This window comes from Triticum aestivum, chromosome 5B (assembly GCF_018294505.1).
Source record: "Triticum aestivum cultivar Chinese Spring chromosome 5B, IWGSC CS RefSeq v2.1, whole genome shotgun sequence".
Lineage (NCBI taxonomy): Eukaryota > Viridiplantae > Streptophyta > Magnoliopsida > Poales > Poaceae > Triticum > Triticum aestivum.
Window position 1 is genome coordinate 521,597,014 of NC_057807.1, and position 71,867 is coordinate 521,668,880.

Below are 71,867 nucleotides of genomic sequence, written 5' to 3' on the forward strand. Positions count from 1 at the left end.
TAGTTTATGTGTTGCTTCGTAAGGGGCTGATTTGGATCGTATGTTTCATGCTATGGTTAGGTTTACCTTAATTCTTCTTTCGTAGCTGCAGATGCTTGCGAGAGGGGTTAATCATAAGTGGGATGCTTGTACAAGGAAGGGAAGTACCCAAGCATCGGTCCACCCACATATCAAATTATCGAAGTAACTAACGTGAATCATATGAGCATGATGAAAACTAGCTTGACGATAATTCCCATGTGTCCTCAGGAGCGCTTTGCTTTACATAAGAGTTTTTCCAAGCTTGTCCTTTGCTACAAAAAGGATTGGGCCACTTTGCTGCACCTTAGTTACTTTTTTTACTTGTTACCCATTACAAATTACCTTATCACAAAACTATGTGTTACCGATAATTTCAGTGCTTGCAGAGAATACCTTACTGAAAACCGCTTGTCATTTCCTTCTGCTCCTTGTTGGGTTCGACACTCTTACTTATCGAAAGGACTACGATAGATCCCCTATACTTGTGGGTCATCACCTTGCAAAAGTTAACATTATAATAATACAAAGAATGCTTTTACATTGTGGGAATGATGGAGTAATTAGCGTCTGCAAGCCAAATGATTGGAAAGTTGTGCATATAACCAACAACAACAATAACAACAACAACAACAACAACAACAAAGCCTTTAGTCCCAAACAAGTTGGGGTAGGCTAGAGGTGAAACCCATAAGATCTCGCAACCAACTATGGCTCTAGCACATGGATAGCAAGCTTCCACGCACCCCTGTCCATAGCTAGCTCTTTGTCGATACTCCAATCCTTCAGGTCTCTCTTAACGGACTCCTCCCATGTAAAATTCGGTCGACCCCGCCCTCTCTTGACATTCTCCGCACGCTTTAGCCATCCGCTATGCACTGGAGCTTCTGGAGGCCTGCGCTGAATATGCCCAAACCATCTCAAACGATGTTGGACAAGCTTCTTTCTCAATTGGTGCTACCCCAACTCTATCTCGTATATCATCATTCCAGACTCGATCCTTCCTCGTGTGGCCACACATCCATCTAATCATACGCATCTCCGCCACACCTAACTGTTGAACATGTCGCCTTTTAGTCGGCCAACACTCCGCACCATACAACATTGCGGGTCGAACCGCCGTCCTGTAGAACTTGCCTTTTAGCTTTTCTGGCACTCTCTTGTCACAGAGAATGCCAGAAGCTTGGCGCCACTTCATCCATCCGGCTTTGATTCGATGGTTCACATCTTCATCAATACCCCCATCCTCCTGCAACATTGACCCCAAATACTGAAAGGTGTCCTTCCGAGGTACCACCTGGCCATCAAGGCTAATCTCCTCCTCCTCACACCTAGTAGTACTGAAACCGCACATCATGTACTCGGTTTTAGTTCTACTAAGCCTAAACCCTTTCGATTCCAATGTTTGTCTCCATAACTCTAACTTCCTATTTACCCCCGTCCGACTATCGTCAACTAGCACCACATCATCCACAAAGAGCATACACCATGGGATATCTCCTTGTATACCCCTTGTGACCTCATCCATCACCAATGCAAAAAGATAAGGGCTCAAAGCTGACCCCTGATGCAGTCCTATCTTAATCGGGAAGTCATCGGTGTCGACATCACTTGTTCGAACACTTGTCACAACATTATTGTACATGTCCTTGATGAGGGTAATGTACTTTGTTGGGACTTTGTGTTTCTCCAAGGCCCACGACATGACATTCCATGGTATCTTATCATAGGCCTTCTCCAAGTCAATGAACACCATATGCAAGTCCTTCTTTTGCTCCCTATATCTCTCCATAAGTTGTCGTACCAAGAAAATGGCTTCCATGGTCGACCTCCCAGGCATGAAACCAAACTGATTTTTGGTCACGCTTGTCATTCTTCTTAAGCGGTGCTCAATGACTCTCTCCCATAGCTTCATTGTATGGCTCATCAGCTTAATTCCACGGTAATTAGTACAACTCTGAACATCCCCCTTGTTCTTGCAGATTGGTACTAATATACTCCGTCTCCATTCTTCTGGCATCTTGTTTGCCCGAAAAATGAGGTTGAAAACCTTGGTTAGCCATACTATCATGCATATAACCAACACTAAATAAAAATGTCTTACATTATGAGACAAAGTAAATAATACTTCCTCCGTTCCATAATATAAGAAACGCTTTTTACACTAGTGTAGTGTTAAAAACATTTTTATATTATGGAATAGAGGTAGTACTCCTCAGTCTTAGGGGGTGTTTGGTTGCGAGGGACTAGAATTTTCTAGTCCCAAAGACTTAAGAAAAAAGACCCTTCGATAGAGTCTTTTTTCTAGTCCCTTAAGAAAAAGTCCCTCCTATTTGGTTACACTAGTACAAATGCTCGTGCGTTGCACCGGGCGAAAATAGGGGCACCACCTACTTCATATATCATTGTGCAAGATTTTTATATCCAATTTTAATAAATGTCGATGATAAGATTGAATGTGAAAATTTTTAATTTTTAATAAAAGTTAACACTTACATAAAAATTGGAACACTTTCTCAAAAAGAGTTAATGTTTTTATGAAATTGGAACATTTCTCTGAAAAAGAACATTTTTTAACAGATGTTTTTCTTAAAAGAACGTTTTTTAGGGGTAGGAATGTTTTCTTTTTTCTTTTTGAGGGGTAAGACCATTTCTCTGAAAAATATATTTTTTTGAATGTTTTTTTTGAAAAAAAACAATTTATTTGCAGTTTTTCTTTGCATTATTTGGGCTTGGCCCAAACATAAGGACTGTGCCTACACAAACAAGAAGACATTGTTGTTGGGAGATGAACTACACACACTATCTCTATTCACACTCCCCATCTCACTATCTCTAGCAAAAGGGCCTGTGCGTTGAAACGGTAAAAATAAATCCCCAAAAATTAGTCTCTTTTCTTAGTGAAAGTAATTCATGGTCAATGCTAATATGTGTTTCAAGGAGGATCCATTGTGTTCAGGTCATAATATGTTTAATGAAGTAAAAGGCTGGCCCTATTCTTTCTATTCAACCGATTAAACACAAGGAACATGCTCAAACACAGGCACTAGCACTACAATATCGGTGATGACCATGATTCCATCCTTTTTGGTTTACAAATTCAAGAGACTGTGGAACATCTATTTTTTGAATGCCAATTCCATTTCCTTTGCTGGGCCAGCATTTGTTTATCATGGCCTTCTACTTGATCTCAACTTCAAAACATAACCTCAGCCAAGGACGTTTGGGATCAGCCACAATTCATGGAGGTATTCTTGTTGGTTGCTTGAAGCATTTTGAAGGAGCACAACAACAAATACTTCAGAGGGAGTGCACCATCAAAACAATCTTGGCTGGCTAGATTGGAAGTAGACTTTCCCTCCTGAAATCAAGAACTTTGCCGTCAGCCTATTCTTTGCCGTCAGCTAGCTGATGGCAAAGAGGGTCTTTGCCATCAGCTTGAAGAAAAAGAACGACAAAGAAGCAGCTGACGGCAAAGAATTTGTTTGCCGTCCGCCTTATCTTTGCCGTCAACTAGCTGACAGCAAAGAGGCAGAGTGGGCCGCTGGAGAGAGCCACCTAACGGCCACTTTCTTTGTCATCCGCTAGCTGACGGCAAAGAATATTTGTCGTCTGCTAGCAGACGGCAAAGAAAGTGGCCAAACTAACGTCCGTTAGCTAGGCTCTTTGTCATCTGCTAGCGGACGGCAAAGATCTGTGTCCTATCTAACAAAACATCGTCGCCCTCGCCCTCTCTCCACCTCTCTCTCCCTACCCATCCCAATTACCCCGCATCGCCGCCCCGCCCCGGTCACGCCATCCCGGGCCACCTCACCGCCCCAGATACCCCACCCTGCCATGTTGGGCTGCTCCGCCCCGCGGCGCCGCCCCGGCCCACCTCGCTGTTGGAAATATGCCCTAGAGGCAATAATAAAATGGTTATTATTATATTTCTTTGTTCATGGTAATTGTCTGTTATTCATGCTATGACGGTGTTATCCGGAAATCGTAATACACGTGTGAATACATAGACCACAACATGTCCCTAGTAAGCCTCTAGTTGACTAGCTCGTTGATCAACAGATAGTCATGGTTTCCTAACTATGGGCATTGGATGTCATTGATAACGGGATCACATCATTAGGAGAATGATGTGATGGACAAGACCCAATCCTAAGCATAGCTCAAAGATCGTGTAGTTCGTTTAGCTAGAGCTTTTACAAATGTCAAGTATCATTTCCTTAGACCATGAGATTGTGCAACTCCCGGATACCGTAGGAGTGCTTTGGGTGTGCCAAACGTCACAACATAACTGGGTGACTATAAAGGTGCACTACGGGTATCTCCGAAAGTGTCTGTTGGGTTGGCACGAATCGAGACTGGGATTTGTCACTCCGTATGACGGAGAGGTATCTCTGGGCCCACTCGGTAATGCATCATCATAATGAGCTCAATGTGACCAAGTGTCTGGTCATGGGATCATGCATTACAGTACGAGTAAAGTGACTTGCCGGTAACGAGATTAAACGAGGTATTGGGATGCCGACGATCGAGTCTCGGGCAAGTAACGTACCGATTGACAAAGGGAATTTATACGGGATTTATTGAATCCTTGACATCGTGGTTCATCCAATGAGATCATCGAGGAGCATGTGGGAGCCAACATGGGTATCCAGATCCCGCTGTTGGTTATTGACCGGAGAGGCGTCTCAGTCATGTCTACATGTCTCCCGAACCCGTAGGGTCTACACACTTAAGGTTCGGTGACGCTAGGGTTGTAGAGATATGAGTATGCAGTAACCCGAAAGTTGTTCGGAGTCCCAGATGAGATCCCGGATATCACGAGGAGTTCCTGAATGGTCCGGAGGTGAAGAATTATATATAGGAAGTGCAGTTTCGGCCATCGGGAAAGTTTCAGGGGTCACCGGTATTGTACCGGGACCACCGGAAGGGTCCCGGGGGTCCACCGGGTGGGGCCACCTATCCCGGAGGTCCCCATGGGCTGAAGTGGGAGGGGAAACAGCCCCTGGTGGGCTAGTGCGCCCCCCCCTTTGCCCCCCCTGCGCCTAGGGTTGGAAACCCTAGGGGTGGGGGGCGCTTCCAGTTGCCTTGGGGGGCAAGCCACCCCCTTGGCCGCCGCCCCCCTTGGAGATCCCATCTCCTAGGGCCGGTGCCCCCCAGGGGCCTATATAAAGAGGGGGGAGGGAGGGCAGCCGCACCCATGCTCTTGGCGCCTCCCTGTCCCATTGCTACACCTCTCCCTCTCGTAGAAGCTTGGCGAAACCCTGCCAAGATCGCTGCTGCATCCACCACCACGCCGTTGTGCTGCTGGATCTCCATCAACCTCTCCTTCCCCTTGCTGGATCAAGAAGGAGGAGACGTCTTCCTCAACCATACGTGTGTTGAACGCGGAGGTGCTGTCCATTCAGCACTAGGATCATCGGTGGTTTGGATCACGACGAGTACGACTCCTTCAACCCCGTGCTCTTGAACGCTTCTGCTCGCGATCTACAAGGGTATGTAGATGCACTCCTTTCTCTCTTTGCTAGATGAACTCATAGATTGATCTTGGTGAAAGCATAGAAAAAAATTATTTTCTGCAACGTTCCCCAACAGTGGTATCAGAGCTAGGTCTATGCGTAGTTCTCTTTGCACGAGTAGAACACAATTTGTTGTGGGCGTAGATGTTGTCAACTTTCTTGCCACTACTAGTCTTATTTTGCTTCGGCGGCATCATGGGATGAAGCAGCCCGGACCGACCTTACACGTACGCTTATGTGAGACAGGTTCCACCGACTGACATGCACTAGTTGCATAAGGTGGCTAGCGGGTGTCTGTCTCTCCCACTTTAGTTGGAGCGGATTCGATGAAAAGGGTCCTTATGAAGGGTAAATAGAAGTTGGTATATCACGTTGTGGCTTTCATGTAGGTAAGAAAACGTTCTTGCTAGAACCCTTTTGCAGCCACGTAAAAACATGCAACAACAATTAGAGGACGTCTAACTTGTTTTTGCAGCATGTGTTTTGTGATATGATATGGCCAAAAGTTGTGATGAATGATATATATGTGATGTATAAGATCATGTTCTTGTAATAGGAATCACGACTTGCATGTCAATGAGTATGACAACCGGCAGGAGCCATAGGAGTTGTCTTTATTTTTTGTATGACCTGTGTGTCATTAAATAACGCCATGTAAATTACTATACTTTATTGCTAAACACGTTAGCCATAGTAGTAGAAGTAATAGTTGGCGAGCAACTTCATGGAGACACGATGATGGACATCATGATGATGTAGATCATGGTGTCATGCCGGTGACGAAGATGATCATGGAGCCCCGAAGATGGAGATCAAAGGAGCTATATGATATTGGCCATATCATGTCACTATTTGATTGCATGTGATGTTTATCATGTTTTACATCTTATTTTCTTAGAACAACGGTAGCTTAAATAAGATGATCCCTCGCAATAATTTCAAGAAAGTGTTCCCCCTAACTGTGCATCGTTGCAAAGGTTCGTTGTTTCGAAGCACCACGTGATGATCGTGTGTGATAGATCCTAACATTCGAATACAACAGGTGTAAGCCAGATTTACACACGCAATACACTTAGGTTGACTTGACAAGCCTAGCATGTACAGACATGGCCTCGGAACATGGAGGACCGAAAGGTCGAGCATGAGTCGTACAGAAGATACGATCAACATGGTGATGTTCACCGATGTCGACTAGTCCGTCTCACGTGATGATTGGACACGGCCTAGTTGACTCGTATCATGTTTCACTTAGATGACTAGAGGGATGTCTAATCTGAATGGGAGTTCATTGAATAATTTGATTAGATGAACCTAATTATCATGAACTTAGTCTAAAATCTTTACAATATGTCTTGTAGATCAAATGGCCCACGTTACCCTCAACTTCAACGCGTTCCTAGAGAAAACCAAGCTGAAAGATGATGGCAGCAACTATACAGACTGGGTCCGGAACCTGAGGATCATCCTCATGGCTGCCAAGAAAGATTATGTCCTAGAAGCACCGCTAGGTGAAGCACCCATCCCAGAGAACCAAGACATTATGAACGCTTGGCAGTCTCGTGCTGATGATTACTCCCTCGTTCAGTGCGGCATGCTTTACAGCTTAGAAGGGGGGCTCCAAAAGCGTTTTGAGCAACACGGAGCATATGAGATATTCGAAGAGCTGAAAATGGTTTTCCAAGCTCATGCCCGGGTCGATAGATATGAAGTCTCCGACAAGTTCTTCAGTTGTAAGATGGAGGAAAATAGTTCTGTCAGTAAGCACATACTCAAAATGTCTGGGTAGCACAACCGCTTGACTCAGCTGGGAGTTAATCTCCCGGATGACGCGGTTATTGACAGAATCCTTCAGTCGCTTCCACCGAGCTACAAGAGCTTTGTGATGAACTTCAATATGCAGGGGATGGAAAAGACCATTCCAGAGGTATATTCAATGCTGCAATCAGCGGAGGTAGAGATCAAAAAGGAACATCAAGTGGTGATGGTGAGTAAAACCACTAAGTTCAAGAATGGCAAGGGTAAGAAGAACTTCAAGAAGGACGGCAAGGGAGTTGCCGCGCCCGGTAAGCCAGTTGCCGGGAAGAAGCCAAGGAATGGACCCAAGCCTGAGACTGAGTGCTTTTATTGCAAGGGAAGTGGTCACTGGAAGCGGAACTGCCCCAAGTACTTACCGGACAAGAAGGCCGGCAACACTAAAGGTATATGTGATATACATGTAATTGATGTGTACCTTACCAGTACTCGTAGTACCTCCTGGGTATTTGATACCGGTGCAGTTGCTCACATTTGTAACTCAAAGCAGGAGCTGCGGAATAAGCGAAGACTGGCGAAGGACGAGGTGACGATGCGCGTCGGGAATGGTTCCAAGGTCGATGTGATCGCCGTCGGCACGCTACCTCTACATTTACCTACGGGATTAGTTTTAAACCTCAATAATTGTTATTTAGTGCCAGCTTGGAGCATGAACATAGTATCTGGATCTTGTTTAATACGAGATGGCTACTCATTTAAATCCGAGAATAATGGTTGTTCTATTTATATGAGAGATATGTTTTATGGTCATGCCCCGATGGTCAATGGTTTATTCTTAATGAATCTCGAACGTGATGTTACACATATTCATAGTGTGAATACCAAAAGATGTAAAGTTGATAATGATAGTCCCACATACTTGTGGCACTGTCGCCTTGGTCACATTGGTGTCAAGTGCATGAAGAAGCTCCATGCTGATGGAATTTGAGAGTCTCTCGATTATGAATCATTTGACACATGCGAACCATGCCTCATGGGCAAAATGACCAAGACTCCGTTCTCCGGAACAATGGAGCGAGCGACCAACCTATTGAAAATCATACATACTGATGTGTGCGGTCCAATGAGCGTTGAGGCTCGTGGAGGATATCGTGATGTTCTCACTCTCACTGACGACTTGAGTAGATATGGGTATGTCTACTTGATGAAACACAAGTCTGAGACCTTTGAAAAGTTCAAGGAATTTCAGAATGAGGTAGAGAATCAACGTGACCGAAAGATAAAGTTCTTACGATTAGATCGTGGAGGAGAATATTTAAGTCACGAATTTGGTACGCACTTAAGGAAATGTGGAATCGTTTCACAACTCACACCGCCTGGAACACCTCAGCGTAATGGTGTGTCTGAACGTCGTAATCACACTTTATTGGATATGGTGCGATCTATGATGTCTCTTACCGATTTACCGCTATCATTTTGGGGATACGCTCTAGAGACAGCTACATTCACTTTAAATAGGGCACCGTCTAAATCCGTTGAGACGACACTGTATGAATTATGGTTTGGGAAGAAACCTAAGCTGTCGTTTCTAAAAGTTTGGGGATGCGATGCTTATGTCAAGAAACTTCAACCTAAAAAGCTCGAACCCAAGTCAGAAAAATGCGTCTTCATAGGATACCCTAAGGAAACCATTGGGTATACCTTCTACCTCAGATCCGAAGGCAAGATCTTTGTTGCCAAGAACGGGTCCTTTCTGGAGAAAGAGTTTCTCTCGAGAGATGTAAGTGGGAGGAAGGTGGAACTTGATGAAGTACTACCTCTTGAACCGGTGAGTAGCGCAGCTCAGGAAGATGTTCCTGTGGTGCCAGCACCAACTGAAGAGGAAGTTAATGATGACGATCAAGGTACTTTGGATCAAGTTACTACTGAACATCGTAGGTCCACGAGGACACGTTCCACACCAGAGTGGTATGGCAACCCTGTCCTGGAAATCATGTTGTTAGACAACGGTGAACCTTCGAACTATGAAGAAGCGATGGCGGGCCCAGATTCCAACAAATGGCTTGAAGCCATGCAATCTGAGATAGGATCCATGTATGAAAATGAAGTATGGACTTTGACAGACTTGCCCGGTGATCGGCGAGCGATAGAAAACAAATGGATCTTTAAGAAGAAGACGGACGCGGATGGTAATGTTACCATCTATAAAGCTTGACTCGTCGCTAAGGGCTATCGACAAGTTCAAGGGGTTGACTACGATGAGACTTTCTCTCCCGTAGCAAAGCTGAAATCTGTACAAATCATGTTAGCAATTGTCACATACTATGATTATGAGATATGGCAAATGGACGTCAAAACAACATTCCTTAACAGCCATCTTAAAGAAGAACTGTATATGATGCAGCCGGAAGGTTTTGTCGACCCTGAGAATGCTAACAAGGTATGCAAACTCCAGTGATCCATTTATGGGCTGGTGCAAGCATCTCGGAGTTGGAACATTCGCTTTGATGAGATGATCAAGGCGTTTGGGTTTATGCAGACTTATGGAGAAGCCTGCGTTTACAAGAAAGTGAGTGGGAGCTCTGTAGCATTTCTCATATTATATGTAGATGACATACTTTTGATGGGAAATGATATAGAACTTTTGGACAGCATTAAGGCCTACTTGAATAAGTGTTTTTCAATGAAGGACCTTGGAGAAGCTGCTTACATACTAGGCATCAAGATCTATAGGGATAGATCGAGACGCCTCATAGGTCTTTCACAAAGCACATACCTTGATAAGATATTGAAGAAGTTCAATATGGATCAGTCCAAGAAGGGGTTCTTGCCTATTTTGCAAGGTGTGAAATTGAGCTCGGCTCAATGTCCGACCACGGTAGAAGATAGAGAAAAGATGAGTGTCATCCCCTATGCCTCGGCCATAGGGTCTATCATGTATGCTATGTTGTGTACCAGACCTGATGTAAACCTTGCTGTAAGTTTGGTAGGAAGGTACCAAAGTAATCCCAGCATGGAACACTGGACAGCGGTCAAGAACATCCTAAAGTACCTGAAAAGGACTAAGGATATGTTTCTCGTTTATGGAGGTGATGAAGAGCTCGTCGTAAAGGGTTACGTCGATGCTAGTTTCAACACAGATCTGGATGACTCTAAGTCACAAACCGGATACGTGTATATTTTGAATGGTGGGGCAGTAAGCTGGTGCAGTTGCAAGCAAAGCGTCGTGGCGGGATCTACATGTGAAGCAGAGTACATGGCAGCCTCGGAGGCGGCGCATGAAGCAATCTGGGTGAAGGAGTTCATCACTGACCTAGGAGTCATACCCAATGCGTCAGGGCCGATCACACTCTTCGGTGACAACACTGGAGCTATTGCACTTGCCAAGGAGCCCAGGTTTCAAAAGAAGACCAGGCACATCAAGCGTCGCTTCAACTCCATACGTGAAAATGTTCAAGATGGAGACATAGATATTTGTAAAGTGCATACAGACCTGAATATAGCAGATCCATTGACTAAACCTCTCCCTAGAGCAAAACATGATCAACACCAGAACGCTATGGGTGTTCGATTCATCACAATGTAACTAGAATATTGACTCAAGTGCAAGTGGGAGACTGTTGGAAATATGCCCTAGAGGCAATAATAAAATGGTTATTATTATATTTCTTTGTTCATGATAATTGTTTGTTATTCATGCTATGACTGTGTTATCCGGAAATCGTAATACACTTGTGAATACATAGACCACAACATGTCCCTAGTAAGCCTCTAGTTGACTAGCTCGTTGATCAACAGATAGTCATGGTTTCCTAACTATGGGCATTGGATGTCATTGATAACGGGATCACATCATTAGGAGAATGATGTGATGGACAAGACCCAATCCTAAGCATAGCTCAAAGATCGTGTAGTTCGTTTAGCTAGAGCTTTTACAAATGTCAAGTATCATTTCCTTAGACCATGAGATTGTGCAACTCCCGGATACCGTAGGAGTGCTTTGGGTGTGCCAAACGTCACAACGTAACTGGGTGACTATAAAGGTGCACTACTGGTATCTCCGAAAGTGTCTGTTGGGTTGGCACGAATCGAGACTGGGATTTATCACTCCGTATGACGGAGAGGTATCTCTGGGCCCACTCGGTAATGCATCATCATAATGAGCTCAATGTGACCAAGTGTCTGGTCACGGGATCATGCATTACGGTACGAGTAAAGTGACTTGCCGGTAACGAGATTAAACGAGGTATTGGGATACCGACGATCAAGTCTCGGGCAAGTAACGTACCGATTGACAAAGCAAATTGTATACGGGATTGATTGAATCCTCGACATCGTGGTTCATCCGATGAGATCATTGAGGAGCATGTGGGAGCCAACATGGGTATCTAGATCCCGCTGTTGGTTATTGACCGGAGAGGCGTCTCGGTCATGTCTGCATGTCTCCCGAACCCGTAGGGTCTACACACTTAAGGTTCGGTGACGCTAGGGTTGTAGAGATATGAGTATGCAGTAACCCGAAAGTTGTTCGGAGTCCCGTATGAGATCCCGGACGTCACGAGGAGTTCCGGAATGGTCCGGAGGTGAAGAATTATATATAGGAAGTGTAGTTTCGGCCATCGGGAAAGTTTCGGGGGTCACCGATATTGTACCGGGACCCCCGGAAGGGTCCCGGGGGTCCACCGGGTGGGGCCACCTATCCCGGAGGGCCCCATGGGCTGAAGTGGGAGGGGAACCAGCCCCTGGTGGGCTGGTGCGCCCCCCTTGGGCCCCCCTACGCCTAGGGTTGGAAGGGGTGGGGGGCGCCTCCACTTGCCTTGGGGGGCAAGCCACCCCCTTGGCCGCCGCCCCCCCTTGGAGATCCCATCTCCTAGGGCTGGCGCCCCCCCAGGGGGCCTATATAAAGAAGGGGGAGGGAGGGCAGCTGCACCCATGCTCTTGGCGCCTCCCTCTCCCATTGCTACACCTCTCCCTCTCATAGAAGCTTGGCGAAGCCCTGCCGAGATCGCTGCTGCATCCACCACCACGCCGTCGTGCTGCTGGATCTCCTTCAACCTCTCCTTCCCCTTGCTGGATCAAGAAGGAGGAGACGTCTTCCTCAACCATATGTGTGTTGAACGCGGAGGTGCTGTCCGTTCAGCACCAGGATCATCGGTGATTTGGATCACAACGAGTACGACTCCCTCAACCCCGTTCTCTTGAACGCTTCCGCTCGCGATCTACAAGGGTATGTAGATGCACTCCTTTCTCTCGTTGCTAGATGAACTCATAGATTGATCTTGGTGAAAGCATAGAATTTTTTTTATTTTCTGCAACATTCCCCAACACTCGCCACCCTGCGGCGCCGCCCCAGCTGCCCTGCTCCGTCCGCGTCGTCCCTAGCCGCCCCGCCTCTCCTCACCAGCCCGCCTTGCCCCGTTCAAGTTTTGTTTAGTTTAGTTAGTTTAGTTTAGTTTAGGTTTAGTTTAGGTTAAGTTTTTGGTTTAGTTTAGGTTTAGTTTAGTTAGTTTAGTTTATGTTTCGTATAGTTACTTTAGTTTAGGTTTAGATTAGTTTAGTTTAGGTTAAGTTTCGGGTTTATTTTGAACATGTGAATTTTGTTGTTATTTTTTTAGTTAAAGCATTTATTCCCACATCAACGTCGACGATGCCTATCCCGCATCCTCGTCGTCGACTCGGTGAAGGAGGCCTGCTCAATCAGAGGGGCCATGTCCGAGACTAGGCTCCGCCGGGATGGTACTGGGAGGTTCTACCTTCCAGGGGGCGCAGTTTGGTGAGGAGCCAGCCCGCAATTGACCCGAACCTTGTTTGGTGGCGGTTGCGTGGGCCAGTGACGGTGCCGAGGCTTTCGGACACCGCAGAGGTGGTATCACCATGTCAGCGAGGAGGACGAGCACGTCCGTCACTACATGGTTGCATTGGAGGGCAGGTTCGACAATACCTGGCAGGTTCTTCAGGGACCTCACTAGAGCTATGATCCTGTGATGGTTCCTTCTCTTTGGGTGTCCACCGCCCATGTCGATACCCATCGTTCGCTATGGTTCTAGTTGTATTAGCGATGCTATATGTATGATACTATTCGAGATGTATTAGTGATAATATTCGACGATGTACGGACGCAAGAGATGATGTAGTTTTGCTTATTGAATGCATGCTAATTTAGTTTACCCGGGGACGAGCGGGTTAGGGGGTTCCCTGGTGTCAATGGTACCCTAAATAGCAAGTATCGTCAGTGCGAGATACATGTGGCCATCGGTGTCAAATACTATATCCACGTCCCACAAGTGACACAGGGGTCCTGCATCTGCAGCAACAGCGATCGACATCGATGGCGATCGAACACCATCGCGAATTTGTCTGGCAGCCTCTGAGATGATGATTGAAAGCTAAGTGTTGAAACTTGAAACACCCAAACTGACTCAACTCGGTTTGGTTGTTTCAACTTTCAAAACTTGGCTTTAATCCTCATTGCAAAGGCTACCAGACAAATTTGCTAAGGTGTTTGACCGTCATCGGCCACCAAAACTATTGTTGCGGGACGCCGGGCGCCGAGGTCACTTGTGGGACGTGGATCTAGTGTTCAACACCGAGCGCCTCATGTATCTTGCACCGATGATACTTGCTATTTAGGGTTCTATCGACACCGAGGAACCCCTAACCCGCTCGTCCTATTGTAAATATTTAGTTAGGTTGACGGAAAAAAACAATATTGCTATGAAACTCATCTTTCGATTTAAATGTGCAGTTTTTTCGTCTCTGCGAGGGTCTAGTGTTCGACGAGCTCCGCCCCTGCGTTCGTGGGTTAGCAAAAATGACATCTCCTCCCCCTTGATTTGCTCTGCTCCGGTCTTTGTGCCAATGAAATTTGCTAGCTATAGGTGTCTTCAATCATCGGTATGCGTGACCACTATGCGTCTCCCGTTCGAAAGGGTTACATTTATAAATATGCATGCATTTGCATATTTATAACCGTGATTCTTTCAAATTGTCCAACGTTACCCATGGACAGGCCGAGTATGTGTAGATTGGGTTCGTTTTCCCATATGCTCTACTTCAGATCTGATGCAGAATTTCGTCAGTGCCTCCCTGTTGTTCTTCGGGTACACATCCTCTCTGCTTATTACCGAGACGTGTATCAGGAGAACAGCGGGGAGGTGCTGCCGAAATTTTGCATCGGATCCGGAGCAGAGCATGGGAAAACGAAAACAATCTACTCATACTCGGGTGGGATTAGGACCTATCTTTACCTATTAGTGTCTAGGTTGCATGGACGTAATAAAAGTGACAAACTCCATTAACTGATGAATATATACATGCTGATTAATTTATATATATATTTTTTTTATGTGTCTAGTAGCTAGGCAAGATGAGTGATCGTCTGTGGATGTACACCAGCCACACTAGTCAGAAAAACATGACAACTGAATGGTTAACAAAAACCAAGGGGTTTCTGAGAACTGCATTTGCAAATGGCGAGATGATAACCTGGGGCCCCTATGCAGGGTGCAACAATTGGCACAAGATGACAGAGGATGAAATGGGCAAACACTTGCAGAAGAGGGGTTTTACGCTAGATTATATGGTGTGGACATTTCATGGCGAGTTCGGCCAACGCGCCAGAGCTGAGGTGCTTCGTCGTCGGACCGATGAGCATGATACCGGGATGCAAGACATGGTGCAAGACTTTGATGACGCTCGAGACTTGGACGATGAGATGGAGGAATCTGCAAAGACCTTCAATGAAATGTTGGAGTCTTCAAAACGTCCTCTCCACGAGCACACTGAGCTTTATCAGTTGGATGCCATCTCATAAATAATGGCTCTGAAGGCTCAATTCAACTTGGGCAGAGAATGCTACGACATGATGATGACAGTATTTGGACGTTTTTTACCCAAAGGCCATGTACTACCTGCAAACCAGTACCAGTCAGAAAAAATCCTCCGTGCTCTTAAGGTGCCCTATGAGAAGATACATGCCTGTGATAGTGGATGTGCCTTATTTAGACTTCAATATGTGGACTTGTACTATTGTCCTATCTGCAAGTCATCCAGGTATGTTGTGGTAGATAACGGTATGGGTGAGAAGAGCAGACCAAAATTCCCGTCAATGTTCTTCGGTATATGCCAATCGTACCAAGACTTCAACATCTTTTCATGTTCAAAGAGACGGCAAGACAGATGACATGGTACAAAATGGGCAAAAGAACCCAACTAGATGCAGATGGGAAGTTGATGATGGTGCACACATCAGACGATGAAGCGTGGAAGCGCTTCGATGCATTACATGACGACAAAGCGGCAGATCTGAGGCATCCTCGAGTCGCCATCAGCATGGATTGGTTCAGTGTGTTTGGTATGACGGCAACCCAATACAGTTATTGGCCCGTATTTGTCATTCCACTCAATCTCCCCCCCGGACAGATTATGCAGAGAAAGAACATTTTCCTAACGTTGATAATTCCTGGGTCAAACTATCCGGGGAAGAATATGAATGTGTACATGCAGCCACTGAAGGACGAATTGCAAGAAACCTGGGATAATGGGTTCAAGACATATGACGCATTTAGCAAAAAGAACTTCATAATGCGTGTGTGGTATGTGTACTCGATGCATAACTTGCCAGCGTATGCGCTATTCGTTGGCTGGTGTGTGCATGGAAGGTTCCCGTGCCCCATATACAAGGGAGATCTTCAGTTTTGTTGGCTTGAAGCTGGTCGCAAGTTTTCTTGCTTCGACATGCATAGACCGTTCCTGCATCCTCGCCATAAGTTCAGGAAAGACAAGCAGAACTTCATAAAAGGTAGAGTTGTGAAAGAATCTACACCACCTTCGTTGACAGGCCAAGAGATCCTAGATTAGTTAAATGCTCTCGAGCCAGATCTAGAGCGTCCAGGATATTCCAAGGGGTATAATTTGCAATACGCCTGGACTCACAAGACATGCTTGTGGGATCTGCCTTACTTCAAAGACCTCCTTTGCCCACACAACGTCGATGTGATGCACATTGAGAAGAATATCGCCGAGCCACTTTTTGGTACATTGTTTGGCATAGATGGGAAGTCAAAGGATAATCCTAAGGCAAGAGTTGACCAGGAGGCGCTATGTCATAGACCGTTACAAAACATGCAACCACCAAAAGGAAAGAAGAACTGGACAAAGCCAAAGGCATGGTTCAATCTTGGAAGGACAACTATGAGGGAAATTATCTTGTGGGTGAAAATGCAGTTGATGTTCCCTGATGGGTATGCAGCGAATCTAAAGATGGGAGCGAGTCCTGAAAAATTGAAGATATTTGGTCTCAAGAGTCATGATTGGCACATATAGATTGAGCGGGTAATGCCGATGATGTTGCGTGGATTCATCCCTGAGGATGAATGGCTAGTACTGGCAGAGCTGAGCTATTTCTTCCATGTTCTTTGTGCTAAAGAACTATTGCCTGACCTGGTAGAAGAAATGGAAGAGTTGGCGCCGGAGTTGATCTGCAAGTTAGAGAATATATTTCCGTCGGGTTTCTTTAATCCAATGCAACACTTGATTTTGCCTCTCCCAATCGAGGCAAGATTGTGGGGCCTGTGCAGAATTATTGGTGCTACGCAACTGAGAGGATGCAGAAGACGCTTCGAGAAAAATGTAAAAATAAACATAGAATTGAAGCATTGATGGCCGAGGCATTCATTACTGAGGAGGCGGCAAACTTCGTGACAGCACACTACGAAGCCAAAAATCATCATTTGCATAATCCGAAGCCTCGGTACAATGTCGGCGACCCTAAAAAGGGTCGATCCAACCTCAGCCTATTCAAAGGGGATCTGGCACCAGCCGGTGCTTCTAATTCCTTAACGTTGGATTTTGAAGAATAGCAGACCATTTCGTTGTATATCTTCAACAACCAAACAGAAGTGCGGCCGTACATCGAGTAAGTTCTCGGTACATTGTTTCGCAACTTCTAATTCCTTTGAACTGCTCTTATTCCTGGATAAATTTGATACAGTCGATACGTCACCAAATTCTCGTATGGAGCGGTGATCCAAAAGGATTCCTTCGAAGAGTACGAGCTTCTGGCAAAGCATGGAGGCGACTATCCTAGTTTCATCTCTTGGTTCAAACAAACGGTAATTTCCATTAGACCATTTCATTTCTTTGTCTAGTTTGTGGCTAATGCAACAATCCCTTTCATATTAAACTTGTAGGCTAATTCAGAGCTTATGGACACCGAATTGAGACAAGTCACTAATGGTTTTGACTATAAGGTCCGTTCATTTGATAAATACGACATCAATGGGTATCTCTTTCGTACCTATGGCAAAGAGCTATCTATGGCCGACCGAAAGTCTACAAATTATTGTGTCTCTGCTATCAGCGAAGGAGATACCGAGTATTATGGAAGAGTTGAAGCAATTTATGAACTTCAATTCTATGATGCAAACCCACCAAACATCGTAGTCTTCAAATGTTATTGGTTCTAGCCGAAGGAGACTAGAAGGACTCATGAACATATAGGGCTAGTGGAAATCAATCAAAGCACCCATTTGGATGTTCCTGATGTCTATATTATGGCTCAACAGGCAACCCAAGTTTTCGATCTATCATGGGCCTGTCAAAGTGATCCTAATCTCAAAGGTTGGGATGTCGTTTATGAAGTGCCGCCACGTGTTAGACCACCTCCCCCCAATGAAGATGATTATGAACCTCACATTAACCCAGACACATATGAAGGAAAATTCTTCCAAGAAACACGTACTTCCAAAAAACGTTTCAAAAACCGCTCTACTTCACCCCAGAACATTGAAGTAGACAGCGACAATGAACCCGACTTCATCCCTCAGCCGGAAGGAGAAGAGCCTGAACTAGAAGAGGTTACTGCTGCGGATGACCTGTCAATGCTTGACAGATTACGTAGAGGTGGCCTTCCACATGATGATGCATTTATTAATGATGATGATGAGCACGTCGTTACTAATAGTGATGATGATGATGCATTTATTGATCCCGAAGCATTTATTGAACTAGATTATTACTAGGTATTAAATTTTTATGTTGTACTTGATTTATATAGTTACTGGTATGATTTATATAGTTACTGGTATGATTTATATAGTTACTTGTATAATTTTCTTACTTTCTATGATTGTTTGTTATACATAGTGCCATGGTCTTGATATTCGTCCCTGTGGGTCCTCGCCCGCTTTATGATTCTGATGTGGTAAATCCTCTTTTATAACTATTTGTTGCCTTTCGCATTTATGACAATTATGACCATCAAGTTGACATAGAGATATTTTAATCTAGGAGGTATGTGAACCGGAATTTGCAACCGACCCTCTTGTCGAGAAGTTAAATTTAGTTGAAAAAGAAAATGAGTATTTGAAATAAAAATTAAAAGAATTGAAGAAGAGAAGATGACATTGGAGTTGTATGTTGCCGATGTGGTCAATGATCATAAGATGAAGATGAATGCAATGCGCTTGAAGATGGATGCAATGCGCTTGAATATTAAGAAGATTAGAAAATATGCCATTGATAATGAGGCTTGGTATCATTATGCAATTGGATCAATTGTTACCTTAGTTGCGATCTTCATCGCATTTGTTGTGATGAGGGTAAGTTTTCTCTAGTATTTTGCTTAACAAATGCATACTTAGGTACTTTCCTCCTAAATGGCATAACTACCTAAGTTAGACAAAAAATGAGCTATACTTACCTTACTTTCCTCAAAAATGTCATGATAACCTTAGTAAGCTCCAAAATTACCTATTTACCTAGCTTAGCTCTAAAATGACCTACACTTAGCATTGTTTTACCTAGCTTAGCAAACAAATGGCATTTTTACCTACCTTAGTTGGAAGAAGAAGAAGATAAAAAAGAGGAGAGGAGAAAAAGAAAGAGAAGAAGAAAAATCTTCTTCTCTTCTTCTTCTTCCTTTTCTTCCTTTTCTTCCTCTTCTTCTTCTTCTTCTTCTTCTTCTTCTTCTTCTTCTTCTATCTAGTCTTCTTCTTCCTCCTCCTCTTCTTCTTCTAATTTGCTTCTTTCCCAATTTGCAGATTTGCTTTAGATGAGGAAGCTTGCGTTGACGGAGTCTACTCTTCTGTTTATGCTTCCATCTTGTTTTGATTTGCTTTAGATGAGGAAGTTTGCTACTTATATATGTATGGATGGATGAAACCATTGTATGCTTGTTGTTGGATATGTTGGCTATGTATATGTGTTGGATGAAACCATTTGCTATGTATATGTGTTGGATGATCATATCCATATGGCAGAGATATGATTTGCTATGTATATGTGTTGGTATGCTTGTCGAAAGTATTTTCATATATATATATATATGTGTGTGTGTGTGTGTGTGTGTGTGTGTGTGTGTGTGTGTGTGTGTGTGTGCGTGTGTGTGTGTATGTGTGTGTGTGTGAAATTCTGTCAAATTGAATGAAATCAAGAAAAAATAGAAAAAACAGGGGTTGTATAGACTCTTTGCCGTCAACTGGCGGACGGCAAAGAGTTTTGCCATCAGCAAGCGGACGGCAAACATGCCACATGTCAGCCACCTGTGCAACCTGGGGCAGTGGGCTGGCTATTTAGTAGCTTTGCCGTCCGCCAGCTGACGACAAAGCCGTTGAATTTTCACCGGCAGGCAGCTGACGACGAAGATACCAAATGGGCCATCCCCTAGGTGTTGCCACGTGGCAATGTTATGTCGTCCGCTCGCAGACGGCAAATAATCAATGTTCTTTGCCGTCCGCCAGCAGACGACAAAGCACACCGTTAACCCCTTAACGGACCTAAGCTGACACGTGTGTTGTCCAGGCTCTTTGCCGTCTGCTGGAGGATGGCAATGAACTTTGCATCTTTGTCGTCCGCCAGCAGATGGCAAAGAAGCCTTTGGCGTAGCCTGTTCAGCCAGATGTGTTGCCGTCTGCTGGCTGACGGCAAAATTCTTTGCCGTCCGCTATGTGTGCCTTTGCCGTCAGCCGTGGCGAAAGGCAAAGTTCCTGATTCCTGCAGTGATAGGGCCGAGGAGAACAGAAACACCTCATCCCCCCTTTACTTGCCTCTTTGACTTAGTAGTACCCGCCCCCAAGTGGGATGGGTTGTAATTATCTCATGTACATTTAAACTCTAATTATATTGATTCATTTACTGTAGGAGGTACTCCTGCTGTCCAGTTTAAAAAAAATGATTTGTTTTGTGTTTTCAGGGATTGGAAATATATCAAATGAAAATATATTAATATATCATATTTGAGATAAGAAGTACCATTCTCAAGAAAAATGTTTCAAAATTTCAAAAACAGATGATACTTACCATAGATGGATGAATCTACGACACATCAATTTTTTATCAGTTATCACTTAGATGTTAATAGGTTGTGAACATTTTTCATATGCAAAACTCAAAATCTATTTGAATATTGTACATGGTATAGTTGACTCAACCAATAGCATAACACCCATAATTATATTGGCATATACATGCATTGGCTTAGAAAATAACAAAAAATAAGGGAAATAGTTTAGTCCAGATATGTATGTTTATGCACAAAAATTTGGGAAAATGTAGCTATCATAATGCATGATAACAACAGGAGTTTTGCACTAACATGGTTCTCTATTCTACACGAACATTCAGAATGCATGGAAAATGAAAAGTTACAACAGTTAGGCCACAAAATTCACTCAAACTGAAGAAAACTGCACACAGTAGTTTTGAGCTCCTCTTGACCTCTCGACTTCCTTTCATCTGCTATCCGCAGGAGTACCACAGAAGGGTTCTAAAAGAAGAAAAATGTAAGCACTATTAGGTGCGGAACACATTAATCAAGCAGGTAGATGAACATTTTGTCGTCCGGCGTAGCAATTGCTTCACTTTCTTCTGCCACTGCTAAGTTCACAGTATTGCTCCTCGTCTGAGATCTTGGAGATGTTATTTTGCAAATTTTGAAGAAAGTTGCTCCTTTCATCAAGTTAATTTCTCAGCTTAATTAAACTCTTCTTCCATTATTGGAGTGGCATTAATATTATGAGCTAACTCCTATCCGTTTAATACGGCTGAGCTAAGGTCACAAATTAGTGTTCCCCATAGGAATTACATTTGGTTCACCAACTGCACTTGCTTATCTTCTCTCCAGGATATAGCATCACAACCATGCTTCAATCCAAATAAAAAGAGCAATACCAACATGCAAGAAGAAGATACCTGAACTCTCAAATAATAAATGAGGTCATTCCTATTGATACATGATCATAATAACATTTCCCTGACATGGAAGTCATAGGAGAAAATGCTAAATAGGCCATCCATGAGATGCTAGCTCCAGGTTAGTATGCATTGCAGTAAAAACAGTTTGGGTGGTGGTATTATATAAATTCCACAAAGACAACCAAATTTAACTGAGAACGAAACATTAGAGAATGTTCATTTAAATGGTCAAAGAACAACGATCAATATCATGGAAAATTGGAGTGATGTGGACATATTTTGTAGGACATAATCACACTAAATGACGAAGATATGCATATAACTACAATTGATGTCTTCGATAGAAAGCTAGCAAAAGAAAAATGCATGGTAAAATGATTATCATTACAACTGATACGTGCACTGCTGTAACTTTGGGCCAATACTGTTCATATTTTAGTTGATCTGTCAAACTTGTTTTATGGTGTCTCAGTTTATGTAGTTAATTGACCATTCCAACAAACATAAGGTATCAATTTACCTCGGACAACACAACCCATAATGAAGTTACTCAACCAGCAAAGAAGCAAGATTAATTACTCTATTTGTAGTTGTTATTCTCATAACCGAATCAAGCAGTGAGCTACTTGAAGAATTGATGCATGTATATAAACCATGACATAATTTTGGCCCAACAATAAATTATAGACTATTATACGTCCGAGTACTTCCGAGTCCAGTATCTTGTTGAACATCACATAAACGAGATCATTCAGCTTCTTCTTAACTAGGTTGGTTCTGCTCGAGTGTATCTGCAACATAAATATAGTTGTACATGCCCCTGATTGTGATGAATATATTTTGCAAGTAGCCTACTACTATGGAAAAAGAAACAAACATAAGCTATCTTAACATTATAATAATACAAAGAATGCTTTTACATTGTGGGAATGATGGAGTAATTAGCGTCTGCAAGCCAAATGATTGGAAAGTTGTGCATATAACCAACACTAAATAAAAATATCTTATATTATGAGATAAAGAAAGTAATACTTCCTCCGTTTCGTAATATAAGAAGGGAAAATTTTGTTTTTGCCACTCTAGATTTTGCCAATTTTCCTTATGTCATTCTAGATTTTGACATTTCACTTTCGCCACTCTTAGTTTTTGACAATTATCACAATTGCCATTCCCGTGGCAAAAGCAAAATTTTCAGAGTGGCAATTGTGATACATTTCAAAAGCTAAGAGTGGCAAAAATGAAATAAAATTATTCTGCTTTTGCAATGGAATGGAAATTGTGACAATTGTCAAAAACTAAGCGTGGCAAAAGTGAAATGTCAAAATCTAAAGTGGCATAAGGAAAATTGGCGAAATCTGGAGTGGCAAAAACAAAATTTTCTCATATAAGAAACGCTTTTTACACTAGTATAGTGTTAAAAACGTTTTTATATTATGAAATGGAGGTAGTACTCCTCAGTCTTAGGGGGTGTTAGGTTGCAAGAGACTAAACTTTTTTTAGTCTCCGAGACTAAAGAAAAAACCCTTTCGATAGAGTTTTTTTCTAGTTTCTTAAAAAATCTTCCTTCTGTTTGGTTACACAGGAACTAAAAGAAACTTTAGTCCGTCCGTGTAACCAAACAGGGCTTATAGTCTTCGCCGAGGGAGTACTCCCTCGCCAAAAACGCGTCCTAATTTGTTCAGAGAATAAACATTTTTATATTTTTTTCCAAAGGAAAATCAGCCTGCTGGACAAAGCTACACCTACGGACGATTTAACCAGGCGTGCAGGTTTGTAGGGTCTAGGCCGCGGCCACCGCAGTCCGTCTCCTTCTCCAAGCCGAATTCGTCATCACCTATAAAACGGCCACCACCTCCCTCCCGTGGCCTCCCTCTTTATTTCCGCGGAACGGCGGCGTGCGGGACTTGGTTTCTCGCGGCTTTCCTTTCCCCATGGCGGAGTTCGGAGAGGAGGACCTGGCCGTCGCGGCCGCCAAGATTCTGCTCAGCCTCCGGAGCAGGAACCTCGTGCGGTGGCCGGAGTGGATCGCCCGGCCGTACGACGGTCTCCAGCGGCCAGAGGAGGCCGAGCTGCCGCCGATCCCGGAGGGATGGCCGAAGCGGCCGCGGTCGCGGCTGCCTGCGCGGGCTGAAGGAACCGCGTGTCTGCCGTCGCTGAAGAGCCCCTCCGCGCGGCCGGGGCGCCCCGTTCTCGGCGGATCCGGCGCGTGTTCCGGCGAGGAGGAGGAGGAGGAGGAGGAGGAGAGGGCGTGGTCTGCCCCGAAGCCGAAGCGCCTGTCTTTCACCGCGCGGAGGCCGGAGGTACCGCCGCACTACTTCTCAGGCTCGGCAACCGGGTCCGGCCCTTCCACGAGCGGCGCCGACCGGGCGCGGTCGCGGCGACGGGTGCGCGTGAGCGAGAAGGCGACTGCCACCAGCGTGGAGTCGAGCCCGGAGACGCCCTTCGACTTCGCCAACGCCGCCGGATCGGGAGCGTCCTCGAGCGGCGACGAAGCAGCGCGGCCGACGGCGGCGCAGGGGTCGGGCGGAGGCGGAGGGCCGTCGAGCGGCACCGAGGGGCGCGGCTCGCCGACGAAGCGCTCGCGGACGGACCTCGCCGCCGGCGAAGCTGCGGCGACCGAGGCTAAAGTGGAGGTGAGCTTTCTTATCCCGTTCTCGTTTTCCAATTATTCGCGGAGTCTCCGTCCGGTTTCTGCACTCTCTATCTCTCTCCGATCCTTTGACGGTTATCGGTCGGTTATCTATCTCGCCTGTGCCGCTCACTTTTGCCAACGAAACTAGCGGAAAAATGATTTCGCTGCGTTTTTACTAGAAAAAAAATGATAAAAATGATTTTGGTGCCTTTTTTCCTATCGTTGATGCGTTCCCACATGCGACGTGATGTTCGTTTGGATTTGCACGTCGACATGCATCTTCCGCTGGGGTTTGGGTCTCCAGGAGGCTGCTCCTCCTTTTTCTTTTTTTTTTCTTCTAAATCTCTGGGTAATTCGTACGAGTACTAGTGGTAGATAGTTTTTTTTATTTCGTTCTGACTTGCTTTGCAAGACAACTACTTTTTCCTCGCTCTGCTTGCGGTAGAGGTTGTTGTAGACTCATCGGATGCCTGCCGGCCGGCAAGGGCTCGTGGGCCGCGGCTGGCGGTATCGTGCCGCCGGGCCCACCATGGCTGCCAGTCCTTTCGTTCAAATTTTTTACTTACTCCAATCAAGATCAACTCTACTAATAACTGTCTACTCGCTCCGTTCCTAAATATTTGTCTTTCTGTCCATCTCAAATGGACTACAACATACGGATGTATATAGACATGTTTTAGAGTGTAGATTCACTCATTTTGCTTTGTATGTATTCACTTGTTGAAATCTCTAGAAAGACAATTATTTAGGAATGGAGGGAGTATATTGTAAAAAAACAATCCACTGGTAGAAACAGTTTCTTAAGAAAAGAAAAATCTACCAGTAAGCGTGTTTGCTTATTTTGTTGCCACTAGAGTGGCAGCTGCAGCTGGATTCCGTCTTGTTTGCTGTGCATTTTTTGTTTTTAAATTCCCCGTTGCGTGCATCGTGGACCAGTTGAGTTTTGAAATGTTGTTGCTTCATCAAGCTAAAAATCGTTTTGACTGATGCTGTGCAGGAGCACAAGATCAAGGAGGATTACCGGGACGAGAAGGGCCACCTGCTGTTCGACCTCAACGAAGCTTGGGGTGGTAACTAACAGCAACAGGCGATCGAGCAGAGGATTCTGCTTAGCTATATAGCTCCTAGTTCGTGTGCTCTCAAATGTACATAAAGAGGTCCGGCTAGTAGGAGAGGAGATAGTAAGGTGAGGGTTAATTAGCTTAGACAAAGGGGGGTTAGTGAGTGAGTACACTCATCATCATCATTAGATTTGTCAGGTTAGTTTAATCGGTCTGCTCTGTTCGCCTGTGTTGTGCTATATGCACTGGATATCGTTTGTCATTCGGAAAGTCGATCAATGGAAATATGATGCACATTATATATTGCAGCGCACAACAAAACACAACGCTGATGCATGTGGATGATTTTGCGACTTGGACATGTCTCCACTAATCGTCCGTGAATGATTTTACAATCTATAAAGTCAAAGTACACATGACAGTTCTGAAGAAGAAAAAAACACACCAAATTTGATGAACAGTCACTGCCATTTATCAGGCTCCTCTGTCGAAATGAACTGTTACACAATTACTGGAGCTGCTGCCACATACTATCATCACATTCACCCCAAAGTATTATCCTAAATCTAATACTGCGCCAATCTTTCTCGGAAACTATTGAAACTACAATGTCACTTTTGAAATGTAATGTTATACTATGACAATTTCCAATCTTTTCTCTACAAAAAAAAAGTGATTGATTAGGTATAATTTTAGCATTAGCTACGTTTTGTCTCGTACAATATCTATCTGATATCATTATGTGCCACAAACCATCTTATTTTTTAATTTTTCATACCCGTTTATTAAGTATAACTAAGTGACCTTGACATCTATGGGCCCAGGCTACCCTGGTATATGAGTTGGCAGCCAATTAGCCAATTAACAAGATGATGTCTATGAGTGTTTGCCTTGTTAAATATATTTTATTAGAAAAAAAGACATCTTATATTATGTGATATTGCTTAAGTTGGACCTCAATACAACTAATTTACCACCTAAAAGAACGAAATTTAGCCTGCCAAGTATCTAACTCGTTTTCTATTTTAGCCTCGCTTTTTCTCCGGCTATTTTTTTCTAAGTATATAGTGTTTTGGACAGAAAGCCCCAAATACTTCATCCGTAAACCGCCTTCCCCGCAAAAAAAACCGCCTTCAAAACAAGTAAAAATTTCTTCATATACTTCACAGTCAGTCCGAGCTTCTTCAAAACAAACAATTTCACTTTTACGAAAGCAATCTTCAGACCTGAAGAATGTTCAAAACAACATCGGTACAATCCTAATGTTGACTTGGCGTGTGTGGCAATTGCAGTCAGACGTGGTGCAAGGAAAGGAAATTCGGACCATTGAGGTATCGGCGTTTCGGTGGATGGTTCTTATCCATCGGCGGATGGAGCAGCATCTGTGTCGTCATGATGGTGGTGTGGTGTTTGCCGCTTACTGGTATATTTTTAGTTGCAATGATGCTTTGGAGACGGAGATTCATGCACGCATGCAGGACATGGTTTTGGCAATCCAGCACTCAGAGGGTACTATAGTTGTTCAATCCTACTCTTCGGAAGCATTGCGAAGTCTTTTCAATTCTATACTAAGCAGGTCAGCGTATGTGCACTTAGTCGCGGAGATAAAAGCATACATGCTTATCCGGGAGTTTGTTTTCCCATAAGCTTACGAGAGAGCAAAATAGGGTAACAGATCATTTAACGTTATATAGTCATGTGTGGCTTGGTCAAGGACCTCCTTGTATAGAGCAATTACTGCCTCTGGAATGTAACCCCTATCAATATTAATATGGAATAAAACTCCCTTTTACCTCGCAAAAAATAAAAGACAGCTAGGATAAGCAAGTTTCGCTCGTAGGTGGCCACATCTGCTGGCAGGCGTACACCGTGGCATGGCGCTTGTTCCGGAGCGCGGCGTATGAGTCCATACCGCCGGGGCATCCGCGTCCGCGCCGTCAAGGAGGAAGGCCACGAAACCGCGCAGACGGACCTCGCCAGGTCCCGCCCCTGCCGAGGACCCCCACACGAGTCGTGGCCCGTAAACTAACCGCGCGAGCAGCACGCTCGCCGTGGCCCGCATTACCTGGGGACTCGGCGCACCCGTCGACCGCAAACCAACCGCCAAGACCCTTCCCCGCCGCCTATTTATTCACCCCTAGGCCCCCACCTCGCCGGCGCAGCCGCCCCATCCATCGACCCGCAGTCGCCGCCCTTGGCACGTGCAGTGCGGATGTGCTGGTACATGAATGAGGAGTGCCATCACTCTGCGCACGCCATCATAATGGCGGACCGCCACCAGCCGATCCCGCCGTCCGCGTGCAGCAACTGCGTCACCGAGCGCGCCCTCGTCTTCTGCTTCGCCGACGGCGCCAGGCTCTGCCTCCAGTGCGACGCCGCCCTGCACGGCGCCAGCGCGCTCGCGAGCCTCCACCGGCGCGCCCCGCTCTGCGACGCCTGCGTCGTCGCGCCCGCCGCGCTCCGCTACCAAGTCGGCGGCCACCGGGCCACGCTCTGCACCGACTGCGCCGACCGCCTCGCCCTGCCGGACGGCGGCGCCTCCCTCGTGCAAGAGTACACCGGCTGCCCCACGCCCGCCGAGATCCTCCGCATCCTCTCCGTCGAAGCGCCGTCCTCGCAGGATGACTTCGACGCCTGGCTCGCCGACGTCCTCCCACAATTCCTACAGGAGATTCAGGTACCATATCTACTTTGGTTAATTTCTAAATTTCACTTCCTTTTTGCGCCAGTATATGCAGTTGACGGAGACTTTTCTTGATGATCTTGTGTGCCAAATCTTACATGGACAGTGATATATTGTGTGTGATCCAGTGACTGAATTCAGTGGGTAGTGCTGCTCCGGCTATGTATCGATCAAGGGAATGATATAGAGAAGAGAGAATGATGACAATACAAGTGAGTGAGAGAGAGTGTGAGTGATTAATGAAGGGATATGAGGAGTACATTGTGACAAATAAGGAAGTGGGGAGTGTGCTCTATCTTTGATGAAAAAGGGAAGATTTCTTTCCTGACACATGTAATGGTGGATCGATGATCTAAGGATCATATGAATGATTAATGAAGAATAGCATGCATATTCAGTTCTCATCTCAATTTTTGTGGTGCCAAGCTTGATCTAACTGATTAACTGACTGACAGTACCTTCTAATCACTATTGAACGCATATGTTAGTTAGTTTGACTGTATACACCACACAAAAAGCAAAAAGGAAAATATGTCTATATACATCCGTATGTAGTCACTTGTTGAAATCTCTAGAAAAATAAATATTTAGAAATGGAGGGAGTAATATATAACTGAATCAACTAAAAACCTTCCTTCTTTTCTGGCACACAAAGCCAAGAATGCTAGCTTACAAGTGCCAAGATAGGTTTCACTGCCTCAACGAATCGACAGGTAATTATGATTGAATATCTCTCTTACGTACTCCCTCCGTCCCAAAATTCTTGTCTTAGACTTGTCAAGATACGGATGTATCTAATACTAAAATGTGACTTGATACATCCGTGTTTAGACAAATTTAAGACAAGAATTTTGGGACGGAAGGAGTAGCTCTTAACTAGGATGGCACATGAGTACTCATTCAGTTGATTTGTGCTGCTCTCAATACATTCATGGAGGATGGATCTCAAATCTGCGATGCGAATGGGACAACAACAATAGTAGGAGATCAAAGAGGCACCAGCATCAGCAGCTTCAATCATAATTACCTGTCTCAATATGCCAAGTTCTCCATAGTGTCTCAATATAGGAAGTCGTTCCTCCTCACTGCTCTTGTTGAGAAGATGCAGCAACCACTCCCGTCATGTATGCTCGATGTTTTCCAGCCGGGGCATCCTCCAATGCTTACTCATCGCACGCCAGAATCCTCGAGCCATCGGACATCCGCAAAAAGCGTGGAAAGTATCCTCGCGTTCCACGCCACAGATCGTGCAAATGTCAGAAGTCTCGATCTTTCTCTTTGCCTTATTTTCCATTGTAGCCAGAGAGTTTGTGACAAGCCGCCAAGAAAACACGCGTACCTTTGAAGGGGCAGGGCACCCCCACAATGCTTCTCTGACAGCACGTGTGCCGTCCGGCGCCCTGCTCATGGCGCACGATGACCTGCGGTTCCTCTCGTCGAGGGCAAGGCGGTAGGCGCTCCGTACAGTGAAGACGCCCGTGGGATCAGGTGCCCAGGTGAGGACATCCTCAAAGCCCCTTGTCGACAACTTGATCTTCGTGATAACCGCAACATCCACGGGAAGGAAGTGGCGTCGTAGGAGATCTCCATACCATCTCCCGGCATCATCCAGTAGCTCTGCCACGCGTCTCAAGCGGCATGTACCTCTCGGTGACACTGGCTTGAAGGAGAAAGGGCGGAAGAGCCAAGGGTCCCTCCGAATGCGAATGTGTTCCCCGTTTCCTACCCTAAAAATCAAGCCCTTCTTGAGAAGTTCGAGGCCATGGTGGATAGCGTGCCAAGTCGGCGAGGCATTACAACACAGTATCTTCAAAATTACCATTAGGGTAGTAACTTGCCTTGAGGGCGCACAGTGAATCCGGCCGCGTAATGAGACAATAACATTGGCGGCAACAGCAGCTGCCACCATCGATCTTCCACATCTTATCATCATCATACTCATCTTATAACCCATCCTCATCGTCGTGCCAGCCGGTCATGACATCAACTACCCTTCTGCAATCCATGGGCAACGATTATCATCCATCGCTGCTCCTCGATGGCTTCCCTACTTCCTGCCCTGCCTTGCCCCTAATATCACTGCCACCACCACCAGAGAACGGGCCTGGCTGTCATGATGCCAACCAGCCATCGCAGATGCTGGCCGCAGATGAGAAAGCAGCGGCGAATCCTCATCAGCAAGATCCGAGCACCGTTAGTAAGAAGAGAGATGAAAGGGACAGAGCCAAGCAAAGGTACTACGAGAAGAAGAAAAACAGAAAGTAAGTCTGAATTAATTTTTCATTTGACAACTCTTTTATACAGACAAAAAAGTATGCGAGTTCGAATTTGAATTTGAAACAATTTTGCAGGTTCTGCAAGCAGATCATGTACGCATCCTGAAAAGCGAGGACGGACGCGCGAAAGCGAATTAAGGGCAGATTCGCCAAGGCTACCAATGAACACCAACACATACTACACCCAGATGCAGCATAAATTCACGATTGAATAGATCAGATAGATCTTTTTCTTAATTTTTCTCTTTTTTATAATATTCCTTTTGCATATAGACAGTGCATATACACAAAAACCAAACATTTTTTAGTTACATCATTTTCTTCGCTGTAAATAATGCCTCAACACATTACAGTGGGTCATGCCTAGGTAGAACACTCTTGTACACAGCACACAAATACGTACCTCTTAACCATTTTCTCGTTTTTCTGTTATTTTTTCTTAACCTTTTTTGATAGTTTGGGGCTCACTCTTTTTAGAGAGATAGTTTTGGGACACATTCTATTTAGGGAGGTACTTATGGTAGCTGGTACCAAGATGTAATAATATTTTTTGGCCCGGAAAACTAAAATCATGGATTTTCATGCATTACCAATGCTTGTATTATCTGATACTACTGGTTTTTCAAAAATATGAACAAGCTAAGGTGTGCGTGCTTACGATGTCAACAAAACAATTGCCCCCCCCCCCCCCCCCCCGCCGCCCCCCAAATGTCTATATTGTAAACATGTAACAGCACTAAATACGAAGAAAAATAGAGACAAGATACGAATTTGTTGTCTGTTAAAAAAACAAATTCATGTATAATTATTCCCCTTTTCCCCTCAAAATAATATGAATTTTCAAAGGTGTTTCTGAAGATGACATTTGGACGATATTTATGGTATATACCAAATAAAAAGGGACTGCGGTAAGTCCCGAAAGTTCAGATTTTGCCCATGGCAAATCAAACGTTTTCTAAGGCAACTTTAGTTGACGCGAGGATGACAAATTTAGTTGGTAAGCATTTCAATTCCGCCCGCAGTTTCCTTTTTTCAAGAAAATATTTCATGCAAGCCAGCTAAGCTTGGCATCCTTGCGTCAACTAAAATTGCCATAAAAAACATTCGATTTGCCATGGGTAAAACCCGAACGTTTAGGGTTTGTCTTTTCCTATAAAAAATTGACCATATCATGAAATATATGTTGTTGTTTTTCTTGCGAGAGAAATCTATGTTGTTCTCTCCCCAGAAGTCACCAATTATAACATCTCCATTTTCCTCATGAATTCCAGCCTTAAGCTCGTCACTACACTCCTTGCCGGCAGATGGCAGGACCATCCCTCGTTTGTATCCAGCAACAACAAAAAAAGGAAACTATCGTGCTTAAACTTGATTCTGGAAAGGCCTCATGACACATTGAGCACAACACTATCGTCGGGGTTTTAGAACATCTGGGCTTTGGTGGGCATAACTCCATCCTTTCCATGGGTATACATCTTTTCCGCTTCTTAATAGCGTCCTTGGAAAGAAATTTCATTGTCATCGTGGGATCATACAAGGTAAAACCCTCTCACATCTCCTCTTCGTCACTGACTGACCTCCAACCCATTGCTAATAAAACTTATCAATGGAACTTGCTCAACCTCCCTTTCACAATCCAAAACATTGAATTCCCCATGATCTGTACATTGATGACAATCGGCTCATGTTGAAAAGCTTGCCCCCTGGCAATTATTTTGCCTCAAAGACATTCCAGAATCCTACTATGGTCAACCCACTGTTCTCAGAGCGAACGTTCAAAAGTCATCACTACTGGAATTTTCGTAGACGCCGGGTGTCAGGGTCTTCGCCAAGAGCCAACCCACGGGCACTCGGCAAAGTAATGAATGCCGAGAGTAGCACTCGGCAAAGGGAGTATCTCGGCAAACACATGATAATGCCGAGAGTAGGCCTCGGCAAACAGGCTCTACTCGGCAAAGGCACTATTTGCCGAGGGCCATCTGGCCACCACACGGCAAAGATTTGCCATGTGGCACATCCGGCGGCGACTAACGGCACGGTCACGGTTACAACTCTTTACCGAGAGTTGCTCTCGGCAAAGATTTAGTCCCACCTCGCCTACCGACAAGCAAAATGACATGTTTAAATAGTTCAATAGTCCAACCGCATTAAGCTTCGGTCTTCATTATTAAGAATACGTACAATGCAACTCTCAGCAAAGGTGTTGCCGGCGGTTATTGACTCTTTGACGAGTGTCCATGGCACTCGGCGTATAGGGCGATTCCAGTAGTGCATGCCTCCTTTTCATCAACGTCTTTTATGAAAAAACACTTAATCCTACTAATCTTTTTGTTTGGCAGTGGGCAGTTTCCCCTTTATATACCTTGCTTCCCTCTTAGTCAGCAAAAGCCAAGAACCAGGTATCCTTCTCAATTCAAAAGATAAATGCACAGTTCTTTGCCCCCCCCCCCCCCCCCCATCACCACCAAAATAGGATGAAACAACATAGGCCCGCAGATCTGATACTATCATTCTTTGCACAAACCATCTTAATTTTCAATTTTCCATACCCATCCATCTGGTACTGAGCAAGCATAAATATGTGACCTCCAAATATATAGACCCCAGGCCACCATGGTATATGGGCTGGCAGCCAATTAGCAAGATGATATCTATGAGTGTTAGCCCTGTTCAATCTATTTTAGTATTAAAAGGTTCTTTAGAAATCACAAACAAAGACATCATATATTATGGATGTTGCTTAAGCTGAACCTTAATAAAACTAATTTACCAACTAAGAAATATATTTACCCTGCCAAGTATCCAACTTGTTTTCTCCTTTATCTTCGCTTTTTCTACTTTATAGATTCCGAAAACTATAAATATGGTTTTGCCCCATTGTCCCTTTACAAAGCAGATCAAGGAATAAATAGTTAATAAATATTACCCCAAAACAATGCTTAAGTGCACAAAATAATATGACTAAGCAGTCGAGCATACACGAGGGCCTCAAGCCAGTGCCACTCCATATGACCTAAGGCATCTGAGCTCCACGACAGCGCCCTCAACAGGGTAACGATACATAGCATCGCCGTCGTCGAGTCTAAAGGAACGGGAAAGGGTTTTCATCTGGAGCCCTGGCATGGAGAGGACCATGCGGACGTCCTCATGAGAAAAACAACACCGTGGGAGACGCCAAAGCGCAGAGCTTCCACTCGGTAGTTCATCCACGCCACGACGAGGTATGCACGTCAGCATGCCTGACCCAAAAAAAGGCTCGCCACACCAAGTAGAGATCTCCATAACCATATTTGGGTGCCGCCACTGCCTCCAACAAAGGATAAGGCTGGGTCACCCGCCACTACACATCAGCAAGAAGTGTAGCCACAACCGCCACCACGAGGCCCATTGAAGAGCCAACTGAGGTAGCCACTCCGACATCAATCTTTGAAACATATGCCACCCATTGAAGGGAAATTAGCTGCCTCACCGCTGTGACTACCATGAAACGGACTTAGAAAGGCCATAGAGAATACACACTGGGCGACGTACGGGGATAGTCTGTCACGGCCAGGGGTGCAACGCCCCACCTTGCACCCACTCCTATGGAGCAACAGCTAGCGCCCCGTCATATATGGTTTCGAGCTCTCAACGAAGACACGAGAACATATCACCCTATTGGCTAGGCCCGCAAGGAGCATGCTTGTTCATCCAGGTTTGAGACTTGAGTGACCTATGGTGCTTAGAGTTTCTTTTATGAGTTAATTGCACGGAAGTACCATAATTGGGGCATTGGAAGCAGATTGGTACCAAGTTTGGTAATTTTTACGTGTCAGTATCAAGTCTGGGGCTAACCGTTACAAAAAGGTCTAAACCGCGTATAAACACGTATTGACGGGGTATCTGACCAGCGGGGCACACCTGTCGGGTGCCGACGTGGCATGTAATTTGCAAAAAAACCCACACGCGGTGGCGCCCGATCTGGATCGAGGGGCTCCCGTCGAGCCCGAGCTCCTTCGACTCTCGTAACCACCGCCCCGCCCCGCCCCGGCCTCCGCCCCGCCTCGCCGTCGGCCGGCCACCGGAGCACCATCACCGTGGAATAGGACCAGGCCGTCCCCGCAACCTGCCTCTCTCCTTCTCTTCCTCCTTCCATTTTTTCTTCTCTCTCTCTCACCCGGAGCTCCCTCTCTTCCCCTTTGGACAGGAGCCCGACGGCAAGCCACCATTGATGGCCTCCCGTAGCTCCAGCCCGACGCGCCGCCTTGTTTCCCGGCCAATCCGCGCTGGAGAACCTCGGATCTGTCCTTCCCCTTCGTCCCTCGACGCCGGAGTCCCTGCATCGAGCCACCGCCTTCCCGTTGACCGCGACGCGCCAGCGCCCTACCTAGCCGGAGCCCGACGCCAAGCCGCCATGGATGTCCTCCCGTAGCTCCAGGCTCCAGCCTGACGCCTTCCCTCTTCTCCTCCTTCTGTCCCGGCTCCATGGGCGCCACCAGGAGGTTCCTCTTCCTCTCCATCCTCACCTCGCGTCACCGTCGTCCGCCGCCGATTCCCACCGCCACGATCCGCCCCCGGCTTCCCTGAGCTCGGATTCGAGCTCCCCAGTGAGCCCTCCTCCATTCCCCTCTCTTTTTCCTCTTTTCTCGCTGCCGCAGCTCCCGCTCGTGTCCTCGTCATCGGCGTCAGGCAGGAGAAAGCCGGCGGGGACGGGTCGGCGCGGAGGGGCCGGCGACGGATGGGCACACGGGCACTGGAGGAGACGGGCGACGGAGGGAGGCGGCGGTCGCAGGGGAGCTCAGGGCCGGCGAAGGAGGGAGCCAGCGACGACTGTGGATGCGTCGTGGGGGGCGGCGTCGTTGTCTCGAGACGGCGACGGCGATGAATCGTAGCCCTCTTTGTTTCGATTGGATCTAAATGGGGATGGGGATGGGAGGGCATTTAAAGCAAAGGGGTTTTCAGCAAAAAACATGCCACATCAGCACCTGACAGGCGGGCCCCGCCGGTCAGATACACCGTCAATACGCGTTTATACGCGATTTAGACCTTTTTGTAAGGGTTAGCCCCAGACTTGATACTGACACGTAAAAATTACCAAACCTGATACCAATCTGCTTCCAATGCCCCAATTGTGGTACTTCTGTACAATTAACTCTTCTTTTATAAAAATACGAAACTGATGTGCGGACGAGGACTATCTTCATGACAGCTGCACGATGGCAATCCAGCCGTGAGCTGCAATTTGACAAGAGCATGGATAAACAGATATCTGTTGTGTACGAGTGCTCGTAAAAATATGCCTTGAAGGGCTATTCCTGCATGATCCTAAATTTTTTTCAACAGAGGCACCAGCAACTCCAGCCGCACGCAACCTTCACAGTACCGGCCATGACCACCTCCAAAGCCCCGCTACATGGTAGCCCCAGCCGACGGTCGCCGTGGATAGCCGCATGCTCGAGTCCAATGTGCCTGCGGAAAGGGGAGGAGCACCGCCGTGGCCTCACGCCGCTGCCACGAGACCGCGCTGACGCCAACCAGCAGAGGGCCTCGCCAGATCCGCCGCCTGCCGAGGACCCCCACGCGAGTCGGTGCCCGCAAACTAACCGCCGTGGCCCGCATTACGTGGGGACTTGGCACGCCCGTCAACCGCAAACCAACCGCCAAGACCCCTCCGGGCCTCTCCTCCCCCCCAGCCCCCGCCGCCTATTTCTTCACCTCTAGACCCCCACCTCGCCGGCGCCGCCGCCCCATCCGTCCGTCGTCCACTCGCCATCGCCGCCCTTGGCACGTGCAGTGCGGATGCGCTGGTAGATGAATGAGGAGTGCCATCACTCTGCGCACGCGCCATCATAATGGCGGACCACCACCAGCTGCTCCCATCGTCGTCGTCCAGGTGCAGCAACTGCGTCACGGAGCGCGCCGTCGTCTTCTGCTTCGCCGACGGCGCCAGGCTCTGCCTCGAGTGCGACGGCGCCGTGCACGGCGCCAGCGAGCTCGCGAGCCTCCATTCGCGCGCCCCGCTCTGCGACGGCTGCTGCGCCGCGCCCGCCGCGCTCCGCTGCCAAATCGGCGCCCAGCGGGCCACGCTCTGCACCGACTGCGCCGACGGCCGCGCGGACGGCCGCGGCGGCGCCTCCCTCGTGGAGGTTTACACCGGCTGCCCCGCGCCCGCCGAGGTCCTCCGCACCCTCTCCGTCGACGCGCCGTCATCGTCGCAGCAGGACTTCGACGCCTGGCTCGCCGACAACCTACCCCAAATCCTACAGGATGTTCAGGTACAACATCTACTGGGTTTATTTCCAAATTTCACTTCTTTTTTGCGCCAGTATGTGCAATTGTGGGAGACTCTTCTTGATCGTCTTGTTTCTTGTGTGCCAAATCTTCCTTGGACAGTTTGATTGTGTGATACATTGTGTGTGATCCAGCAGCTAAATTCAGTGATTAGTGCTTCTATGTATCGATCAAAAGAATGATATGTAGAAGAGAGAATGATGACAATACAAAGTGAGTGAGAGAGTGTGAGTCAAGGGAATGATATAGGCTTGGCGCTACTACCTACATTGTATTGTAACAAAAGGAAGTGGGGAGTGTGCTATCTGTGATGTAAAAAATGAAGATTTCTTTCCTAATACATGTAATGGTGGATCGATGATCTAAGGATCATATGAATGATTAATGAAGGATAACATGTAATTGTGGGATCAGATGAAATGATTAATGAAGGTTACCATGAATGTTCTGTTCTCCTCTCAATTTTTGTGGTACCAAGCTTGATCTTTATATCCAACTAACTGACTGACAGTACCTTCTAATCACTATTGAACGCATGTTAGTTAGTTTGACTGTATACATCACATAAAAAGCAAAAATGAGTTCTAGAAAAATTACACAGATACTACAGAACCAGTGAACCCTCAAGAAACAAAAGGCACACCTGAAGGGTTTTTTTCTTAACAAAATGTACTAACTTGAGTATGAAAAATGTGCAATTGCAATCTTGCTTTTTCAAGGAAAACAGGGGACTGTTAAATATGGATCGAGACTAAGTATCGATCTTCCAAGTTAAAAATCTGAAAAATAACTTTCATTTGGTAATGGAGTATATGGTAAAAGAAAGGATGTCTTTCTCTAGTTGAGCGAATTGTACAAAGGTAAATGAATCGTCTAAAAACCTTCATTTTTAGCGCATAAAGCCAACAAATGCAAGCTACAAGTCCCAAGATGGTTTCCGCCGCCTCGATGAATCGACGGCTAATTACGATTGAATATCTCTCTTACCTCTTAACTAGGATGGCGCATGAGTACTCATTGTGTTAATTTGTGGTGCTCTCACTACATTCATGGAGGATGGATCTCAGATCTGCGATGCGAGTGGCACAACAACAATAGTAGGAGATCAAAGAGGCCCCAACAGCAGTAGCTTCGTCTGTGATGATTGGAACAATGGCTGCTCAACTACCTGTGCTCCACAATGTTCTGTGCTTGAGAATACTAATGGAGTACTTGTTGGTCATCACTTAGCTGGGCCTTCACTCACTTTTGAGGTACATACATACATACCACTCATTCGCTCACTCACACTGCTAATTAACAAAATTAATTTGCATCCCAGTTATTTGGCAATGACAAATAACATTGCTTGGTTTAATTTCTTGGCAGCAACAGCAGCAGCTGCCACCGTCAATCTGCCACATCTCATCATCTTACAACCCATCAACATTATCGTGCCAGCCGGCCATGACATCGACTACTCTTCTGCAATCCATGGGCAACGATCATCATCCATCGCTGCTCCTTGATGACTTCCCTACTTTCTACCCTGCCTTGCCCCTAATATCGCCGCCACCACCACCGGAGAATGGCACTGACTGTCATCATGCCAACCGGCCATCACAGATGCTGACCGCGGATGAGCAAGCAGCGGTGGCTCATCATCAGCAAGATCCGAGCACCATTAGTAAGAAGAGAGAGGAAAGGGACAGGGCCAAGCAAAGGTACAACGAGAAGAAGAAGAACAGGAAGTAAGTCTGAATTAATTTATCATTTGACAACTCTTCTATATACGGACAAAAAAAGCAATTGATGTGAATTTGAATTTGAAACAATTTTGCAGGTTCTGCAAGCAGATCATGTATGCGTCCCGAAAAGCAAGGGCGGACACGCGAAAGCGAGTCAAGGGCAGATTCGCCAAGGCTACCAATGAACACCAACATGTACTACACCCAGATGCAGCATAAATTCACGGTTGATTAGATCTGATCGATCCTTTTTCTTTCTTTTCCCTTTTTTACATATTCCTTTAGCATATAGACAGTGCATATACACAAAAATCAAACATTTTTTAGTTGCATCATCATTTTTTTCTGTGTAAATAATGTCTCAACACATTACAGTCAGTCATGCCTAGGTAGACCACTCTTCTCCACAGCACACAAATACATACCTTTAGCCCCTTTCTCAGTTTTTTTTTTGCCATTTTTCTTTCCCTTTTTGATAGTTTGGGGCTCATTCCTTTTAGAGAGATAGTTTTGGGATGCATTCCTTTTAGGGGGGTACTTATGGTAACTGGTACCAAGATGTAATAATTCAGCCACGATAAATAAAATCATGTATTTTCATGCATTGCTAGTGCTTGTATTCTCTGAAACTGCTGGTTCTTCAAAAAGATAAACAAGTGGCGGTGTGTGCATGCCTGCGATGTGAATCAAAAAATTGGCTTTTTTCATATATGTTTATATTGTAAACATGTAAGAGCACCGAAGAAGAAAAATAGAGACAAGCTACACTCATTTGTGATGTGTTAAATAAAATGCAAATTCATGCATAATTATTGCCATTTTCCCCTTAAAAATAATATGCATTTTTAAGGTGTTTCTGATGATGGCATTTGGACAATATTTATTGCCTATATCAAATACTTCCTCTGTCCGGAAATACTTGTCGGGAAAATGGATATATCTAGACGTATTTTAGTTCTAGATACATCTAATTTTATCTATTTTATGCGACAAGTATTTCCGAACGGATGGAGTAAAATAAAAAGAGAGACTCTCATGGGTCATGGTGTGGACTATTTTTTATTTGTGGTGCGGATTATCTTTTTTTTTTTTTGAAACTCACATCTTAACTTTATCTAAAGCTCCCAGCTAGGGATTTCGTCTGATACAACCTGCAGAATGCAGTCAGGTGGTTCATGTAACCAAACATTACATAAATTAGTTGCCACTCCATGCCTAGCTAACCGATGTGCAGCAACGTTAGTAGATCGGCTAACCCATGTGATTTTCCAGCGTTCTCTCGAAGTCAGGATCTGCTTAACCTCCTCGATGATCGGTCCCAGCTCCGAGAGATCCTTCCCCCTTGTTCCTCAGCTTGCAAACGATCTCCTTGCAGTCCATTTCAACGTGAAGGTTTTGTACATTGAGTTCTGTTGCGAGCTGAGCTGCTCTTCTACAAGCATATAGTTCTGCTCTTGCCGGGTCCTTGCAGCTCGGATAAGCATGACATGATCCTCCCAAGAAAGCCCCCTCCTGATTCATGAACACAACTCCAGCGCCTCCCATCTCCCCCAGTTTGGACAGAGCACCGTCGACGTTTACCTTGATCCACCCATCATCTGGTGGTTGCCACTTCTCCCGTTGGACCTGCGATGCTTGCCTGCTCTTCCTTCCATGAATGGACTGCCACTCCTTCATTAGGTGCATTACCCTTTTCGCAATTGCTCCCTCTTCTTCTATTCTCTGACCTTCTCTTGCATTGTTCCGCGCGAGCCACAGAGCATATACCCCTTGGACCTGGACATCTTTTGCATCGTCGGATGCGTCAGCAAACCATGTCAAGAGCCATTTTGATAATGTAGTCTGGGGGCTGACTGACTCCGGTGGGATCGCCACCGGCACCCTCATCTCCGATTGCATCATCTTCCAAAACTTCGCTGAGTGAAAACAGCCCCAAAATCTGTGGTAGTTGGTCTCTTCCCTCCCACATGCTACACATCGCACCCCGTCTTTGATCTTCCTCCTATGAAGTTCAGCCCCGACAGCTAGCCCATTCCAAATGAGCCGCCACATATGCATTTTAGCCTTTCCCGGAGCTACGGTGTCCCATAAGCTCATCCACGCCTTGTGGTCCGCCACGTTAGATGATGTTTCCGGTCGGCCCGTTTTCAGTCGTTTCTGGGTCATCCGTAGGTGGTACGCCGACCGCACCGTGAAGACACCATCTTTGGTGAAATTCCATGCTAGATAATCCTCCATCGTCGGCCCTCCAATCGTAATTTGCATGATATCATCCACCTCGTCCTGGGGAAACATAGCTTGCAGCTTTGCTTGGTCCCAAGCGTTGCCGTGCTCGTTAAGAAGATCACTTACATGCGTTATCCCATGTACATAGCTTTGGCCTAGTGGCCTCAAGCTTCCTTTCCGTGGGATCCAATTATCATGGTGAAGTTTCACACTTGTGCCATCTCCAATCCTCCATATCAGCCCATCTAACAGGAGGTTCCTGCCATGTATGATACTTCTGAATGTGAAGGAGCCCCCGTCTGGACAGGTAGCATTAAGGATGGAGCCTTCCACAAAGTACCGAGCCTTCAAAACCCTGGCACACAAAGAGTTCGGGTCCTGCATCAACCTCCACGCTTGTTTTGCGAGCATAGCTTGGTTGAACGCCTCCGGGTCGCAAAATCCAAGACCCCCTTCATGTTTCCTCGTACACATCTTATCCCAGGCGATCCAATGCACCTTTCTTTGACCATTCGTTTCACCCCACCGGAAGTTTGAAGAGATAGTTGACAGATTCCCGCACATTTTCTTTGTGAGTTGGAAAAAGCTCATAGTAAAGGTTGGTGTTGATGGAGGCCTGATTTTACAAGCACCTCTCTTGCAGTTTTGGACAATCCTTGTCCCTTCCATCCACCCACTTTTCCTCTAGCACTCTCCTTAACATATTTGAAAGTTCATTCCTTTGATCTTCCCACAACTGTCGGCAGCCCGAGATATCTCTCACTCGCTTCCACAGAGATGCCAATAATCTGCTGCACCTCCTGTTTCATATCTTCCGTACTCCCCTTGCCATAGAAAATGGCAGATTTTTGGAGGTTTACTCTCTGTCCCGAGGCCAATTCATAATCATGTAGAATGGTGCGGATTATCTTGAAGGTATCTTCTTGGCCGTAAAGTATGATCGTGAAATGGTCATCTGGAACACCTTCCATCGTTATATTTCGATGAACATTTCGTTTGCTCAATAAAGCATAGCAAGTTCCTAAAGAAACATACCATGTATTTTAACCTCAATCACTTCTCAATCGCCGTGGCCCATGAGAGTCTCTCTGTTTTACCTGCGCCTTTTTCACCAGAGATTTTTTTTGAAAAAAAAAATGTCCATAATATCCCCATTGATAGTATCCTGGGCATGATGACTTCAAGTGCCTATTCCTAAAGAAGTGCCGAAACAGAATAAAATGGGACTTGTTGTTTGTGACGACTTCCATCAGGTCTTAATCAAACCTACAATGCCGAAATCTCTAAGGTTTCCCCCCAGAAATCATCAGTGATTAGATGTTTTTTAGGGCAACCAATGATTAGGTGTTCATTTCCCTCCTAAATTCTAGCCTTAAACTTGTCACCAAACTCCTTGCCAGCAAATTGCAGGGGTTCATTAACCTCATTCACAAAAACCATCAGTGGGAGGACCATCCAAGATTTCCTCGTTTGTATTCAACAACAAAAAACACAGTAAACTATCGTTCTTACATTACCGAAAAAGGGTTCCCCCCGCTTTGTAGTCCAAAACAACCAGCCAACATAGGATACATCTCGACGCTGGGGCGAGCAGCACAACAAGCCAAAACACAAAAAAGGAGAAGAACATAATGCCAACAACGGCAGATCGACAAAGCGCGGAAGGCCCGCCACTGCTGCGCCCTCCGGAAACACCCCACCACAGCCCGAGGCTCCGAGTGCCGCATACCAAGCAGCACCTCCAAGAAGGAGTGCGACGCCAATGACGCTGCTGCCCGGACAAGTCCTAGGGTTTCTCCCGGTATGCGGAGGAAAGTAGGGGATGGCTACCACCGACGCCCTTCAAGAAGGAATGGTGGCACCCGCCGGTGTCACCGCAACGGCGCCAGACGAACCGGCAAGGATTTCTCCCGCACACCAAACACCACCGCCCAAACAACCACCCATTGCGCCACCGCGGTTGCGCCGCCGCCCACGCCGTCTGACTACGAGGACCACAACGAGGCCGAGAAGACCGGAGAGAGGCGCCAAGCGACGAGAACAACAACACCAAAGCCGAGCGGAAGGGAACCACCTCCACCGTCGTCGTGCGAGAAGTCGAGCCTCCGGCACTGTCGCGGTAGCTGACCGGACACGGCGGCGGGGCATACCAGGCCACCCCTTGCCCGTCCAGGCCCGAAACAGGCCCGCTAAGCCCCGCCGGCCGTGCTGCAGCAAGCTGGCATCGGTGCCGCCAGCCCCCGTCACGCAACACCGTTCCCCTGCATCCCGGGAATCACGCCGCCAACCAGCCCCGCCGCCGGCCCGCCCAGGCCCAGATGGGCCCCGTAGGGCCTAGATCCGGGCCGCGGCGGGGAGGAAGGGGAGAGGAGGGCTGGAGGCGGGAGAGAGAGGTGCGCGGCCGGCCGCACGCCGGGGGCGACGCAGTCACGAGAGCGAAGGATCGGCTTACCACTTTACAGTAACTCTTCTTCTCGTGCTTACATTTGATTTTGGAAAGTCCTCATACACATTGATCACAACCGTATCACATGGGTTTCCGAGCATCTGGGCTTTGTTGGGCATAGCTCCATCATTTCCACCAGTACATGTTTTCTACTTCCTCCGTTCCGAATTACTTGTCGCACGTATAGATGTATTTAGATGTATTTCAGCGACGAGTAATTTGGAACGGAGGGAGTACTTCTTAATGATGTCCCTAGAAAGAAATTTATTGTCGTCGTGGGATCAGACAAGGTAACACTCTCACATCTCCTCTTTGTCACTGCCTACCTCCTCCCATGTGTCCCTCATAAAGCCTATCAATCGGAGTTGCTCAAGCTCCCCTCACAATCCCAAACATCAAATTGCCCATAATCTAGTACTCCCTCCGTCCGAAAATACTTGTCGGAGGAATGAATGTATCTAAATGTTTTTTAGCTAGATACATCCATTTTTATGTATTTCTCCGACAAGTATTTTCGGACGGAGGGAGTACATTGGTGACACCCTGCTATTAATCCCCCTGGCAATTGTTTTGCCTCAAAGGCAATCCCAAACATTCTAGCTATAACATTCTAGCTATAAATAACCATTGATGTGTCATTTGCTGGTTAGGTCTCTTACAATACCCCCCCCCCCCCCCCCCCCGCGGTAGTTTCATTATTGAAATCAGATTAAACAACAGAGGACCGAAAGCCTGATATCATTCTTTGCACAAACCATCTTAATTTTTAATTTTGCATACCCATCCATCGGTACTGAGCAAGCAAGTGAAGTCCAAATCTATAGACCATAGGCCACCATGGCATATGGGTTGGCAGCCAATTAACAGGATGATATCTATGAGTTATAGCCTTGTTCAATCTATTTTATTAAAAGGTTCTTTAGAAATCTCAAAGAAAGTCATCATATATTATGCGTTGTTGCTTAAGCCAGACCTCTATAAAACTAATTTACAACCTGCAGGCCAAATACCCAACTTGTTTTCTACTTTATCCTCTCTTTTTCTTTAAACTATGTTCCTAAGCTAAGTGTTTTGAATAGAAATCTCCAAATATTTCGTTGGTAAAACCCCTTCAGCACCAGTAAAAAAATTCTTTATATACTACTACTGCTTCACAGTCAGCCCAAACTTCTCCAATCCAAAACAAACAATTTCACATTTACGAAAGGAATCTCCAGACCAGGAAAATGTTCAAACTAGCACTGATACAATCCAATGAGCCGAGCAGTAAACGATTACGAACAAACACAATTAAAGATCTGAAAAATTGACAAGCTGGTTACCACTTTATGCCTACAGAAGAATGACGGACCCTGGTACTCCATGCTCAAGGAACATCACAATAAACGGCAGAATTGAGAACCTGGGACGCCACCATGGATATCTCCAAGCCACGGCAGCTAGGACAAACAAGCTTCGATCGTAGGTGGCCACGGCTGATGGTAGGCGTACTCCGTGGCGTGGTGCTTGTTCCGGAGAGCGGCGTACTCCCCGTCGTCGGGCAAGACGGAAGAGGTGAACTCGGCGGCGTCCTTGTCCAGAGTAAGAACAATGTTGTCCCCGGCCGTCCAGTAGGCGAACCCGTCGTCGCTCCCCGCGAAGTGGATGATACCCAATCCGCAGTCTGCAGTGCTGCTGCGTCCGGCGCCGGAGGTCCAGCGGCCGCCGCGAACGGACGAGAAGGCGCAGGCCCTGACGATACGATGCCCGCAGGAATAGACGGCGCACGTCACCCTGAAATTTGACATGCTGAAGCGCGTGCCGGCGTCCTCGCCATCAAGAAGGAAGGCGCCTAGGAAATCGCAGTCGCGGAACCACGCCGAGTTAGGGATCTCCTTGTAGCGCCGCGCCAGGGGGTCGCAGACGAGGAGCACCGTGTAAATCCCCTCGTCGGCGAGGAGGAGGAGGAGGCCGCCCCGGCTGTCCACGAGCTCCCAGCAACGCCCCCCATATTCCCCCCGCGGGAGGAAGTCAAGCGCCAGGTTCCGTTGGGCCACGGTACCCCTCTGCCGCGAGGAGGGGACGAAGACGGGGTTACGGCCAGGCGGACGCGGGTGCTGGTGGCGCGCGTCGACGCGGTAGCGGCCGACGACGTGGGGGGACGACGCGCCTCGGGGAGAGCCGAACCGACGGAGGAAGCCGCCGCCGTCGCCCGCGATTACACGGCGCCAGCGCCTGCACGCGCACGCGGCGCGGACGAGGTCGAGATACGAGGGGAGGCGCAAGAACACCAGGTCGAGAAGCTCGTCCAGAACGACGTCAACCTAGGCCGCCCGCGGAGCCCCCCTCCGGGCATTCTTGCGGCGGCGGCCGCCCCCCGTGGCCACCCGGACCATATCCAGCAAGTAGCAGATGGAATGGAAGGTTGGGTGGAAAATGTTGGGATAGATCACATGGAATCAGCCACACGAACGCGCTCTAGCTTGGATCTCACAAGTAGAGGGCCAAATTAGGGAGTTTGGATTCAGGATTCAGAGAGAAAGGGGAACAAGGTTCAAAGGGGGGAGACTAGTGCAAGACTTCTGTATAGCAATGCAAGCTGCATTCATGGCCATGGAAGCAGAGGGGGTAGGTGGGCGGGAGACTGGCAAGTATTGTCAGAGCAATAATCTTTTTTTTGTTGAGAATCGTCAGAGCAATAATCGGCTGGGTAGTAGATGGATTGATTGACAAAAGAAACCTCCACTTCAGGGTTACCGTTCCATAGAACTACCACTTTAAAAAACTGACCGAAAACTGTCAAAATTTTCTAAATTTATGACTAAACACTACTACTTTCGGGAAATAGCCAGTTTAGACTATTTAAACACGTTTATGACATGCGGGACCCACCAGTCAGGGCTGACGTGACGGCAAAGTCAACTCCGTTTAGTTTGACCGTTATTACAACTGAGGCCCGCATGTCATTCTAAAAAATATGCTCATTTTCTTCTAAATTCCTAGTCTCGGTTAAAAAAAAGTCCAACTGCTGCCCCTGACCTCGCACCGCACCGTCGCTCCACGCGCGCCTCTGCTCCTGACTCCGCTCGATCTGGCCAGCGAGGTAGCCACTCGCTGAAAGAGCCACGGGATCCGACGAGCACCTGCCCCCCCATCTCCCGGCGAGACAGCCGCCGATGCCGCGGGATCCGGCGAGCACCCGCCACTCCATCCCCGGGCGAGGAAGCCGCTGGCGCCGGCTGTTGGGAATCCTTGCATGGAAAACAAAAAAAAAATCTACGCACACGCAATGATCTATCCATGAAGATGCATAGCAACGAGGGGGAGAGTGTGTCTATGTACCCTCGTAGACCGTAAGTGAAAGCGTTTCACAATGTGGTATGTAGTCAAACTTCTTCGCGCTTCAACCGATCAAGTACCGAACGCACGACACCTCCGCGTTCTGCACACATTCAGCTCGGTGACGTCCCTCGCCTTCTTGATCCAGCAAGACATCGAGGTAGTAGATGAGTTCCGTCAGCACGACGGCGTGGTGATAGTGATGGTGAAGTGATCTCCGCAGGGCTTCGCCTAAGCACTACAAAAATATGACGAGGGGTGTAAACGGTGGAGGGGGCGCCACAAACATCTAGGCAATTGTCAGGTGTGTGCTAGGCGCCCCCTTCCTCATATATATAGGTGGGAGGGAAAGGGGAGAGGCCAAGGGGCGCCCCAAGTAGGTCTGAATCCTACTTGGGCTCCTGCCCTTGGTCGCGCCCCCTGCCATGTTTGTGAGAGGGGGAAGTAAAGACGGGGGAGAGGGAAGGAAGGGGGAATCCTATTTCACTCTTTCCTTTCCCTTACCCTCTTTCCTTCTCCTCCTAGGCCGGCCCATATGGGGGCGCACAAGCCCCTTGTGGCTTGTGCGTTACCCCTATTGGCCCATAAGGCCCATATATTTTGCCAGGGGTGCCCGGAACCCCTTCCAATGACCCGATAAGTACCCGGTACCCCCCAAAACACTTCCGGTGTCCGAATACTCTCATCCTATATATCAATCTTTAGCTCTCAACCATTTCGAGACTCCTCGTCATGTCCGTGATCTCATCCGGGACTCAGAACAACATTCTGTCACCAAATCACATAACTCATATAATACTATATCGTCATCGAACGTTAAGTGTGCGGACCCTATGGGTTCAAGAACTATGTAGACATGACCGAGACACCTCTCCGATCAATAACCAATAGCGGAACCCGTATGCCCATGTTGGCTCCTACATATTCTATGAAGATCTTTATCGGTCAAACCATTATGACAACATACGTAATTCCCTTTGTCCATCGGCATGTTACTTGCCCAAGATTCGATAGTCGGTATCCTCATACCTAGTTCAATCTCGTTACCGGCAAGTCTCTTTAATCATTCCGTAATACATCACCTCGTGACTAACTCCTTAGTCGTTTTCTTGCAAGCTTATGATGTGTATTACCGAGAGGGCCCAGAGATACCTCTCCGATACTCGGAGTGACAAATCTTAATCTCGATCTATGCCAACTCAACAAACACCTTCAGAGATACCTATAGAGCATATTTATAATCACCCAGTTATGTTGTGACGTTTGATAGCACACAAGGCATTCCTCCGGTATCCGGGAGTTGCATAATCTCATAGTCGAAGGAATATGTATTTGACATGAAGAAAGCAATAGCAGTAAAACTGAACGATCATTATGCTAAGCTAATGGATGGGACTTGTCCATCACATCACTCTCCTAATGATGTGTCGGGGGTTGGATACGACATATGCCAAAGGATGGCTTATCATGGTGGGAGCGAGTAGAACGTCGCCGGTGCCTGGAAGCGGGATGAGGCAAAGACATGCACGCCGGCGGAACTTACCCAGCTTCGGGGCTCTCCTAGGAGATAACACCCCTACTGCTGCTCTGCGGGGTCTCCGCATGATCACTAAAGCAAAGTGGTTACAATGGTGCTCCTGGAGCTGTTTCGGGAGGTAGGAGAGGGCAAGGCTAGCTCTCTCTTCCCTGGGCTATCTGGTCTATCTCTCTCTAGGTCCGAACCCTTTGCATGGGTGCCCCGGGGGGTTTATATAGGCCTACCCCCCGGGGGTACAATAGTAATCCGGCTGGGCGCGGGTCCCAGCCGTCTGTCTCTCAGGCCACCGTCCTTCCCGCCGGCTTCTGGGGCCCGCCGACTGGCGGGTCCCGCGGACAGGCTTGATACTGTAGCGGCACTCCTGATGACGCAGGCTCGGTCATCGGGTCGTGGCAACAGTGCCGCCGTCTATCGGGCGATCACTGTCGCCATTCCCCATCTTATCTGGTTAATGGCTCGTGGGGCCCGGGGAGGAGTCGGCCGACTCCCACAGGTCCGTCTTTGGGTTGCCCAGGCCGCCTTCGGCCCACCCACTGATAGGTGGCCCCGCCGCCTTCGGGTCGTACAGGCTGGCGTCATGGACACAGTGTACTGCACACTGTGGCTGAGGTCAGGGCAGGCATGGCAACAGTGTCGTATCTCGCCAGAGATCTTCCAGCGATACGGCTCACTGCAGCCATGTCGGCCCTTCGTAAGCAGGGGGAACGGCCATGCCGTGACCGTACCCTGTGTCGTACTTCGAGATGAGGGAGGAGTCATGGGCCGACTCTCCATAGTCGGCCTCTCTGGAGGTCGCCAGCTTGGAGTCGGCTTTTTTGGGAGTCGCCGTCTGGGACTCGGCATATTTTGGAGTCGCTCCTGGGACTCGGCCTGAGGGGCGCGGCCTGCCCCGATGTCTTGAAATGTCTTGGGGCTCGGGTTAGCCTACCCGTGGCCCATTACTCTGACAGTAGTCCCCGAAGCTGGTGAAGCCCTGCGGTCGCTGCATTGTGGGGCTTCAATAGCTTCAATCTTTAAAAGTGCAGACTCTGGAACTCGGCTGCCGTCTTCCCTAGGGCCGACTGTCGAAAGTCGGAGCTTTAGTGAAGAGCCGCAGTTCAAAAGTCGCGGCAGGAAACCAGGCAGCGTGCCTGATACGCTTCCCCGCTGCCATCGGGGCAGTCCTATCACGTGGCGCCACGTGGGGAGAACAGTCTGCCTACCCACGCGCGCGACGGGACGGGCCGTCAGGCGGGGCCCGCCACTACCGCGCCTCGGCATACGAACAGATCCGTTGCGGCCGTGGACGGTTGGTTTTCCCACGTAGTTACTGCGCGTAGTAACTTCGTGGGGTAAATCGTGGGGCGGCGTGGGACATCGTGCGCAGTTAATCCCACGCCCGCCCCCTCGGCTTCTCAGCCCGTAGGTCTATAAGTAGGCGGGGGAAGCGAAGCGGCACAGCTCGCGCGCCCTTCTTCCCCGCTCTATCTTGCTTTCTCTCCCTCCTTCCTCCGCCGTTGAGCAAGAGCACGCCATACCGCGGCGATGAGCTCTTCCTCCGTCGCGGCCCCTGCCGTGCGCTCCGGCGTATGGGACGGCTCGGAGGTAGAGGAAGAACACATCGAGTTCCTCCGCCGGACACGCCGTCTCCCCAGCGCAGACCTCGTGCGCGCCCACGCCGCGCCGGAGGGGGAAATCCGGCCGGCGCCGGAAGAGGGTGAGCGGGTCATCTTCCGCTCGCACCTTATGCGCGGCCTGGGGCTGCCGGCGAGAGGCTTCTTTCGCTTGTTCCTGGAGTTCCACAATCTTCAGCCGCACCACCTCACTCCGAACACGGTGGTGTTGCTCTCCGCCTTCGCCACTCTGTGCGAAGGTTTCCTCGGTGTTCTCCCCACCATCGAGCTGTGGGGAGAATTCTTCTCTTCTAAGCTCGGCACGCACATCGCTAGCGTGCCGGCTCAGTGCGGCGCCTTCATTGCGATGCGGCGCTCGACGCCGACAACCCCTTTCCTCCCATCACGCTGATCAAGTCGGTGAAGATGTGGCAGCGCTCGTACTTCTACGTGAAGAACCTCGCCTCCGACGGCGACTGGGTCAACTTGCCGCCTTACAACACCGCTCCCCTGACTGGGAGGCTTCCCAGCTGGTCCCATCGAGTCAAGACGCTGACTCCAGCCGGAGCCGCCACCATAGCGCGACTCTGAGTCTTGACGCAGTCGGAGGGACTCGTCGGGGCCGACTTGCTGGCCGCCTTCATGGCGCGCCGAGTTCTCCCGCTCCAAGGCCGGCCTCACCTGATCTGTCAGATGAGCGGCCTCTGAGACCCAAGTCGGATGAGCACCAAGGAGATGCCCCGCAAGGAGGTGGCGAACATGGTGAATTACATCGCGCACTGCGAGTACGAGGAGGACTGACAGTTCGGCAAGGAGCCGTACTCGCACGACAACCCTCCACCAGTGGTAAGTCGCGTCTCCCTACTGTTTTGTCTTCTTTGCAGCTGACTCCGACTTCTGACTTTTGTCGGTTTCTTCTGAGCTAGAATCCTCTTATGCAGCCTGCCGCCGGTGCCACGAGACAGCCCCGCGAGTATGTTCTCGACCGTGCGGAGAGCGACGTCGACGACCCCTACTTGGGGGCGGCGGCGATGGAAGCCGACGCCGAAGGCGGGGGAGGAGGGGCAGAAGGCGACTTCAGGCCCTCGGCCACCTTCGCCGATTGGCCTGACGACGACGCCGAAGGCGAAGTCGCTCCGCGCCACCAGCTGAGGATCGGCCCGTCGGGCGCCGGCCTCTCCGTCGGCCAAGGCGGCGCGAAGAGGCGTCACGCCGGGCCGAGTGCGCCCGGCGGCAAATTGAAGAAGTTCAAGGGGGCGGCCGCCGCGACCAGACGAGAGGACGCGGCCGCGAAGGCCAACCGCTTTCGAAGGGAAGTGAGAAGGCCGCCGCTAGTCTCCGCGTAAGTCTTCACGCTCTTTTATTCTCTTTTGTTGAATCTTGTCCGGGTCTTCATTTATATACTCCCTTCACTCTTCTTCAGGGCCCCTCTTTCCCTTGAGAGAGTCGCCGTCCCCTCCGTCATGGGGTCGGCAGAGACGCCGCCGACCTTCGGGAGGCGACGGAGCAGAATGCACGAGAGAGGCGCGAGGAGGAGGAGGCCGACCGTCTGGAGAAGGCGGAGGCCGACAGGGCGGCCGCCTCCGCCCAGAAGAAGCTGGATGATGCCGAAGCCGCCCTTGCGGCGAGACGGCGTGCCGAGGAGGCCGCACGTCGCCGATCGGCGATGCTCGTCCCCCCACTATCGTCTGCACCGCCGCGTCCGGAGTTCACGGGGTAGACCGGGGAAGCCGGCACCGAGAACCCTGTCGTGGAGAAGGAGAGCGGCGAGGCCTTCATGTCGGACACTCTCGTGCCGCCACCGCCGCCTCCACCGCCGTCTGGGAGACCGCACGGCAAACAGCCGGTGGGTCCGTCGGAGCCGCCGGCCATGGACGAGGCCGAGGCACGGCTGCTTCTCCAAGTCGCCTCGCCGGCGCGCCGCCGTCTTGAGAGGGCGACCTCGGCGCCGCGACCTTGGGAGACCGGCGCTGTCAGCTCGGCAACCCTAGACGCTGAGGCCACAAGCGCCGCGCCCATCGGATGGGTGCGCGGCGGCGGCACTGGGCCACTAAATCAATTGTTCCTGGAAGTCCAGGCGAAGTTGCGGGCCAAAGGCGACGCCCTTCAAGCCTGCACCAGAGCACACCTGGCCGCGCGAACGGCCGTCCGAGTAAGTTTCTTCTCCTTCTTGATTCTTGTTTTTCTCTGTGGGGGCGCGCCAGCGCACCCACTGGGTGTAGTCCCCGAGTTCCGAGCCGGCTGCTGAGCAGGCGGTTCGGAACTCCCTCTGGCGAGTTCCAAACACTAACTTAGTCTTCAATGACTTATTGCAGGAGTATCACAACCTCCGCGCCACTGCCTTCAACCGCAATGTTGAGGAGTTGAGCAAGCGGGCTGCCGACTTGTCGGAAAGCCGGAGTGAGTTCTTCTTCTTCGCGGAGGCGCGCTGGTGCACCCGCAGGCTGTAGTCCCCGAGATTCGGGCCGACTGCTGAGCAGTCGGGCCGGATCTTCCCAGCGATCTTTTTTGCTGCCGACTTATTTTGTCTCTTCTTTCGCTCCTCAGAAGCCAACGCCGTACTTCAGGAGTAGCTAGGCGAGGCCAATACCGCCCGTCATGCCAAGGAGGAGGAGTGTGGCAAGCTCGCCACGGAACGTGACCTGCTGGCGGCGCAGCTAGCCGAGCAGAAGGAGCTGCTCAAGAAGGCGCAGGACGAGCCCGAGAGGAGGGAGACCGCCCTCCTGGCCGAGTTCGAGAGCGCGCGCTCCTCCTGGACTGACAGGAAGGCGATGCCGACCTCCGGCTTCCACGAGATCGAGGATATCGTTGATGGTGAGTTTCTTTCGTTTCTTCGGGCTTCTGGCTATGTGTCAGGCCGACTTATGATTTTTCGACTTGCTTCTTTTTTGTCTTGGCAGACTTCTTCCCTGGTCACTCGCTGGCAGTCCCTCTGGCCATCGAGGCTGCCCGTGAGGCGCGAAGGGCGAACGGTGAGGAGATCGCCGCTAATGCCCCGAGCCATCGATGAGCAGCTTCTGAGTATTGAAGCCCGTCTTCGTCCGGCTAGCCGGCTGATGCGCCGGCTTCAGCGTGCCGGCGCCCAGGCAGTTGCCACCCTATGGCCAGGCACGCCGGCTCTGGGCACCGCCAGCCGAACTGCCGACTGGCTGGAGGTCGCTGCCGACCGTCTTAAGGCCTGGAAGGGCTCCTCGGCCCGGGCCGGAGCACGTCGGGCCTTGGAGTTCGTCAAGGCGTGGTATCCAGGGCTGGACCTGGACCGTCTGGCCGCGTTCCGGTCAGAAGCCCAGGCCGAGCTAGACGCCGTGGAGGGCGCCCTTGTCGAGCGTGCGGCGGCCATTGACGAGTACATGGACACCAGTGTCTTCGTGCCCGAGCGGGCTGAAGGCGGTGAGGAAGTGCCGCCAGAGTGGTTCGGGATGAACCCGGAGTATGGCGAGGACTCGGCGGAGGTGATCAACTCCAGCACCGAGGAGGAGGACGAGGCAGAGGCCGAAGGCGAGGCGGATGTGCCAGAAGACGGAGTAGGCGGCCAGCCTCAGCTCGACCGCGCCTCCAGCAACGAGCCGCGTCGGGAAAAAATGACTGCCGCCGGAGGCGGTCAAACCGAGACCACCCAGCCGACTGCCCCGGCGCCTGACACCGCCGTCACCTCCGATCCTCCGATCCCAGATGCCGTCTCCTGGCTGCCTTTTCCGCCTTTGCTTGTCTGTCTTAAGTAATCTTTTGAGAACTTTGTTAGATTCGAACAATTCCACCCGCGGGGTGTATCTTGAACTTCTATTCGAAGATTCGGCCAAGGGCCTATGTAAATATTAATCTGCTTTCCGTCTTTCCTTGCTTACTGCTCTTTAGGCTTTTCCCTTTGCCGCCTTCCTTTAATCGCTGCCTTGCCAGTCGAACAGCCGCTCTGCGGACTGTCGCTGGGTCAAGTGCTTGGCTACTTTGGGAAGGCAAGTACTTGGCCGTTTAGAGTTTCTTTAGCAAGTCGGATAGAAAGCGACATGCCGACTACCCAAGAGTCGGCCGTCCTTAATAGAGGCTAATAAAGACGGCGAGCCAGCGACTCATGAGTCGGTTTTCCGCTTCAGAAATGCTGGAGGCCGTCTTACGCTATGTTCGTGCTTTTAGGTCCTTAGCCATTTTTCGTGTGGGCGCCCGTTCTTCCTCACTCCTGCCTGCCTCACAGTCACTTTGCGAGCTGCGGATTTGCCAGGAGGCAGATTGGGCACCGCACACTACTTGTATGACTGCGGGAAGCTTCTCATAGCGCAAGGCGGCGAGTCCCCGGACCGACTAGTCTGGCCCGGTGGCAAGCGGCTTGCAATGAAAGTAATGTACTCGGAGGCATAATTCTTATCATACAGATAACAAAAAGGGCAGTCCCCGAGCTCGTCTCGGGGGGCCCAAAGTCTTAGTACTTTAATACAAAGGGGTAGTGTGATACATACTGCATCAACTGTAAAATCTTCGAAGAAGATTTGCATTCCACGGGCGCTCTGTCTCTTTGCCGGAGTCGTCCCTCTTGCGCGCTCGGGGCTTCTGAGCGTCTATCAGATAGTAGGCGTCGTTCCCTAGCACCTTGCTGATGATGAAGGGGCCTTCCCAAGGTGCCGACAACTTGTGCTGGTCGGCTGTTCGCTGGATTAGCCGGAGCACAAGGTCACCTTCTTGGAAAGATCTTGGCCTGACCTTCCTGTTGTAGTATCGACGCAGACTCTGCTGGTAGATGCTGGACCGGCTGAGTGCCAATAGCCGGCCCTCTTCCAGCAGATCGACGCCGTCTTGACGTGCTTCTTCTGCTTCGTCCTCGGTGTACATGGTGACTCGCGGGGAGTCGAACTCTATGTCCGTTGGGATGACGGCTTCGGCGCCATAGACGAGGAAGAATGGTGTGAAGCCGGTTGACTTGTTTGGAGTCGTACGCAGACTCCAGAGGACGGCTGGCAGCTCCTCGAGCCAACAGCCGGCAGATCGTTCCAGCGGTACAACGAGTCGAGGCTTGATGCCGGATAAGATGGGGCCGTTTGCTCGCTCCACCTGGATGTTTGACTGCGGATGGGCAACGGATGCTAAGTCCAGTCGGATGCCCTGTGTCGCGCAAAAACGGGCCAAGGCGCCTTTGGCAAAATTCGTGCCATTGTCGGTGATGATGCTGTGTGGGATGCCGTACCGAGTTGTGATGTCAGCGATGAAGGTCACTTCAGTCGGACCATTCAACTTCTTGATGGGTTTCACCTCCACCCACTTGGTGAACTTGTCCACTGTGACAAGTAGGTGAGTCAAGCCACCTCGTGCCGTCTTGAATGGTCCCACCATGTCCAGGCCCCACACTGCAAAGGGCCAGGCGATGGGGATAGTCTTGAGTGTGGAAGCCGGCTGATGTGGCTTGGAACGAAAAATCTGGCACCCCTTGCACTTTTGGACTAACTCTTTGGCCTCTTCCAGAGCGGTTGGCCAGAAGAAACCGTGCCGGAAGGCTTTGGCGACGAGTGCCCTGGAGGCTGCGTGGTGACCGCACTCGCCTTCATGGATGTCTCTGAGGATTGTCTGGTCTTGTTCTGGCTCGACGCAGCGTTGAAAGACGCCAGTAACGCTGTGCCTAACCAGCTCTCTGTTGACTATGGTGTAAGCTGCTGCTCGGCGTTGCACTTGCCGAGCCAAGATTTCATCAGTTGGCAGCTCTCTATTTACTAAGAATCTGAGGATGGGCTGGGCCCATGAAGGTGCTGCTATTTCTTCAAATGCCACTAGTGCGACTTGGATAAGGGCGGCCGGGCTGGGAGGCGGCGGGTTGGAGTCCGCAGCCGCTTGCTGATTTGACAAAGTCCCGGGGCCGACTTGAGCAGTCCCCGGGCCGAGCTCTGGAGTCTTCGATATTGCTACTGCAGTCCCCGGGCCGGGTTCTGAAGTCCCCGGTGCGGCTTCGACTGTATGTTTCCTGGAGTCGGATCCGTTCTCCTCAGGTGGAGCCGGCACATAGATTGAATCTGATTCGGGTGACGGCTTGATAGAAGGCTTGAGGAGGCGCCGGAGGGCGACACCAGATGGTATTGCCTGGCGAGTGGAGTCGATTCGTGCCAAGGCGTCTGCTTGGTCGTTGTCGTTCCTTGGCACGTGGAGGAAGTCGCACCCCTCGAAGTATCCGCTGAGTTGCTGGACGAGAAAATGGTAGCTCGCCATATTTGCGTCCTTGGCGTCCCAATCGCCAGATGATTGCTGGACCACCAAGTCAGAGTCACCATAACATAGGATCCGGCGAATGCCGAGTTCTTTGGCAAGCCGGAGCCCGTGGATGAGCGCCTCGTACTCGGCCACATTGTTGGAGGCGGCGAAGTGGATCTGTAGTGCATATCTGAGTTTGTCGCCCTTGGGGGAAGTGAGACGACACCGGCTCCCAAGCCGGTGCGCATCTTGGAGCCATCGAAGTGCATCCGCCAATGGGTGGAGTCAGGCGCTGGCGGCAGATACTGGGTCTCGGCCCAGTCGATGAGGAAGTCGGCCAGTGCTTGTGACTTGATAGCGGTGCGGGGCTCGTAGTAGATGGTGTAGGGAGCCAGGTTAATGGCCCATTTGGCCACTCGGCCAGAAGCATCTCGGCTTCCGATGATCTCGGCCAGTGGAGCTGTGCAGACCACGGTAATTGGATGCTCCTGGAAGTAAAGCTTCAATTTCTTGGCGGCAAAATGCACGCCGTAGCACATCTTCTGGTAATGAGGGTAGTTCTACTTGGAGGTCGACAGCACCTCGCTCAAGTAATATACTGGTCTCTGGACAGGTAGCGCCTTGCCTTCCTCCTTGCGCTCGACTACAATGACTGTGTTGACTACTCGGCTGGTGGCGGCAATGTATAGGAGCATGGGCTCTTTGGGAGTCGGAGCCGCCAGCACAGGAGGAGTAGTCAACATCTTCTTTAGCTGGAGAAAAGCCTCGTCCACGTTGGGAGTCCACTCAAAGAAGGTCGTCTTCTTCATGAGCTGATACAAGGGGAGAGCCTTCTCGCCCAGCCGACTAATGAATCGGCTGATGGATGCCAAACAGCCGGTGAACTTCTGCACATCTAACGGTCGTCTGGGTGCTTCCATCCTCTCGATGGCCTTGATCTTCACAGGATTGCACTCTATGCCGCGTTCGGAGACCAGGAAACCGAGGAGCTGGCCGGCTGGTACTCCGAAAACGCACTTCTCTGGGTTGAGCTTGATCTGGAATCAGCGCAGATTCTCAAATGTTTCCTTGAGGTCCTCCAGCAAGGTTCCACACTTCTCCGTCTTCACCACCACGTCATCCACATAGACGTGGGCATTTCTACCGAGTTGCTTCAGGAGGCACTTCTGCATGCAATGCTGAAAGGTGGCGCCGGTGTTTCTCAAACCGAACGTCATGGTCAGGTAGCAGAAGGCTCCAAATGGCGTGATGAAGGCGGTCTTCAGTCTATCAGCCGGGTTCAGCTTGATCTGGTGATATCCTGAATATGCGTCTAGGAAACTCAAGAGCTCGCATCCAGCTGTGGAGTCTATCACCTGATCAATTCTCGGTAGAGCAAATGGGTCCTTGGGGCAGGCTTTGTTGAGACTCGTGTAATCAATGCACATCCGCCACTGCTTGTTCTTCTTCAGCACCAGTACTGGGTTTGCCAGCCACTCTGGAAAAAATACTTCCATGATGAAGCCGGCTGCCAGGAGCCGGGCTATTTCTTCTCCAACAACTCTTCTTTTTTCTTCTGACAGGCGGCGCAAGGGCTGCCTGACGGGCTTCATATCAGATCGGACGTGTAATTTGTGCTCGGCGAATTCCGTCGGGACACCAGGCATGTCCTTGGGGGACCATGCGAAGATGTCGCGATTCTCACGGAGGAAATCGACGAGCTCGCCTTCCTATTTGCTGTCAAGGCCTGTGCCCATGACAGCGTACCTCTTCGGGTGCTCTGGGTCCAACGGTATCTTCTTTGTTTCTCTGGCCGGCTTGAATGATCCTTCTGCTTCCGACTCCTTGGGGTCGGGCGATAACTCAGGCTGCTTGCCAGCCATTGCCACGACCCGATCAAGAAGCCGTTTCTCAGCCGCGATCACCAAGGACTCGGCCAGCCGACTGCTTTTGGCCGCGCAAGCGGACGACTTCCTGTAGTCGCCGGACACGGTTAGGACTCCCTTGGGACTCGGCATCTTCATCTTGAGGTAGGCATAGTGGGGGACCGCCATGAACTTGGCCAAGGCGGGTCGGCCAAGCAGTGCATGATACGGGCTTTCAAGGTCTACCACCTCAAACCAAACTGGCTCTCGTCGGAAATGATCCTTGTCTCCGAAGAGGACATCTATTAGGATCTTGCCGATTGGCGAGCAGGAAAGGCCAGGAACGATTCCGTGGAACACGGTCCGGCTGCTTTGGAGCTATCTTCGCTTGATTCCCAATTTCTCCATTGTATCCTTGTACAGGATGTTGATACTGCTGCCTCCGTCTATCAGTACCCGCAAAAAGCGAGCGGCCCATCTATCTGTGGCGAGCGTGGCGCTTAAGACCAAGGCGTAGGAGCCTGGACTCGGCATCACCTCTGGGTGATCAGCTCTGCTCCAACTGATAGGCTTCTCGGACCAATGCATGAACTCTGGAGGGCTTGATGCAACCGCATTCACTTCTTGCTGCTATTGGCGCCTGCTGCGCCGGTCATCCGCTACACTGGTGAACACCACATAGGCTCCGTGCTCATCTGGGAACTGGTCTTGTCTTGCGCCGACTGGCCTGACGGCCGGCTGCTGGGGCGACGGTGGAGGAGACGGCCCAGCAGGAGCGGGAGGGAGCAGGCCGTCCCCCTTGGCGATTCTGGTCAGCTAGTGGCATTTCCTAGTGGTGTGGTTTGATGGCTTTGCACCGCTGTGAAACTTGCAGGGACCATCTAGAGTTTGTTCGTAGGAGAAAGCCGGCAGCCAGTTGGACTTGCCGCCCTTCTGCCGGTTCACCGGAGGCGGTCCCTCCAATTGCTGGTCCTCTGCTGTTGCCGCCAACTGGAGTCTCCAGCCAGAGTTCTTGGAGCCTGGGGGGTGACTTTGCCAGTTGTGCTGACCCGAATCTCCGCCTTCATGGAGGAGTCGGCCATGGCGTACTTGTCCGCTGTGATCAGCAGCTCATCGAGGGTCTCCGGCTCGTCGCAGAGGAGCTTGTGCTTGAGGAGGGTGCCTTCTCTGCACCCGACAGTAAAGTACTCGATGGACTGCACCTCATGCACGCCCTCGCAGGAGTTCCGGAGTTCGCCCCAGCGCGTGAGGTAGTCGCGAGTAGACTCGTCAGGGCCTTGTACGCACAAGGAGAGCTGGCGTGGCTTGGGAGGTCGCTTGTACGTGCTCGTGAAGTTGCGGACGAAAGCCTCGGTGAAGTCGACCCAGCTATTGATGCTGCGAGGCTTCAGACTGTTCAACCATGTCCAGGCCGAGTCCTGGAGCATGAGCGGGACGTATCTTACGGCAACACGCTTGTTGCCGTTCGCTATGTTGATGGCTGTGGAGTAGTCGATCAGCCAATCTTTCAGCTTCACGGTGCCGGTATATTTGGGCATGTCTCGGGGGAGAGTGAACCCTTTGGGAAAGGGCTCGTCCCGGATGCGGGGTCCAAAGAAGGGGGGACCCAACTCGTCTTCTTCTTCCAGCGCCAGGGATCGGTGGAGTCGGTCGATCTGGTGGCGGGCGTCGTTCTCTCTGACTTCCTCTCGGCGGCCAAGGCGGTCGCCGAGAGTCGGATGTTCCACGGGCGGCAGGGAGACTCGCCTTTCTCTGTGAGGAGGGGGAGGCAGGTAGTCGTCCCGCCGTTCCACCGCTTTGGGCGGCCGTCTTGGTCGCGCTCGATGGTGATGTGAGTCCGACTGCAGCTGACAGCTGGCTCCTTGTCCTTCTTCCCACGGCCCCCGCCAGTCGGTGTCTGAGACGTCGCACCTTGGTCTCGGCGAGGCGGTGGGTCGTCGTTTTGGCGCTGAGGCGCCTCGGTGCAGCAGCCGGCATCATTCTGCGCGGCAGCCGCGTCGAGGAGCTGCTGAACTCGCTCCGTCATTATGCGGCGCTCTTTGCCTTCGAAGTTGTCGAGCTCGTCTGCCGCCGCCTGGGCGGCACGGATATTCTCTGCGGGCGTGGCATACACAGGGCAATTAGCCCCGAAGAGGTTGGCGATTGCCGCGCCGTGCTGTCGGACCGCGCCTAGGCGGCTAGGCCCGGTCGGGGCCGGCGAGCCGCCTACGGCGCGATCCATCTCGCGTTGGTAAGCTTCTGACAAGCGCCTCATGCTTGCCAGCTTCTTCGCGCCCTCGATGAGCTGAAGGCGGAGCGCCTCCAGCGTCCCGGCGTCGGCGTCTTCTGGAATCGGCGCTGCAAGGTCTCGCAGGGCCGCGTCAAACGGGTCGTGCGCTCCTTCGCCGGAGCGCTCGCCGTGCTCGAGGACGAGGACCTCAGTGACGGTGCTTCCGCCGCTCCCCGCGTACGAGAGCGGCTCGTCGTAGACCACCACGTTGATGGGGAACGCGTCAGGCTCGCCGGTGACGTGGAGTTGGTCGAGGTGGCCCGCAAAGAGGCTCTCGGGGCCACTCGTGCCTGCGTCGAGCGCAGGCTCATCAGAGAGGCGAACCTCGCTGATAAGATCGGCGAGGTAGCTGGCCGCATAGGCGATTTTAGCGCCGTGCAGCGCGTTGGCACAGACTCCGTCCGGCATGCCGGGCAGGCTGTGCTCACCGGGGAGGAATAGGGTTCCCGTCTAGAGCAGATCTCCGGACGACGGTGCACCTCGCCCCATGGTGGGCGCCAAATGTCGGGGGTTGGATAGGACATATGCCAAAGGATGGCTTATCATGGTGGGAGCGAGTAGAACGTCGCCGGTGCCTGGAAGCGGGATGAGGCGAAGACATGCACGCCGGCGGAACTTACCCAGCTTTGGGGCTCTCCTAGGAGATAACACCCCTACTGCTGCTCTGCGGGGTCTCCGCATGATCACTAAAGCAAAGTGGTTACAATGGTGCTCCTGGAGCTGTTTCGGGAGGTAGGAGAGGGCAAGGCTAGCTCTCTCTTCCTTGGGCTATCTGGTCTATCTCTCTCTAGGTCCTAACCCTTTGCATGGGTGCCCCGGGGGGTTTATATAGGCCTACCCCCCCGGGGGTACAATAGTAATCCGGCTGGGCGCGGGTCCCAGTCGTCTGTCTCTCAGGCCGCCGTCCTTCCCGCCGGCTTCTGGGGGCCGCCGACTGGCGGGTCCCGCGGACAGGCTTGATACTGTAGCGGCACTCCTGATGACGCAGGCTCGGTCATCGGGTCGTGGCAACAGTGCCGTCCTCTATCGGGCGATCACTGTCGCCATTCCCCATCTTATCTGGTTAATGGCTCGTGGGGCCCGGGGAGGAGTCGGCCGACTCCAGGGAGGCCGACTCCCACAGGTCCGTCTTTGGGTTGCCCAGGCCGCCTTCGGCCCACCCACTGATAGGTGGCCCCGCCGCCTTCGGGTCGTACAAGCTGGCGTCGTGGACACAGTGTACTGCGCTCTATGGCTGAGGTCAGGGCAGGCATGGCAATAGTGCCGTATCTCGCCGGAGATCTTCCAGCGATACGGCTCACTGCAGCCATGCCGACCCTTCGTAAGCAGGGGGAATGGCCATGCCGTGACCGTACCCCGCGTCGTACTTCGAGATGAGGGAGGATTCATGGGCCGACTCTCCATAGTCGGCCTCTCTGGAGGTCGCCAGCTTGGAGTCGGCTTTTCTGGGAGTCACCGTCTGGGACTCGGCATATTTTGGAGTCGCTCCTGGGACTCGTCCTAAGGGGCGCGGCCTGCCCCGATGTCTTGAAATGTCTTGGGGCTCGGGTTAGCCTACCCGTGGCCCATTACTCCGACATGATGTGATCCCGTTATCAAATGACAACTCATGTCCATGGTTAGGAATCCTTAACCATCTTTGATCAACGAGCTAGTCTATTAGAGGCTTACTAGGGACACGATATTTGTTTATGTATTCACACATGTGTTTATGTTTCCAATCAATACAATTCTAGCATGAATAATAAACCTTTATCAGGAACAAGGAAATATAAAATAACAACTTTATTATTGCCTCTAGGGCATATTTCCTTCAGTCTCCCACTTGCACTAGAGTCAATAATCTAGTTCACATCGTCATGTGATTAACACCCATAGTTCACATCGCCATGTGACAAATAGCCAAAGAGTATACTAGAGTCAATAATCTAGTTCACATCGCTATGTGATTAACACCCAAAGAGTACTAAGGTGTGATCTAAAGGAAATATGCCCTAGAAGCAATAATAAAGTTATTATTTATTTCCTTATATCATGATAAATGTTTATTATTCATGCTAGAATTGTATTAACCGGAAACATAATACATGTGTGAATACATAGACAAACATACTGTCACTAGTATGTCTCTACTTGACTAGCTCGTTGATCAAAGATGGTTATGTTTCCTAGCCATAGACAAAGAGTTGTCATTTGATTAACGGGATCACATCATTAGGAGAATGATGTGATTGACTTGACCCATTCCGTTAGCTTAGCACTTGATCGTTTAGTATGTTGCTATTGCTTTCTTCATGACTTATACATGTTCCTATGACTATGAGATTATGCAACTCCCGTTTACCGGAGGAACACTTTATGTGCTACCAAACGTCACAACGTAACTGGATGATTATAAAGGTGCTCTACAGGTATCTCCAAAGCTACTTGTTGGGTTGACGTATTTCGAGATTAGGATTTGTTACTCCGATTGTCGGAGAGGTATGTCTGGTCCCACTCGGTAATGCACATCACTATAAGCCTTGCAAGCATTGCAACTAATGAGTTAGTTGCGGGATGATGTATTACGGAACGAGTAAAGAGACTTGCCGGTAACGAGATTGAACTAGGTATTGAGATACCGACGATCGAATCTCGGGCAAGTAACATACCGATGACAAAGGGAACAACGTATGTTGTTATGCGGTTTGACCGATAAAGATCTTTGTAGAATATGTGGGAGCCAATATGAGTATCCAGGTTCCGCTATTGGTTATTGACCGGAGACGTGTCTCGGTCATGTCTACATAGTTCTCGAACCCGTAGGGTCCGCACGCTTAAAGTTCGATGATGGTTATATTACGAGTTTATGTGTTTTGATATACTGAAGGTAGTTCGAAGTCCCGGATGAGATCGGGGACATGACGAGGAGTCCCGAAATGGTTGAGACGTAAAGAGTGATATATTGGACGGCTATATTCGGACTTCGGAAAGGTTCCGAGTGATTCGGGTATTTTTCGGAGTTCCGGAGAGTTACGGGAATTCGCCCGGAATATATGGGCCTTATTGGGCCATACGGGAATAGAGGAGAGAGGCCAAAAGGAAGGAGGCGCGCGCCCCCCTCTGGTCCGAATTGGACAAGGGGTGCAGCCCCCTTTTCCTTCTCCCTCTCCCCCTATTTCCTTCTCTCCTACTCCGGAAAGGAAAGGGGAATCCTACTAGGACTTGGGAGTCCTAGTAGGACTCCCCACACTTGGCGCGCCCCCTTTAGGGCCGGCCTCTCCCTCCCTCCTTTATATACGGGGGCAGGGGGCACCTCTAGACACAACAATTGATCATTTATCTCTTAGCCGTGTGCGGTGCCCCCCTCCACCATAGTCATCCTCGATAATATCATAGCGGTGCTTAGGAGAAGCCCTGCGATGGTAGAACATCATCATCGTCACCATGTCGTCGTGCTGACAGAACTCTCCCTCGACACTCGGCTGGATCGGAGTTCGAGGGACGTCATCAAGCTGAACGTGTGCAAGAACTCGAAGGTGTCGTGCTTTCGGTGCTTGATCGGTTGGGCCGTGAAGACGTATGACTACATCAACCGCGTTGTGCTAACACTTCCGCTTACGGTCTACGAGGGTACATGGACAACAATCTTCCCTCTCGTTGCTATGCATCACCATGATCTTGCGTGTGCGTAGGAAATTTTTTGAAATTACTACGTTCCCCAACAGTGGCATCCGAGCCTGGTTTTATGCGTAGATGTTATATGCACGAGTAGAACATAAGTGAGTTGTGGGTGATACAAGTCATACTGCTTACCAGCATGTCATACTTTGGTTCGGCGGTATTGTTGGATGAAGCGGCCTGGACCGACATTACGCGTACGCTTACGCGAGACTGGTTTTACCGCCGTGCTTTGCACACAGGTGACTAGCGGGTGTCAGATTCTCCAACTTTAGTTGAACCAAGTGTGGCTACGCCCGGTCCTTGAGAAGGTTAAAACAACACTAACTTGACGAACTATTGTTGTGGTTTTGATGCGTAGGTAAGAACGGTTCTTGCTCATCCCGTAGCAGCCACGTAAAACTTGCAACAACAAAGTAGAGGACGTCTAACTTGTCTTTGCAGGGCATGTTGTGATGTGATATGGTCAAGGCATGATGCTATATTTTATTGTATGAGATGATCATGTTTTGTAGCCGAGTTATCGGCAACTGGCAGGAGCCATATGGTTGTCGCTTTATTGTATGCAATGCAATCGCCCTGTAATTGCTTTACTTTATCACTAAGCGGTAGCGATAGTCATAGAAGCAATAGTTGGCGAGACGACAACGATGCTACGATGGAGATAAAGGTGTCGCGCTGGTGACGATGGTGATCATGACGGTGCTTCAGAGATGGAGATCACAAGCACAAGATGATGATGGCCATATCATATCACTTATATTGATTGCATGTGATGTTTATCTTTTATGCATCTTATCTTGCTTTGATTGACGGTAGCATTATAAGATGATCTCTCACTAAATTTCAAGATAAAAGTGTTCTCCCTGAGTATGCACCGTTGCCAAAGTTCGTCGTGCCCAGAAACCACGTGATTATCGGGTGTGATAAGCTCTACGTCCATCTACAACGGGTGCAAGCCAGTTCTGCACACGCAGAATACTCAGGTTAAACTTGACGAGCCTAGCATATGAAGATATGGCCTCGGAACACTGAGACCGAAAGGTCGAGCGTGAATCATATAGTAGATATGATCAACATAGTGATGTTCACCATTGAAAACTACTCCATTTCACGTGATGATCGGTTATGGTTTAGTTGATTTGGATCACGTGATCACTTAGATGATTAGAGAGATGTCTATCTAAGTGGGAGTTCTTAAGTAATATGATTAATTGAACTTAAATTTATCATGAACTTAGTCCTGGTAGTATTTTGCAAATTATGTTGTAGATCAATAGCTCGTGTTGTTGCTTTCATATGTTTATTTTTATATGTTCATAGAGAAAACTGTGTTGAAAGATGTTAGTAGCAATGATGCGGATTGGATCTGTGATATGAGGATTGTCCTCATTGTTGCACAGAAGAATTATGTCCTTGATGCACCGCTAGGTGACGGACGTATTGCATGAGTAGATGCAGACGTTATGAACATTTGGCTAGCTCAATATGATGACTACTTGATAGTTTAGTGCACCATGCTTAACGGCTTAGAAACGGGAGTTCAAAGATATTTTGAACGTCATGGGCCATATGAGATGTTCCAGGAGTTGAAGTTAATATTTCAAGCAAATATCCGAGTTGAGAGATATGAAGTCTCCAACAAGTTCTATAGCTAAAAGATGGAGGAGAATTGCTCAACTAGTGAGCATGTGCTCAGATTGTCTGGGTACTACAATCGCTTGAATCAGGTGGGAGTTAATATTCCAGATAAGATAGTGATTGACAGAGTTCTCTAGTCACCATCACCAAGTTAGTAGAACTTCGTGATGAAGTATAGTATGCAAAGGATGACGAAAATGATTCCCGAGCTCTTCGCGTTGTTGAAATCAACGAAGGTAGAAATCAAGAAAGAGCATCAAGTGTTGATGATTGACAAGACCACTAGTTTCAATAAAAGGGCAAAGGGAAAGAAAGGGAACTTCAAGTAGAATGACAAGCAAGTTTTCACTCCCGCGAAGAAGCCCAAAGCTGTACCAAAGCCTGAAACTGAGTGCTTACACTACAAAGGAAATGGTCACTGGAAACGGAAATGCCCTGAATATTTGGTGGATAAGAAGGATGGCAAAGTGAACAAGGGTATATTTGATATACAGGTTATTGATGTGTGCCTTACTAGTGTTCATAGTAGCCCGTAAGTATTTGATACTTGTTCGGTTGCTAAGATTAGTAACTCGAAACAGGAGTTACATAATAAACAGAGACTAGTTAAGGGGAAGTGACGATGAGTGTTGGAAGTAGTTCCAAGATTGATATGATCATCATCGCACACTCCCTATACTTTCGGGATTAGTGTTAAACCTAAATAAACGTTATTTGGCGTTTGCGTTGAGCATGAATATGATTTGATCATGTTTTTGCAATACGGTTATTCATTTAAAGTCAGAGAATAATTGTTGTTCTGTTTACATGAATAAAACCTTCGATGGTCATACACCCAATTAAATAGTTTATTGGATCTCGATCGTAGTGATACACAAATTCATAATATTGATGCCAAAATATGCAAAGTTGATAATGATAGTGCAACTTATTTGTGGCACTGCCGTTTGGGTCATATCAGCGTAAAGCGCATGAAGAAACTCCATAAAGATGGACTTTTGGAATCACTTGGTTATGAATCATTTGATGCTTCTGAACCGTGCCTTTTGGGCAAGATGACTAAAACTCCGTTCTCTAGAACAATAGAACGAGCTACTGACTTGTTGGAAATAATACATACCATGTATGCAGTCCAATGAGTGTTGATGCTCGTGGCAGGTATCGTTATTTTCTGACCTTCACAGATGATTTGAGCAGATATGAGTATATCTACTTAATGAAACACAAATCTGAAACATTTGAAAAGTTCAAAGAATTTCAGAGTGAAGTGGAGAATCATCATAACAAGAAAATAAAGTTTCTACAATCTGATCGTAGAGGAGAATATTTGAGTTACGAGTTTGGCCTTCATTTAAAAAACAATGTGGAATAGTTTCACAGCTCACGCCACATGGAACACCACAGCGTAATGGTGTGTCTGAACGTAGTAACCGCACTTTATTGGATATGGTGCGATCAATGATGTCTCTTACCAATTTACCAATATCATTTTAGGGTTATGCATTAGAGATAGCTGCATTTACGTTAAAATAGAGCACCATCTAAATCCGTTGAGATGACACCGTATGAACTATGGTTTAGCAATACACCTAAGCTGTTGTTTGTTAAAGTTTGGAGTTGCGATGCTTATGTGAAAAAGTTTCAACCTGATAAGCTCGAGCCCAAATCGGAGAAATGCATCTTCATAGGATACCCAAAGGAGACTGTTAGGTACACCTTCTAATCACAGATCCGAAGGAAAAATATTCGTTGCTAAGAATGGATCCTTTCTAGAGAAGGAGTTTCTCTCGAAAGAAGTGAGTAGGAGAAAAGTAGAACTTGATGAGGTAATAGTACCTTCTCCCGAATTGGAAAATAGTTCATCACTGAAATCAGTTCCAGTGATGCCTACACCAATTAGTGAGGAAGCTAATGATGATGATCATGAAACTTCAAATCAAGTTACTATAGAACCTCGTAGGTCTTCCAAAGTATAGTCCGCACCAGAGTGGTACGGTAATCCTATTCTGAAAGTCATGTTACTAGACCATGATAAACCTACGAACTATGAGGAAGCGATGATGAGCCCAGATTCTGCGAAACGGTTTGAGGCCATGAAATCTGAGATGGGATCCATGTATGAGAACAAAGTGTGGACTTTGGTGGACTTGCCCGATGATCGGCAAGCCATAGATAAATGGATCTTCAAGAGGAAGACGGACATTGATAATAGTGTTACTATATACAAAGCTCGACTTATTGTGAAAGGTTTTCGACAAGTTCAAGGGGTTGACTACGATGAGACCTTCTCACCCGTAGCGATGCTTAAGTCTGTCCGAATCATGTTAGTAATTGCCGCATTTATGATTATGAAATTTGGCAAATGGATGTCAAAACTGCATTCCTGAATGGATTTCTGGAAGAAGAGTTGTATATGATGCAACCATAAGGTTCTGTCGATCCAAAAGGTGCTAACAAAGTGTGCAAGCTCCAGAGATCCATTTATGTACTGGTGCAAGCCTCTCGGAGTTGGAATAAACGCTTTGAGAGTGTGATCAAAGCATATGGTTTTATACAGACTTCTAGAGAAGCCTGTATGTACAAGAAAGTGAGTGGGAGCTCTGTAGCATTTCTGATAAGTATATGTGAGTGACATATTGTTGATCAGAAATGATGTAAATTTTTCTAGAAAGCATAAAGAAGTGTTTGAAAGGCGTTCTTTAAAAGAAATACCTCAGTAAAGCTACTTACATATTGAGCATCAAGATCTATTGTGATAGATCAAGACGCTTGATAAGATTTTCAATGATTACGTACCTTGACAAGATTTTGAAGTAGTTCAAGATGGAGCAGTCAAAGAAAGAGTTCTTGCCTATGTTGCAAAGGTATGAAATTGAGTAAGACTCAAATCCCGACCACGGCAGAAAATAGAAAGAGAATGAAAGTCATTCCCTATGCCTCAGTCATAGGTTCTATAAAAGTATGCCATGCTATGGACCAGACCTATTGTATACTATGCCCTGGTTTGGCAAGGGAGTACAATGGTGATCTAGGAGTAGATCACTGGACATTGGTCAAAATTATCCTTAGTGGAATAAGGATATGTTTCTCGATTATGGAGGTGACAAGAGGTTCGTCGTAAAGGGTTACGTTGATGCAAGATTTGACACTGATCCAGATGACTCTAAGTCTCAATCTGGATACATATTGAAAGTGGGAGCAATTAGCTAGAGTAGCTCCGTACATAGCATTGTAGACAAAGAATATTTTTGCAAAATACATACGGCTCTGAATATCACAGACCCGTTGACTAAACTTCTCTTACGAGCAAAACATGATCATACCTTAGTACTGTTTGGGTGTTAATCACATAACGACGTGAACTAGATTATTGACTCTAGTAAACCCTTCGGGTGTTGGTCACATGACGATGTGATCTATGGGTATTAATCAAATACAGATGTGAATATTGGTGTTAAATCACATGGTGATGTGAACTAGATTATTGACTCTAGTGCAAGTGGGAGACCGAAGGAAATATGCCCTAGAGGCAATAATAAAGTTATTATTTATTTCCTTATATCATGATAAATGTTTATTATTCGTGCTAGAATTGTATTAACCAGAAATATAATACATGTGTGAATACCTAGACAAACATAGTGTCACTAGTATGCCTCTACTTGAGTAGCTCGTTGATCAAAGATGGTTATGTTTCCTAGCCATAGACAAAGAGTTGTCATTTGATTAACGGGATCACATCATTAGGAGAATGATGTGATTGACTTGACCCATTCCGTTAGCTTAGCACTTGATCGTTCAGTATGTTGCTATTGCTTTCTTCATGACTTATACATGTTCCTATGACTATGAGATTATGCAACTCCCGTTTATCGGAGGAACACTTTGTGTGCTACCAAACGTCACAACATAACTGGGTGATTATAAAGGTGCTCTACAGGTGTCTCCAAAGGTACTTGTTGGGTTGGCGTATTTTGAGATTAGGATTTGTCACTCCGATTGTCGGAGAGGTATCTCTGGGCCCACTCGGTAATGCACATCACTATAAGCCTTGCAAGCATTGCAACTAATGAGTTAGTTGCAGGATGATGTATTACGGAACGAGTAAAGAGACTTGCCGGTAACGAGATTGAACTAGGTATTGAGATACCGACGATCGAATCTCGGGCAAGTAACATACCGATGACAAAGGGAACAACGTATGTTGTTATGCGGTTTGACCGATAAAGATCTTTGTAGAATATGTGGGAGCCAATATGAGCATCCAGGTTCCGCTATTGGTTATTGACCGGAGACGTGTCTCGGTCATGTCTACATAGTTCTCGAGCCCGTAGGGTCCGCACGCTTAAAGTTCAATGACGGTTATATTATGAGTTTATGTGTTTTGTTGTACCGAAGGTAGTTTGGGGTCCCGGATGAGATCGGGGACATGACGAGAAGTCTTGAAATGGTCGAGACGTAAAGATTGATATATTGGACGACTATATTCGGACTTCGGAAAGGTTCCGAGTGATTCGGGTATTTTTCGGAGTACCGAAGAGTTACGGGAATTCACCGGGGAGTATATGGGCCTTATTGGGCCATATGGGAATAGAGGAGAGAGGCCAAAAGGAAGGAGGCGCGCGCCCTCCCTGTGGTCCGAATTGGACAAGGGGTGCAGCCCCCTTTTCCTTCTCCCCTCCCCCTCTTTCCTTCTCTCCTACTCCGGAAAGGAAAGGGGAATCCTACTGTAGGACTCCCCACACCTGGCGCGCCCCCTCTAGGGCCGGCCTCTCCCTCCCTCCTTTATATACGGGGCAGGGGGAACCTCTAGACACAATGATACGTCTCCGTCGTATCTATAATTTTTGATTGTTCCATGCCAATATTCTTCAACTTTCATATACTTTTGACAACTTTTTATATTATTTTTGGGTCTAACATATTGATCCAGTGCCCAGTGTCAGTTCCTGTCTGTTGCATGTTTTTTGTTTCGCAGAAACCCAATATCAAACGGGGTCCAAACGGGATAAAACCAGACGGAGAATTATTTTGGAATATTTGTGATTGTTGGTAAGTAAAATCAACGCGAGACGGTGCCCGAGGGGGCCAGGAGACAGGGGGCGCGCCCCAGGGAGGCAGACACGCCCTGGATTCTCCTGGTCACCCCGTAAGGCAGTTGACGCCCTTCTTTTGCCACAAGAAAGCTAATTTCACGAGAAAAATCTGGGCGCAAGATTCACCCCAATCGGAGTTATGGATCTCCGGATATAAAAGAAACGGTGAAGGGGAAGAATCTGAGAACGCAGAAACAGAGAGATAGATCCAATCTCGGAGGGTCTCTCGCCCCTCCCACGCCATGGGAGCCAAGGACTAGAGGGGAAACCCTTCTCCCATCTAGGGAGAAGTTCAAGGAAGAAGAAGAAGAATGGGGGCTCTCTCCCCCTTGCTTCCGGTGGCGCCAGAACGCCGCCGGGGGCCATCATCATCATCACCGCGATCTTCACCAACACCTCCACCATCTTCACCAACATCTCCATCACCTTCCCCCCTCTATCTACAGCGGTCCACTCTCCCGCAACCCGTTGTACCCTCTAATTGAACATGGTGCTTTATGCTTCATATTATTTTCCAATGATGTGTTGCCATCCTATGATGTCTGGGTAGATTTTCATTGTCCTATCGGCGATTGATGAATTGCTATGAGTGGTTTGAGTTGCATGTTTTATTATTGGTGCTGTCCTATTGTGCCCTCTGTGTCGCGCAAGCGTTAAGGATTCCCGCTGTAGGGTTTGCAATATGTTTATGGTTTGCTTATGGTGGGTGGCGTGAGTGACAGAAGCACAGACCCAGGTAAGTAGTTTGTTTGCGTATGGGATAAAGGGGACTTGATACTTTAATGCTATGGTTGGGTTTTACCTTAATGAATCTTTAGTATTTGCGGATGCTTGCTAGAGTTCCAATCATAAGTGCATATGATCCAAGTAGAGAAAGTATGTTAGCTTATGCCTCTCCCTGAAATAGAATTGCAATAGTGATTACCGGTCTAGTAACATAGTCAATTGCTTAGGGACAATTTCACAACTCCTACCACCGCTTTTCCATACTCGTTATATTTACTTTATTGTATCGTTATCTAAACAGCCCCTAGCTTTTATTTACACGTTCTTTATTATCTTGCAAACCTATCCGACAACACCTACAAAGTACTTCTAGTTTCATACTTGTTCTAGGTAAAGCGAATGTCAAGCGTGCGTAGTGTCGTATCAGTGGCCGATAGGACTTGAGAGAGTATTTATTCTACCTTTAGCTCCTCATTGGGTTCGACACTCTTACTTATCGAAAGAGGCTACAACTATCCCGTATACTTGCGGGTTACCAAGACCTTTTTCTGGCACCGTTGCCGGGGAGTCGTAGCGTGGGGCGAATAATCTCATGTGTGCTTGTTTGCTTTATCACTAAGTAATTTTTATTTGCTATTCTAAGTTGTTCTCTATCTTTAATTATGGATATGGAACGCAAAATACCAAAAAAATTAGGTGTACTTGCTACTCATGGAGATGGGGTAACTCCTAAAACCCTCGATTCTCATTATGTGAAAGATATTATGTACTACTTTGATAATCCTGAGAAAACCCCATTCAACTTTATAATGGGAGACACGTTGAATCAACGTGAATACTTTAGGCATTATCACTCGACACAAAAAGGGAAACTATTATGGGACCAATTTATTGTGTTGCGTTGGTATGCCCGGGATCTATGCTTGAGATATGATATTACTTGTTGCTCTAGGATGAAGGCTCCACACCTTCCCTTTTCATGCAAATTTAATGATAATGAAACCTTAGCTTCTTATGCTAATGGTATATATGATTACTATGATGTGGAACAAATAGAAGATTGTTTTGCTTTTAAGGCTGCTTATGAAATTGAATATTTGTTTGAAAAGTATGAAGCTTTAGATGATGATGTTTATAGGCCTGAAAATCTTGCTATACTTAGATATTGCTATGAAAATTATGAATACAATTACTATATTAATGCATTTATTGAAAA

The 71,867-nt window shown here is 48.4% G+C and overlaps 3 protein-coding genes and 1 pseudogene across 3 annotated transcripts; 3 read left to right on the plus strand and 1 right to left on the minus strand.

The window, feature by feature from the left end:
• Positions 1 to 23,287: 23,287 nt before the first annotated feature.
• On the plus strand, positions 23,288 to 25,474 carry LOC123116715 (circumsporozoite protein). Its single transcript, XM_044537638.1, has 2 exons — positions 23,288 to 24,115; positions 25,112 to 25,474. The coding sequence occupies exons 1-2, from the start codon at positions 23,414 to 23,416 to the stop codon at positions 25,190 to 25,192; spliced, it is 783 nt and encodes a 260-aa protein (XP_044393573.1). The 5' UTR covers positions 23,288 to 23,413; the 3' UTR covers positions 25,193 to 25,474.
• A 1,798-nt stretch (positions 25,475 to 27,272) lies between these two features.
• Positions 27,273 to 28,197, plus strand: LOC123116716 (putative zinc finger protein At1g68190). Its single transcript, XM_044537639.1, has 2 exons — positions 27,273 to 27,852; positions 27,987 to 28,197. Exons 1-2 carry the CDS (start codon positions 27,388 to 27,390, stop codon positions 27,987 to 27,989), a joined length of 468 nt encoding a protein of 155 aa, XP_044393574.1. The 5' UTR covers positions 27,273 to 27,387; the 3' UTR covers positions 27,990 to 28,197.
• Positions 28,198 to 35,627: 7,430 nt separating this feature from the next.
• LOC123116717 (uncharacterized) lies at positions 35,628 to 38,138 on the plus strand (annotated as a pseudogene).
• Positions 38,139 to 43,971: 5,833 nt separating this feature from the next.
• Positions 43,972 to 59,936, minus strand: LOC123114948 (uncharacterized). Its single transcript, XM_044536300.1, has 2 exons — positions 59,730 to 59,936; positions 43,972 to 45,106 (listed from the first exon to the last, which is right to left on the minus strand). The coding sequence occupies exons 1-2, from the start codon at positions 59,934 to 59,936 to the stop codon at positions 44,243 to 44,245; spliced, it is 1,071 nt and encodes a 356-aa protein (XP_044392235.1). The 3' UTR covers positions 43,972 to 44,242.
• Positions 59,937 to 71,867: the final 11,931 nt, after the last annotated feature.

What these genes read in the sequence shown, in the direction of transcription:
- LOC123116716 (XM_044537639.1), top strand. Translation starts at nt 27,388, where the DNA reads ATGTGCTGGTACATGAATGAGGAGTGCCATCACTCTGCGCACGCCATC.
- LOC123116715 (XM_044537638.1), top strand. Translation starts at nt 23,414, where the DNA reads ATGGCGGAGTTCGGAGAGGAGGACCTGGCCGTCGCGGCCGCCAAGATT. An exon ending in CGACCGAGGCTAAAGTGGAG is followed by an intron (nt 24,116 to 25,111) that starts GTGAGCTTTCTT and finishes GATGCTGTGCAG; the next exon opens with GAGCACAAGATCAAGGAGGA.
- LOC123114948 (XM_044536300.1), bottom strand. Translation starts at nt 59,936, where the DNA reads ATGCCGGACGGAGTCTGTGCCAACGCGCTGCACGGCGCTAAAATCGCC. An exon ending in CGTTCCCCATCAACGTGGTG is followed by an intron (nt 45,107 to 59,729) that starts GTCTACGACGAG and finishes CGGGCGGCCTAG; the next exon opens with GTTGACGTCGTTCTGGACGA.